The sequence below is a fragment of the Amphiura filiformis genome, chromosome 3 (assembly GCF_039555335.1).
Source record: "Amphiura filiformis chromosome 3, Afil_fr2py, whole genome shotgun sequence".
In the NCBI taxonomy this organism is placed as follows: domain Eukaryota; kingdom Metazoa; phylum Echinodermata; class Ophiuroidea; order Amphilepidida; family Amphiuridae; genus Amphiura; species Amphiura filiformis.
In genome coordinates, this window is record NC_092630.1 from 25,646,803 (window position 1) to 25,718,891 (window position 72,089).

The 72,089-nt window shown below is 37.3% G+C and overlaps 3 protein-coding genes across 3 annotated transcripts; 2 read left to right on the plus strand and 1 right to left on the minus strand.

Annotated features, from left to right (window-relative positions):
* Positions 1–669: 669 nt before the first annotated feature.
* On the plus strand, positions 670–6,583 carry LOC140147660 (uncharacterized). Its single transcript, XM_072169431.1, has 5 exons — positions 670–868; positions 3,009–3,187; positions 4,085–4,531; positions 5,415–5,559; positions 6,209–6,583. The coding sequence occupies exons 1-5, from the start codon at positions 848–850 to the stop codon at positions 6,215–6,217; spliced, it is 801 nt and encodes a 266-aa protein (XP_072025532.1). The 5' UTR covers positions 670–847; the 3' UTR covers positions 6,218–6,583.
* A 3,716-nt stretch (positions 6,584–10,299) lies between these two features.
* Positions 10,300–20,953, minus strand: LOC140147145 (uncharacterized). The gene is made up of 3 exons (XM_072168925.1): positions 20,871–20,953; positions 13,291–13,470; positions 10,300–12,136 (listed from the first exon to the last, which is right to left on the minus strand). The coding sequence occupies exons 2-3, from the start codon at positions 13,455–13,457 to the stop codon at positions 10,300–10,302; spliced, it is 2,004 nt and encodes a 667-aa protein (XP_072025026.1). The 5' UTR covers positions 13,458–13,470; positions 20,871–20,953.
* A 76-nt stretch (positions 20,954–21,029) lies between these two features.
* Positions 21,030–44,485, plus strand: LOC140148271 (rabenosyn-5-like). Its single transcript, XM_072170166.1, has 10 exons — positions 21,030–21,120; positions 31,351–31,518; positions 33,553–33,721; positions 36,445–36,582; positions 37,201–37,362; positions 38,252–38,430; positions 38,965–39,035; positions 39,417–39,503; positions 40,577–40,692; positions 43,459–44,485. The coding sequence occupies exons 2-10, from the start codon at positions 31,372–31,374 to the stop codon at positions 44,025–44,027; spliced, it is 1,638 nt and encodes a 545-aa protein (XP_072026267.1). The 5' UTR covers positions 21,030–21,120; positions 31,351–31,371; the 3' UTR covers positions 44,028–44,485.
* The last annotated feature ends 27,604 nt before the right edge of the window (positions 44,486–72,089 follow it).

Genomic DNA, 72,089 nt, shown 5'->3' on the forward strand with positions numbered 1-72,089 from the left:
AGGTAAAACATCTATAAAAGAACAAGGACCAATTTCAAGCCTTTTTGGTTCTTTGGGCTGTGCAATAATTATGAGCCCGGGGGTATCCTCATGGCCTGCCAAAAATCGTTTGACGCCCCTCCCACGCGCCAAAAATCGCTTCCCCCACTCTCGGCCTGCCAAAAAATCTTTGCCACCCGGCCTTTGCACATGCCAATTTTTTGGGATTCCAATTTACAAACTTTAAATGGTCCAGATATAGGCCTATATGCAAATATGCATACTATCATTTTTTCCGTAATGTTTCCCAAGACTTTTTCATTATTTAAAGGCCGCCCCATGAATGTGCCACCCCACCCCCCTCTCGGCTTGCTTTAAATAATATCAAAAGTATTAGGTATAAATGTAGACTTCTCCGTAGTCCACTTGCCCATTTTGCATATTCTCACGTATAATAATAATATATTTTTTTATCAAAATTCGACTATGGAATAGAATAGGTATAATGTAGAAACTTGCGTTATGCCCCGGGCGTTATGCACAATAATACTTTCCCAATGCCATTTTTCCAATCAATATTTCGGTTCATTCATTGAAAGTCACCTGTCAAAAGTTTTGCGTAAACAAACCAGTCTCGTGATTATTTTGGTAACGCTAAAGACACCTGCTCTACCGAGTACCGCACAGTGCAACACTTACACCACCCACCATATGCGGAGCAAACATCGTGTGTATATGAGATTACCAATCAATTAGTGTCCAGGGACGCTGACCCTGCTGTCAGGGGCCGATTAACCAATGAAAACGCTGCAAATACAATAACAGGTGACCTTTTAATAACAAACATGGCGTCGTCTGCATTGAATGAATGAATGGCGATAGAGAACAAGTAAGTTTCCATAGTTTTAGACTTATTTTCGATACTTTAAAGTTGTGGATTCAATTACCTGGGTCTCATTATATCAGTGTTACTGACTGTAGATAATCCATTTGTCTAATTTCATGATTATCCTTCAATTCAAACTCAGGTTCGTGACTCGGATGGATGCATGATTGCATTGTACGTATGTCATGTATGTACTATCATGTATGACAAGATAAAATGCAATGGCAATGCAACACTGCAAGTAACAATATTATACATGTATCAGTATCATTTCAGTCAGAGAGAGGGTTATGAATGGTCTTACTCTGAGTATATAGGCCGGCATACCGGTAGCAAAACTAATACCATGACCATGTCACCAAAAATAGTAAATACTACATGATGAGAGGCTTTGGGGGGGGGGGTCCTCGGAGTGAGATTGCAATATTTGGCATGGCTAACTTGAGGGTTGGGGGATGGCACGATTTTTGGCACACATTTTAATGGGGTACAATAAATAAAACGCATGAAAAAGGCTTAGCAGTACAGAATTGGAAACATATGTTATGTGATGCGATCAACCAAAATGAGTCTGATGTCGATCAAAATCAAAATTTAGTTTTCAATCTTATTACATGAGCTATTCTCAGAGCTTTATTTTGCCGAAAACTCCATCATAATTAGACTTAAAGTTTCAGAGTTATGGCCCAGAACCAGAGATGTCAACAAGTCATTTTTTGCAAGTCAAGTCCAAGTCACAAGTCCTTTTGTCCAAGTCCCAAGTAAGTCAAGTCATTTTGAAAAAGTTGCAAGTCAAGTCACAAGTCCCAAAAATAGTGACTTGAGTCAGACTCGAGTCCAAGTCACACGACTCAAGTCTACATCTCTGCCCAGAACAATAAAATACAAAGGAAGTTGAATATACTAATACTAAAATGCAGTAAACCTTTGACGAGCGCGTATTGTAAGGATACATCGCGTATTTACTGCGTTGCACGCACTTGTCTCTGATTGGCTGCTAAGGCGATATGGTGTTGCTGAGTGGAAATTTATGAATGAACTGTGCGCCGTACACGTTGTTAGCGCCGAATTTGCAACATCACGGTAGTCGCCGCCCGTCAAAGGTTTGCTGCATTTGACTATATTATTGGTTATATCTCAAAGTCAATATTCTCTACATCTGAATTATTTTGCTTGATCACATATGCAAAATTTCCTGCTTGCTACACATTCATTTAATACATCTATACATAAATACTTTGGTGGGGGTTAAAAAGTTGGAACCTTGGACATCAAAATTTCTAAAAAAGGGTGGATTTTGTTTATGGTCTTAAATTTTGTTGATCCCCCTTCATTTCTAAGAAACCAAAAATATGGTAAAAATTACCATTTGGAGGTATTACTCAATGTTGGAGTTATAGTGTTACACCAAAATTGTAAAGCGTGCAAATTTTGTTGATTTGAAGCTTGACATTATTGAAAACCCATTGCGATACATTCATGCGTGTGGAGCGCGCAAAAAAAGGAACGTGCATGCCTTGTCGTACCAGGGTACATTTTGGAATGTGCATGCCTTGCCGTACACATTTTACCCAGGACTTTTACCTTCATATTATTTTGACCCCCCCTATTAAAGGGGCATTTCGTGATCCACAGCCTCATCCCCCACTTTTCCCAAAAAAAGTTGAGATTTTTACACCACTGGATACCTCTGGCTACATAATGTTTATGTACCAAATATTTCTTGCAGATTAATTCGGAATCAACTGTAATTTTGGAAATAAGCTTTTTTCGTGGATATCTACTGAAAAATGTCATAAAAAGAGGATGCTAGGATCACGAAATCCTCCTTTAAGGACTGATTTTTTACCCCCCCCCCTTTTTTAGGACCCAAAATTATTTTGAGCCCCCACATTTTTCAACCCCACACCAAAGTATTTATGAACACTCCCTAACATATCTATACCTGCAAATTGGGTTCCCAAAAATTTGGATTGTGCAAAAGGGGTCGGGTGAGGATTTGGTGGCCTGCCATGAGTGGGGTCAAACAAAATGGTTCATATTGGTTAAAAGAGGAGTAAATGTACCTGAAATATTTATTTTGGCCTACCTGAAACAGGAATTTTAATTTTAAATTTATGATAATTATTATTAGTACCCACAGTCAGGAGACACAATGTTGGCAATGACATCAACATCAAATCATCAAACCCAAAGATGGGACAGGCCTACCATGGATGAGACTGATCTGGCTCTTGATAAGTTAACTGAATTAGCTATCATTGCTACAGGACCTCAAAGCCCTTTGTTACAGCCTTCACACCAGGCACCAACAGAAACTGGGTAAGTTGGTTTTGGGCCTGATATTTGCCATTTTTCTTGAAGAGTGATTTACATGAATATTATCCAGCAAAGTATTTCTCTCCTCCTCCCCCTCTCTCTTATTCACTCTACTACCCTCTCTGGCTCTCTCTTCCCCCACCCTACCTCTTCCGCTCTTTCAGTCCTTCCTTCCACTCTTCCTCATTGTCTCTTGCCTATTTCTAGCTTAAACTCTCTCCTTTCCTACTCCTCTTTTCCAATCCAGTCTTTAATTTCGCCCCTCTTCCCTCCATTCAGTGGGTTTCCACAGAAACATCCAGGGGTAAAATGGGATGGCAAAGAATGAAAAGTGTAAAAAATAACTAAAAATGGGAAGAAAATGTGGCAAATGATGAAAATTTGAATGATCAGGAGTCAGGTCAGGACAAAAAATTGACAAATGATGAGAAAAAAAATTGGCTTCCCCCCCCACTAAATGGCTGGCTATGCCGCTGCCTCCCTTTCCTTCTCACCTGTCCTCCACTTTCTTTCTCCCCTCATCGCTTTCCTTATCTCCACTTTTCCTTTCTCTCACAATCTTTCTCTGTCTACATCTTTTTCTCACTTGCCATCCACTCTTCCCCATCTTTTCCACCCCTCCCCACTATCACCTTTTATCTTTCATCTCAGTCTTATTTTTTCTTTGCCTCTACTACCAGGCTCTACCATTCTCTTCATCTGTATGGCTCTCCCCCTGTCTACCCCCTCTTTATCTCTTGCCCCTCTCTTTCCAGACATCATGATATTCCAATAGAGTATCATGGAGTGTTCTGCATTTTACTTCCACTCGTATGCATTAAGAATATCAGCTAACATTAATGGCGATTTACATTTATTCCAAACTTAAAAATCAATACTGTTTTTTCCATTCTTTTACAGATTTACAGATGCTTGCTCTTTCAACAATTCTATACATTCATATGCCAAGCCACCACCTGTGCTTGCACCTGTGACACCAGACTCATCTCTTGTGCTTTTAAAAACAGAAATTCCGAATGAAGATAACAATAATTTCTTTGGCTCAAAATACCAGGCATCTATAGAAAACAATGATGAAATCAATGACAAAAACAAAACTCCTGGTTTGTGGACTGCATTGGATTCCAGTGCTGCCTTAGCACTCAGTGATATGGCAAGAAGCCATAGTTTACTTAGTGCAGAAAAGCATGGGTCATCAAGTGCCCCAACTTCGCCAGTCAAGAAACGACATAAGTCAACATCTACAAAACTGACAGGAGTATGTAAACGTCCTATGAATGCTTTCATGTTGTTTGCAAAACGATTCCGATTGGAGTATACACAGTTGCATCCTGGGAAGGACAACAGGTAAGGAAGAAATCCTGTTATGGGGTAGCAATGAGTTGTGCAATGATTATGAGCCCTGGGAGAGGGTAAAATGGGGAGCCAAGAATTTTTGACAAGCTGAAAAAGGGGGGAAAGCATTTTCAAGGATACATTCATGGGGTATCTTTTGAATAAAACTGTTCAAAAACTAAGGCTTAGGAAAGGAAACTATGTTAATGCTTAAATATGCAAATTTTCCTGCTTGCTGTGCTCGCAGTGTATATCTAGACTAAATTCAGGTTATTTTTTTGGCAGGCCGAGAGAGAGGGAGAAGTAATTTTTGGCAGGCCAAGAGGAGGAAGAATGCAATTTTTAGCATGCCATTTGGAAATTTTACACCCGGCTCATAATATTGCACAACCCCTTAGGATCAATATCGGTGAAAGCCTCTGAAAAAGGGTACTAGAGACAAACCGTATATTTCTGAAAAAGTCCTGGGAAGGGTAGGTCATATGGTTCCTTGTGATTTTTAGGTCCAGCATAGGTATCACTTTCACCATTTTATGTTCTGCAATAAGTGGTCAACTTTTTCACACACCTGACACATATGATGGGCACCACAGCAAAGCCCAAGAACCTCCCCTGATAGGAATCTTTGAGAAAAGAATTACAGAAGATTGTTTTTCGGCAAAATGCTGGCATGCATCTTTATTTTCTGCAAAAGGGTTTCCCAAAATGGGTTGCCATTCTTGAAAGTTGAAACCTGTAAATACTCCCATAAATACTAGACATGATATTGTAGCGTTTGAGAATCATTTGGTTCATCAAGAAGATTTCATAGTGTAAAAGGTTTGAAATATTTTTAGTGTCACTTTCTTTATACCACATTCATATTATTAATTGATCACATTTTTCTCTTTCTCAGAGCCATAAGTATAATCTTAGGCGATAAGTGGAAACAATTATGTAAAGATGAGAGGGAAGCTTACACGCAACAGGCCAAGGTGATGGCAGACGAATACAAAAAGACTAATCCTGACTGCTGGAAGAGGAAACGATCTCATTCTACAGTAAGTACACAATATGCTAATGGCATGCTCACAGTGGTGGAGGAGATGATTCAGGACAAAATAATGATCATACAGGGGCACATTTTTGGGCCCCATTTTCAAGACTTCTGAAAATCTGGCCAAAAAATGTCATTTTGTTACTATATAATAACACAGATAGAACAATTTGACAGAATTTTTGGGCCGATGGGTCCACTTTCGTTTTCTTGGTGGAATCTCCCTACCCAAACCAAATAACAGGTGCATGATATGAATTACCTAGATGATGACAGCTTCCTTTCTTCCATCCATCCAACTACAGAGTTTCTAGATATCATAATATACCTGTATGATTAATATAAAACTAATTTAAACTTTTGAGGTAGGAAAATCAGTTTCCTACAGTACTCAAGGTGATAAGTTGAATACGGTACTTTACTTTATAGATGATTTTAAAGTAAAAATCTCCAGAGTCCATCTTTCAGATTATATGCCTATAAAGCTAAAAAGCCTTTAGAAATCTGTCAGTTTGTCTCTTTTTCATAAAATTTTAATGAGAACTCCAGTAATTTTTTGACCTTGATTGTTTGGAACATAACATTCTTAGAAGAATATAATTATACAAGGACAACATTATTTACCAGGTATCTTTATGTCACTTTATTTACAGAGCACATGACACAGTCTTCAGTATCATAGATGTTATCAAAATAGGAGATGGGCATCTACAGAACCTGCCGGTGAAGTAGTTGATATCTAAATAGAACGGATCTGCCCGGTGATGTTGCGACAATGCACAGCCAACTTGTGTTTCTGTTGAGAATCTACAGTGACTTGAAGTGTGATAGTTACAAGTAGATCTAGGCAAAATTTAGTTCCTTCAGATTTGTGAAGTAGATTTGAGATGGAATTCATTAAGAATTGTAGTTCAAAGGTTTTTCCGAACATTAACCCGGGACATTAACATTTCAACTATTGGTTTTTTGTCTTCAAAACATACACATCCAAAAACAGTGTGATAAATTTTCAAACAGAATCTTGATACTAATGTCTTCAAAACATACACATCCAAAAACAGTGTGATAAATTTTCAAACAGAATCTTGATACTAATGTAATAATATTCAATATTTTGTGACAATAATAAGTCTCTTGTTAGTTGTTACAAGAGTAGTTAATGCTACAATTTAGGCACTGGCCAACTGAACTTAATTCTCCTCAATTCCTAAATTTGTTACAAATTTATTATTAGACCAAGAAAATCAGAACCAGTTGGGATATTATTATTATCTCAGGGCTCCATACTATATATTACTAGATTTCGCGGTTCTCGGGTTGGGCGGTTCTCGTGATAGGCCTATCTCTAATTACCCAACGCCCGTTACCCATAATACTTCTCCTGACCTTTCAAACTACTATACGATATCGTCTCTCAATGATCAACTCTGTTTTGTAGCTGTGACGCTTACTTGCTTGAACCTATAATCTGAAAACCCATCGTTCGCCTCTTCCAAACCCTGTTCTGCAACCACATCGGAGGACCCAAAAATACCCGAAATTTTAGTAGTGTCTGGATGTAGGCCGTCAATTCAATCGGGAGAAATGTGAACGCATAAGCGGGTATGTTAATCATGTCTTTAAAATAGGCCTATTGGTCCGATGAGATGCACCTGCTAGTCACTGTAATGCTTTCCGATGCTCGCACTTTCGCCCGTCGGTACTCCGCAGCACTACGCGATAGCGCATCACAAGCGCACGCGATACGCACCGCGAGCTCGCGTTATACGCACCACGAGCACGCGTTAGCGAGCCACTCGCACGCGATAGCGCGCGGACAGAGGACGGACACGCCATAATTAGTATTAAGATTTGTGAAATAAGCCCACTTGTATTGAGAATATTTGATAAACAACAGCAAAAACATGGTAATGTAATAAAAACTCAATTTATTTGCATATATTGTATACCAAAATGTAAATTATAATACAATTGATCCCTATATAATTATAAATGACAATTTTTTATACAAGTACTACTAGGGATAAATAACCTAAAACAAATACATTGTATATTGAAATTAATACAATTATTATACATGACCTGAGATAGTTGATGTACAGGTTTCATCAAAATGATTGGTACCCATGAGCATCAGTTTTCATGTTATTGAAAATTCTATTTCTATTCCAACTGCAAAATTTGATTATATATTCAGGCCCGTATGCAGGGGTGCAGCAGCAAGTGAACCTTTTTCTTTTGAAAAAAGTCCACTTGGGAAAGGTGCACACCACCAAATAAATCCTGCGTACACACTACACCTGACTCTAATAATCTAAAAACTGGGTGGATCTTTGGTAGCATTTTCATGAGCCAGTCAGTCTGATCCATAATCAACGGGTAGTACCAATCATTTTAATGCAACCTGCATGGTGATGAGTAGTTTTTATGTACATTTGTAAGGAAGTTTGGTATGATAAAGGCACTTCAATTTTGTCTATGCATTTTGCATATTTTTTCAAATGTTGTGCCATTATATTGTTCAATGCTTTTCTATTAAACAAGTAGCACATCACATACTTAAAACATGAGGTGCTATGCTTTGTGTGCTGGTTTGCATTATACATGCGAAAAGAAATAAATGAGTGAAATATTAAGATGACTACATACTGTGTACCTTAGTAGTGTGTGCAAGTACCTTAGACAGTTTTATTTACTGAAAACTTGTTATTCAGTATAAAGCAAAAGTGATGGGGGCATCCCTCCCTCTTTTTCCATGGGAACATTCTCCCTAAAAATTCTAGAAGAAACAAAACAAAGCAATTTATATCACCCTGTGCATATATTCCTTTTCAGCCAGAAACACCGTTTTGGGCTAAAATTACAAATTTCATGTACCCAATTTCACTTTCATTTGGGGCCATGTTTTGCAGCGGTGTGCAAAATTGCAGTAAAATATTAGACTCGCTTGACAGTCCTATACACCATGCTTATGTATAGGACTGGCTTAGGCCATTTTGGATGTCAATGGGAAATACACACTTTTAAAACGATTTACGCAGGTCAAAAAATTAAAAAAAAATTCCTTCATATTGTGCTTGCTAATTAAAGACTCGGTTGAAACAAAATTAAGGATCAAATGCATTTCAGTGGTCAAAAAGGCAAAATTATTGTCAAAGTTCTGCTGAATTCTGCACCCTTGCGAAGGGTTCAGAATCCGAATCGGGAATAAAAATATCAGATCTTCGCGATCAAAAACACAAAATCACAACTTTAAACATACTATTGGCAAAAGACATTATTGCCAAACAATATAGAATAGAACATTCGACATCAACTTCTCAACATATTGGAGAAATATGCTCACCAAACATTGGGAAAGTACGCAATCCAATTCCCATTCAAACTTATGGGAAACTGAAAGTGCATAATCCCGGCCAGTAAAATATGCTCCTCCTCTAAATTTTAAAAGATATCGAAAGCAAAGCCCCAAACAATCAATAATCAAGAACCAAAAAATAATTGCAAAGCACTAGTGCAGGGCCAAGCTATGAATGAAAACCTGTCAGTCTATATACTGGCCCTAAGGGTTAGATGAAGAGACTTTGCTGTATCAGCCAATTATATTATTTTCTTGTGTCTCTGAATGTACATGTAATGATGAGAAATGTACAAAAGTATACATTTTCAGAAAGGAATTGATGCAAGAAATCCAACTAGCAACAGATTCCTGCAAAAATTGACAGTTTGGGAGAAAATCTCAAAATTTCATTTTACTTCACCAACTTGAGAATGTATACAGAATATTCCAGGGTTGTGGCTATGGTGGGATGGTGCACCTTTGTTTCCAATGGACATTTTATTGTGAAATTTCATTGTACATGGAATACATTAAAAAAATTCCACATATCCCCCGCATGAAAAGTATTTAATTATCTTTGTAATCACTCAAAAAGTATTTTGTGTGAATTTTACATCCGAACTAGGTGCTATTAAATTTTTATGAGCCTTTTTATTTTACATGTAAAATCTATGGGGGTGACGATTAGAAATGGACGACAATATTGAAAAACCCTCATTTTGGGCCATTTTAGACACTAAAATGCCCATAAAAAAGAATAGCACTTAGTTCGGATGTAAAATTCACAATTTCACACACAATGCTACCCGAGTGAGTACAAACATAATTAAATACATTTCATTCGGGGCTATAGCAAAAACAAAAATGTCCTATACCTTAATGGTTATGGAACAAAGGTGGGTGGAGCCACAACTCACTTCTACCCACCACTAATGGGCAATTTTAACACTGGTGCCATCACCACTCTAAGAACATTGTATTTTACTGAATTTATCCTTCAAGTGTCCAGTCTTGGTAAAATCTTGTTAAAAAATATGAGTACATTATCGCCCGGCATTTATCACCAGCTACAACCCTGCACACTACATTGGTAAATTTTGTGGAAGAACCATAGACCCTGGAGATTTGCCCCATTTCAAATCAAAGGGGAAACTTTGATACTGCACACAAGCACAACTTAGTGAAATGTTTGTTAGCAGGCCTGGAAAAATGGGGAATTATATATCTCATTCCTTGGAAATTTGGTAATCTGGAGGGAAATTAAGCTTTTATTTTGTGGATAAAGAATATTTATCCTGATATGTTGGATGGAAATTTGTCTACGTGTACATTCCTGGGAAATGAACAATTTCCAGGCCTGTTTATTTGACCTCCCATCAAAAAATATGTGAAAGATTGACTGAATCATTGCTTTTGTAGAAAATGCTTGAAAATTTCTACTGGGTCCATTTTTTTAGTGCGCTTACAGTTGGTTGGTCTGACACTATAAGGCAACTTCAAGAAACGCGAGTTAGAAATACTGTTTCTGGGCACACGGTTAAGGTTGCTTGATTTGGTTGTACTGTAAAACTCGGACACACCCATTTTGATACTATTCTGCATAGAGTTGTTGGTACCTGTTTCTTTACACTTTTCTGGAGTTGATTTATTGCTAGTGTTTTTAACTGATACTTGTGATCTTTCATCACACGTCTGTTTTGAAGGTATCAATGTCAAATCTTCTACCGACTGATCTTCTTTCAACATGGATGGGACATTCTCAGACGGCTGTTGTGACAATAGATTTGGATACTTGTCCTTCGTATCAGCACTCTTGGGGTCTGTCATTTTCAAACACACAACTTCATCTTGATCACAAATACTTTCTTTGAAACTTTTCCTCCTCAATGCACTTGCTAGCAGCATGGTATAAACATCTAATCTGGGCTTCTTATTAGGCGGTTCCTTACATATATCTGCCTTCACATTGCACTCGGAATTCTTACACTGTTGCAAGACCGTTGAACCTACTGACTCCTTGCTTACATTTACAACTTTAGGTTGCAACATTTTTGGACTTAGTTCACAAAGGTCACTTGTACTATCACCTGAGCAACCTTCCTTGTTCTGGGATGGATTCATTGATTGCGTTAATGTGTCTTTGCCACTTTGGCTATCTTGGGAGAGGTTAGCTGTTTTACGATGTTGTTCACATTCTCTTCTCCTTTCGAACTCTTCTGTCAAGTCCTCCTCTATACTGTCGTTGAACACCACACCTTTTGGAAGATCCTTGACTGAATTCTTTCTTACAGTCGGAGCTTTACGCTGTTTTACTTTCATACTATTCTCAGCAGCATTCTTAGCAAGGTGAAAAGATGATATTGATGCAGAGTTCATGTATTTCAACACCGATTCTGGAATGGTTACAGAACTCTCACCAGGGTCTTTGCTTTTGGTGAGGTAGGGATCAAAAACGGTCATGTCCCCATTACCCATGTCAAACCCACCACCACCTGCAACGACTGGTGTGATGGACTTAGGTTTTACATGCGACACAAACTCAATCAGCTCCGAATAGGATGAATGATCTGAATAGGGGACGACATGGATATCGGGATTATTAGCATAGGGATCCATGTCTAAGCTTGTGTACAAGGCCGTTGGTAAGATCACAATCGTAGGTGCACTCTCCTGCCACTTTGACAGATTCTTCTTCCTAACAAGATGTTGCAGTACGGTCCGTATGCGACTTTGCGAGCTGTCCGTCGTGAACACATCAGGCAGTTGAAGAATTTTCATAGTCTTCAGTCGATCTGGATTGACTACGATTCTCATCTTCAATGCAAGGGCAATGTCGACTAACAGTTCTTCTTTGCCCAGCTTATGAATGCCGATCACGACTTCGTACGCCGGGTACTGCAATATGATATCAATGATCTTGGCTGTGCATTCAGATCGATTGGGCCATATGCAGTTAGGATTGTTATATGTATTGTCTAAATAAAGCTTATCCACTTGACCGCAGTTAGACAGAATCGTATCTGTAATCATAGAGGGCTGATATCTGAAATCCCCAGTGTAGAGGATTCGTCCAAAGTAGCCTTCGAATAGAAACATGACAGCACCGGGACAGTGGTTGGCGTCGATAAGAGATACTGTCATCGTTTCTTGTCCGGTTTCATCAAGAGGGATGATGTGGCTTTCCCCAACTTCTAGAGGTTTGACGAGTGATGCCGGCACATTGAGCTTGGCAGGGAGTAATCTGAAAATGAATCAAAACAGAATTGGTAATTTTTTTATTTAGCATGAGCTACTAACCTTAACACTATATCGTCTGCCTACAACGCTAATTTGCCGAAGTCATTTTTTGAATTTTGAGAGCAAAGTACAAAATATGTTTAAAACATGCATTTACAGATATTTATTCAGCAATCTTTGCACAAGAACACATGATAATGAGTCAAAGGTAAGGGAAGAATCAGAAATAATTAGGGTGATTATGTAACTGATGCATGCTTAATCCATATTTTATACTTTGTTCTCAAAATTACATAAAATGACTTCCAGGTAATTATCGTAGAGTAGTAGGTTGACAATATTGGATGGAGATGTTCTATTACCATTGGGCCATTCCAGTTGAAATCCATACACCCCCTATGGACATCATGGCCTTAATCACATAGGGAGTGTGAATTTCTAATGGGTGACTCCATTTGAAATCTATGTACACTCCTTGTGTGGGAGCTTACATGTAGGTCATGAATGTCTGCCATAGCAAGTGTATGGATTTCAACTAGAATAGCCCATTTTATGGGCACACACAAAACAATTTATTCCCTCTTCTTTTTAATTACGGTAAATAGAACAGCAAAACCAGGAAGTAAACTTGATCTGATAAACTAGAAAATAGACCATCTAAGGTGACCCTCTTATTTGCCTAATTTATTTACTCTAAAGAGTGGCAACTCCTTCGTAAGCCTCCCAGGAAGTGGCACCCCAGGGGTATCGGAGTTCTGCACTTGTTTCTGCCTTTCAAAATAAGACAATGCTCAGCAACAAAAATACAAAATTGATGAAGATTATCTTGCTTTAAAAATATTTTACCAAACAAATTTTCCACCAGACAACTGTGGAAGTGGAAATGTCATGCTGTTTTTGCAGAAATTTGGACATTACGTGCTCCTCTGAGGTAGACAGAAATCAGAATTTAGTATTTTACGGACAAAAATGTGTAAATCCATGTAGAAAACCAGAAATTAGCAACAATTCATAAAAAACTAGAAATGGTACAATGTTACAGTTCCAAAAAAGTTAATAAGTTGATTCTTACAAATTATTTACACAGAAAATTTACAAGAATCAACTTTGATTCAAACAAATCTTGCAAATAGAATTTTACCCGTAGATGATGCCTACCTTGCAGTGACTGGTGAACAGTAAATCGGTCGCCGCCATGATGCTGACAGTCCTTTGGTGTGGTCACCATGCATATGAGACAGGAAAAATATCTTCAGGTGAGATTTCTGACGAATCTGCCAGAAATCCACTGCAATGGGAGTGCCTGCTATGACGCATCCATTCATCTTGCGATCATGTCTGAAAAAAAAAAAATGAATATCAATACGACTTATATGTAAATCCTCCAGTATTATTATAAAAGTTGACAAAAAGACAGGTATGGCTCTTCTGTACATGGGACCGATGGCTTAACGTCCCCTCGAAGGACCAAATTTTCTCATGGTTCATTATTATACATGTACATACCCAACTCTCAAAATGCACCACAGAGAGAGAGCATATGTTGCCAATTAAGTTCACACCTTATTGTTTCAGTCAATATCCCAGCAAGTTGTCACCACCAGGAACCAAACCCGGCTATGCTCTACCACTATTATATTTATAGTGATGGTGCCATCTGCCAAAAATCTGCATATCACATGGTCACTGATATATAGGCTAAGTCAGGGGGGCACTAAACTTTGGAAGTGATGGTATATGCCTGTCAATTTCAAAAATACCTGATGATCCACTTTTTTAGGTGCATCTACCCATTACCCAATGATTCCTTCTTTCCCTAGAATTGTTGTATCATCATTCACAGCTGATGCAGAAACTTTCAAATTTAGCAAATTTGTATTGTAAATTTGGGAAATTTGGAATAAGAAATTAGAATTTTGCTCATTTTTTTCAAAATTTTCTACCCAGTGTCTCAGTGACCACTTTTTTGAAATTTCATACCCAATGATATCCTTTTTTCAAAATCTTATACCTAATCGACTCCCTTTCATTTTGTTTGTACCCAATGACCCCCTTTTTAAAACAATGTTTTGTACTGATAGGCTCCTTCTTCGCGATGCCTGTAGGCACATACCCCGATGATACCCGTCACTTCTAAAGTCGAGTGCCCATTGCCCACCAGGGTATTTAGTGCAGCAGAGTCAGGGTCTTAGCCAGAAATCAGAAACCACCCGTCCAAACAGATACCAAAATTTGACCCTCAAATATAAAACAACTTGTCTTTACCCATGGAAGGGTCACTGGGGTCAAATATGTCCTGATTTGGCCTTTACATGTCACTTTGAATTAGTCCCAAGTTCATATGCCCTTAAAATCATCTGTTTTAGAGCTATCACATCTGTTAAATCCATTAAATCCACCCGTCTAAAGTTAGATTAGCACGTCTTAAAGACGGGTGGACGCATGGCTGGCTAAGACCTTGAGCAGAGTTTTGAGTGCAATAATAGATACGGTATTGAAAACATTGATATGGTTGATATCTCAAAAAATAAGGCCAGTATCAAAAAAAATAATTTTTAAGTGTTTTTGAATTGGAGCCTCAAGATTAAGAAATTATAAATGGGAAAAAAATATGTATCGTTTCTCCGCAGGGGGTAATTGAAAAAGCGTTTTATCACATAGTAATTTCAGTTGGTACTTTCATGGTGCTTTGGCGTTAATCCCCGATCGGGGGTGAATGACCCCTCAATTTAAAAAATATTAATTTTTCACCCTCTATATTGGGAATATGTGCAAGCTCGGGGGTGAGCTCTGACCCTCTGCTTTTGGACCTTACTCCTACCCCAGACTACACTGCAAAATATTTTTCACCCCTGAGATTTAATTTTCACCCCATGGATGTATTTGGATTTTCTGCAAGCTCGGGAGTGAAAAACACGGGAAAACAACCCCCGACTTCCGGGCCTTAATGCTACCCCTGAAAGTGCTTGTTAAAGTTATTGTTTGTGGCAGGCTAGAGCCCAGTGGCCCAGTGGGAGTACTTGAGTGTTACGAAGAAAAAAAAATCCTGAAGTGCTTCATTTAGATGAACGCCGCGAAATTGTCCTTTCTCCGCGCAATTTCATTTTCTCCGCGAAATTCATGTTTTTCCCTCCAATTCACTATGAAACATAAAAAAAATTGGTCTTTTGTTTGTCTGTATTGAAATATCAGCCTTGTTTGTAGCATCACAGAAATATAACGATAGATTTATTAATAAACAAATCAATGTAACCATTTGCTAATTTGTCTAGTACCAGTGTTGCTTACTTTCGCGTATTGGGCGTACTTCTCCAATTCTCTGGGATGTACGTATAGCAGGGGTGAAAATAGTGATTCCGTGACCATATCACGGGAAATATAGTTTGAAAGTGTGTTTTTTTGTTCTTTGAAGCATGTAAAAAGTATGAAATGGTCCAATGGTGGGAAACTCCAGGCACAGATAGATTTTCAAAATACCTAAAATGGTCAAAAATTGCCACAAATTATTTAGATTATATTATAATCATAATTACCGGTAATGCTAAATATTTAAAATATTAACTATTCACTCGGTCGGACATCCGGGAACATTGTCCCCTTCGCACAAGCGCGCCCATAGCAACCAGCTCGATAAAGGGGAACTGCACATGCGCACACTGGTTTTACAAGGGTATTTCCCCTTTGTGACGTCAGTCCGACCAAGAGAAATATATACTCTACTGCATGATCACATGGTATATAATTTCATAATTTATAATTATTTTAACATATTTTTTTTCTTCCTGTATTTTATATGTATGTTTTATGTATAAAAGTTCCGCACAATCTCTGCGCAATTGGCTGGTTTTTTCCGCGCAATTAATTTGCAATTTTTTTTTGAGCAATTGCCAATTGGCTATATTAAAAAAAAAGGCTAATAATTTTCTCGTAAATTAAAAAAAATCGCTTGTCCCGCTGACCATCGCGTATACGTGCGCAACGTTAAGAGTGTGCATTGGACCATGTCCTAAATAATACGCGCTGGACGGCTAGCAGTACGTTTAATTTGTAAAAGGAAATCTGAATAACAGTATCTATATTATAATACGCTATTCTCTGTCTGTGGATCTGTCTGTGACTGCTAATGTGAGGCCGCCGTGGGTCATACGGGGCTCAAACTCGGTGGGTGGGTGCAGCTTGATATCAGAAAGAACAAGTTTATATTTTTTAAGGTCAAAGGTCAAGACCGGGGCCAAGTTCAATTGAAGTCTAATTTCAAACACTTTAAATGGCAAATCTAGCCATGCCATTGTGTTGACCTTGGACTATCAAACAAAAGTTTCCACAGTGACCTTTTCGTCAGACCTACGGTTAAGAGGTCATAGGTCAAGAAAGGTACAAATTTCAAATTGGCCCTACGGAGCTGAAACTTGGTGGGTGGGTGGACCTTGGACCAACAAATAAAAGTTTCCATGGTGACCTTTTCGTCAGACTTACGGTTAAGAGGTCATAGGTCAAAAAAGGTAAAAATTTCAAATTGCCCCTATGAAGCTCAAACTTGGTGGGTGGGTGGACCTTGGACGGACGAACAAAAGTTTCCACGGTGACCTTTTAAGTCATACATGCGGTTAAGAGGTCATAGGTCAAGAAAGGTAACAATTTCAAATTGCTCCCATTGAGCTCAAACTTGGTGGGTGGGTGGACCTTGGACTAACAAACAAAAGTTTCCACGGTGATCTTTTAAGTCAGACCCTACGGTTAAGAGGTCATAGGTCAAGAAATGTCAAAATTTCCAATTGTCCCTATGGAGCTCAAGCTTGGAAGGTGGGTGGACCTTGGACTAACAAACAAAAGTTTCCACGGTGACCTTTTCGTCAGACCTACGGTTAAGAGGTCATAGGTCAAGAAAGGTCAAAATTTCAAATTGCCCCTCTGGAACTCAAACTTGATGGTTGGGTGGACCTTGGACTAACAAACAAAAGTTTCCACGGTGATCTTTTCTTCAGACCTACGGTTAAGAGGTAAAAGGTCAAATTAAATTTCAAATTGCCTATGGAACTCATACTTGGTGGGTAGGTGGAAATTGGACTAACAAACAAAAGTTCCATTGTGACCTTTTTGTCAGACCTACGGTTGAGAGGTCATAGGTCAAAAAACAAAGATTTCAAATTGCTCATGGAGCTCAAACTTGGTCGGTGGGTGTAACTTTGGCCAAGGAAGCCCAGGTTTGCGTTTGTTAGGTCATCCATTGTTCGAGCATAGCCTCTATCGCAAATCTTTGATTTGCGTTAGAGACCCGACCATAGAGGTTATTGTGCGGACCCGGTACACAAAGATGCGCCGGCATATAAACATTGATAAAATGCTTCATTTTTCACAAACACACTTTCATAAGCGTGTCATATAAGCTTAATTAAGTTCAACCCTACCTTTTGACATCTTTGATACATACGATCCTAAAAAATAAGATGATATATGAAGCCTAATTCAGCGCTGCTTACAGTGCTGCTTATCGTAACTGTCACATCGTGGAAAATAATCTCAACCTATGAGATAATTGTACACACGTAAATTCTGGTGATTTATGACTGGACAGTCACTTAGTAGGTACGAGATTACCTCATTCAGATAACACCTGTTATTTTTGTCGATCGATTAACCAGTCCAGGGCATTTCGACCAAGGCAAACTCGACCACATGCAAATTCGGACCCTGTATAAAACCATGTTTTTTATGTGTAAGGGCGCACCATTAGATATCAAGGGGAGGCTTGGTAGATTGCTGAAAAAAATGTTCCACTGGCAAAAACAAATTTTGATGTCAAGGGTGAAAATGTCACAGTTAGTGCAGAAAAATTAACCTCATAGTCATTATATAGCTTTCAAGTAGCAATTTTTTTCGCGAATTTGCTCATTTTTCATCATTATGTAAGGCTAAATAAAAATTTCTGGTAACCCGACCGACCGTGTAAAACCCTTGCGACTCAAGTAATTTTATCCAATTTGTTCAAAATAAAAAATAATTGCTCACGACTGACCGGGTGTCTACAATGCTCCTCATCAGAAACTACATTATTGGCAAAAATATGGACGTACCATTAGAATTCTCGGGGGAGGGGGTAGTAAGTTTTTTAGAAAAAAAAACGAGCAAGAAAAAAAAAATCCCCACCAACACTAAAAAAACCAAAAAAAAAACTTCCCCCAACTAACTGTGTATAAATGCATGAAATAAAAAAAAAAAAAAAAAAAAAAAAATTCCCCACCAACACTAAAAAAAAACCAAAACTTCCCCACCTGTGTAATGCATGAAATTAAAAAAAAAACTTCCCGATACCAACTTCCTACCCCCGAGCATCTAATGGTGCGTCCCTTACCTCACCGTAGACAAAACAATGCGTCAACATGATCATGATGTAAATTGTACCATGACTGTAGTACCAAACCATCGCTTTATGTTAACCGCTCAACTCGCAAAAGCTCACCGCAAATATTGTAAATAAGCGGACTTTCCCAGGAAATATACCATGGCAAGGTGCCGAGATGTCTAGCCACATTCTCAATAGCGTGGGAAACTGGGAATTGATTTTGATCACTTACCAAAAATTTTCTAAAGCAAATGGGAAAAGGTAATTGGCTGGCTATTACTTTTAGCCCCGCCCACAACAGTGACCCACTGATTCAAAGTTTTTTTGTTTTAAAAAGTGACACTTATAAAGCCATTATAACGATCAGATCATGTACTTTGTGCAAACTTGTATAGTGTTGTAATCTCTAATGATTGAAGATCTGAAGAAAAGTGGTCAACACACAGTATACATTTTTAGCATGAGGTTTAAATAAAATTTAACTTTAAAATCCGGGTGACTTTCATGACTGCGCCTCTCTCAGTTCTTTCTCAATCCCTCTCTCACTCTATTTCTGTCTCTCTCTCTCCCTTCAAACCCGACCTTCAAAATCCCTCCCTCGAAGGCCTCGATCCAGTTCTCAGACTTTTTTCGAACCCGAACTCGAGTCCCAATTTCCGCCATCGTATACGCCTGTACCGATGGCTGGCTCTGGACCTGTACGGTACCCAGGCGCGCAGCCAGCATCCGAGGGGGGGGGGCACGGTCAGTATCGTCCCTATTTGCCTCCATCATGTCTGGCTCTCCTCTCTCTCCATCTCCCGTCAAATTTGGCTATGTCCCGTAAGTGACTTTACACCACGCGCTATTCAGGGTGCTGTAGGTGACTTAAGACGGTGTATCATAGCAGTAAAGACAAACAAGTTAATTGGCTGTGCTCCGTAAGTGATTTTAATACACCACGCCCTATGTAAGTGACTTTAGGCTGCACCCTGGTATACGGCACAACATAGCAATAAAGACAAACAAGTTAATTGGCTTTGCCTTTTGGCTGTGCTCTGTAAGTGACTTTACACCACGCCCTATGTGAGTGACTTTTTTAATAGATCGCACCCTGGTAGATGGTACATAGCAATAAAGACAAACAATGTAATTGGCTGTGCTCCGAAAGTGACTTTACACCACGCCCTATGTGAGTGACTTTTTTAATAGATCGCACCCTGGTAGATGGTACATAGCCATAAAGACAAACAATGTAATTGGCTGTGCTCCGTAAGTGACTTTACACCACGCCCTATGTGAGTGACTTTTTAATAGATCGCACCCTGGTAGATGGTACATAGCAATAAAGACAAACAATGTAATTGGCTGTGCTCCGTAAGTGACTGTACACCACGCCCTATGTGAGTGACTTTCACAGAACTAATTCTGTGGTGACTCCCGTGGTGACTAGACCGCACTCTAGTAACATCATAAATTGACAATTTAACAAAAAGGAATTTTTATTGATCTGTTTTAAAAGAGTTCAAAGTAGCGGGGAATTTTTGGCGACGGAGGGGGGGCGATTTTTGGTGTGCCGAGTGGGGGACAAGTGACTTTTCAGGCCGAGGGGGGGGGCTCAAGCGATTTTTGGCGGTCGTTCGGAAATTTTCCCCAGGGAGGGGGGGGCTCATAATCATTGCACAGCCACAGCACATTGCGTCTTCTAATTAACATGGCATCTACACATAAAAACCTAAGTGGGTTTATACAGGGACCGAATTAGTTTGTGGTCGAGTTGGCATGGGCCAGAGCTGACGAGTCCTACTATTCAGTATTCACGTGTTGTATCCATTGAACATGCGATCACCGGAAAAGAAGGGAGCGATTTTTATCACAAATTGTGCAGAAATATTCATGTGAGTACACTTAAAATGGGACATACTATCTGGGAATTATGCCACCAACACGTATAGTAACAGAATGGTAAGTGAAGTTAAGATAAAAGGGGGTTATTTCAGGGTATGTTTATCATGCTGTATTGTCATTATAATTTATGTGGTCTTCGTAATATGTTTACCCTCGAAATTAGATACGAAAGGACACTAGCCACGAATGCGAGGGCATCCGTGAGCAAATTCGTGGCTAGTGTTTCTCGAGCAAGTCATCCATGGTCAACGATTTTGAGATTTGCAAAAGCTAATAACTATGACAGCCGAGAACCGCGAAATACGGGTAACCGCCTAGTACTGTATAATAGTACTTTAGTAGTACAATATAGACATGCAAAGTTGTCGAATTTTGCACCCGAAGAAGTTGATCGAAGTATGAAATGCAAAATAAAAATTAATTTACAGCAGTGGGGAACCAAAAATTAATCTAGATGTTAACTACATTGCCAAATATAATCACTTTGGCTTTCAAAGTGTACATTTACCGTTTTTAAATTGCTGTTTTCAAGTAAATCTACTTTCAAATCGGGCGCTTCGGACTCGATTCGTATTTACGCTTGCAGGAACCTTGCCGTGTAGAAAACCGATCTGTCACGTTGCTGGTTACCAGTAAGACGTCCCTTCAGTGTGTCTGCTATGGTAAAGTTAATAAATCGGGAACCAATTTCGCGAAAGTCATATGGATGGGTGTGTTTGTTGATTGGAATGATTGAATAAGCTTAAAACTTTCAACAGGTAATTTGCGTTTAGCAGTTTTAGGTTTTGTTGTTAAGTTTATAAGTAAGGATATAATCGCTTGGTAGTCCAAAACGTCCTATCCATTGTCTATATAAGTTTGCACAAATGATTTGGCAAATGTCACACCGTCACCGACTAGATACAGACTTTAAGGTACATATTCTCGAGGGTGTCAGGACGTTTCGCCCCACACCAGTACATACCACTACCAGTTCGCCCCAATACACGTACATACCGCGACCAGTTCGCCCCAATACACGTACATACCACGACAAGTTCGCCCCAATTGACTCACTGTGTAAACTGTAAAGTGCCGTGAATGCAGTGCATGCGGTCATATGGCCAATCAATACAACTTCCAATTGTTTGCATTTATATTCATGTATTATGGAATAATCAATGCGACCTATTCATATAATAATAATTAATACGGTATTATAGTAAAAATGATAGTATTATTATTATTTTCTTATGATAACAATAAAAAATAACTATCATTTTAATATTATTAATAGTACTAGTATATATTAATCATATCTTAATTATTATTATATTATTGAATCACTTTACATTGTGTTGTTTAATTTGTTTATTTACTGTAGGCCTATGTCTTTGTAAACAAATTTGACGGTGTTCTATGAATTTTATGCCATTAAAATGTATTTTTGTATTTTATGAATTTGTCATGTTTTTACAATCCAATGTTCGTAACTAATACAATTTGTATTTTCAGTAGACAGTATGCAGTGCTGTTTTTAAATAAATGTTGAGTATTTGTAACAATTTGGCTGGTGATATATATAAGCGTGTAATGCTATGAATTTGTTTAGAAACCCTTGTGATTCAGCCCCGAGATTCAGTTGAGCTGACTATGTTTATGTTATGAAAACATTTTATTTTTGATCATGTACTTTTCCATCCATATGGGTTTTTGTTACTTATCTATTTTATCGAGTATGTTTTTACGACCCGAGAATTACGGGCGTGTTTTGAAATTGTGACGTAGGCCTATATTGGGAGGCACGCGAAGAAGAAAAAGTTGGGATTTTGTTTGCAAAACTGATTAAAGCCCAGTAGGCCTTCACGATATCTTTGCAAAACGAATTAATCTGCAAGAAATATTTTGTACATAAACATTATGTAGCCAGAGGTTTCCAGTGATATAAAAATCTCAACTTTTTTGAGAAAAGTGGGGATGAGGCTGTGGATCACGAAATGCCCCTTTAATACGATTTCGGTCAAATTTTAATTTGGTTATCCTTTGGTAAAATATTATTAGTAACGAGCTCCTTTACCCACATCCAAAGACCCGTCCTTCTTTTTTTCACGCAAAAGGCAAATTTTTGCTCCCAAGACCATTTTGTGGGAAAAGTCCTATAATGTTCAGATCTGCAGGCAGCCAAAAGATTTAATGGTGTCTTGCAGTGCATGCAGCATGCGTTTGAACGTACATACATTATTATATATCATCATGCATGGTACTGTATACTTTTAATGTAGGAGTGGGATTTTTGACGCTCTAGGCATATAACGCTTAACAATAACACCCTCCACACCCTGCCCGCCCCCCACACGCCCCCCCACATACTGAAGCTCACCTTCATTCAGCAGTATAAACACACTGAAATTCTAGAAGAATTGAGCGGAAATGAAAAATGTCACTTTTAGCACATAAATCTGAATTCTTTCTCCAATAATTCAAAATGGAAAATCTTTCCCAAATAATTTTGTTTCTTTGCTTGGTTAGCTATTCTCTATACAACCACACCCGTATACCCCCCCACACACACCCCCACACCCCACACACACACAACACACATCGTCATGATCGGTCACCCATATACTCAAACTTGAAATTTAGGCAGAAATGGAAAATCACTTTGACACTTTGACAAATGTTATTGAAATCTAAAACCAAAGAAAACAACAAGATATTTATTTTAATTTAAGACCAGAGGAAAAAGCTGAACTTCTGGTATGGAAGAATGGAGTTTCCAACATTAGGCCTACTCATGATATTAAATGGTGTCTTCCATGCATGCAGCATGTATTATAGACATTATTATATCTTCATGCATGGTAATGTATCCGGTAATGTATAGGCTACTTTTCATGCAAGAATATTATATTTCAGGTATATTTTATTAAATGTCATAGCAGTATTAAAACACTGAATTGCGACACAATTTACAATTTATAAACATCAAAACTTACACATTGATTAATACAACATAAAAATATATATCTATGTACAATTTCAAAGTAATATACCGTATTACTACATCAAAAAAAAACATATTTAAAAGAAAAAGGAATTATAAAAACACAATTAAAATCAAATTCATAAAAAGTCAAAGAGGTAAGAGTAGTGCACTGGTAGGGAGCTCAATTATTGCACAAAAAAAACTTTCATATTGATTGAATTTTATAATGATACATGAATATTGCACACTGTTTTAGTGAAAGGTTTTCACTGAGAATATACAAGCTATTAAACTGCACTTTAATAAAAGTTAAAGGACACGGATGAAAATAATGCAAACAGCTAGCACAACAAAAATAAGTAATTTAGGAAGTATAGGAGGGGAGTTCATTTAAAAGACTGGTAAGATAGGGCAGTGGGCTGTTCTTGAATCGGTCAGTTTTGAATCGGTATGGTTTGAATTTTGCTTGTTTACGGAGTTGCATACTTGATCTGAACTTAGAGCAGGGGAACCACCTTGAAAATCTTTCAGAGCTGCTAGCTTTGATAGCAAATTCCTTGCAGATATGAATTCTACGGTCCACCACAGATCGAAGGTAGAGGACTTCCAATGCATCAGAGTAGGTTGTATAATCTGATGAAAGGATGCAACGCATACACGCTTCTGAATCTTCTCAAGGTGGTTCACCTGCTGCTGAGTGAGGCCAGCACTCCAGAGTGGTGCAGCATACTCTAGACATGGGCGGACATAACCTTTGTAAACGGTAAGGAGATCTTCTTTGTCAAGCCCGGCTCCTTTCAGTTTTCTGAGCATGAACAGCTTTCTGTTGGCCTTAGTGTACATTGTATTTACCTGACCCTCCCACTTCAAATCCTTATCAATGATAACTCCAAGTAGTTTGACCTTATCAACAACCACAAGATTCTGACTAGAAATACGGACTTCCACGTTGGGAGCAGGTTTTCTACCAAAATGGACTTGCATGACCTGACATTTTGTAGGATTGAGCATCATCTGATTATCAACAGTCCATTGGTGCAACGAGTCCAGGCTTTTCTGGATCTTACTAGGTTTCCCATGGCCCCTGCTTTCACCTATGGTCAGGTCGTCGACATATTTCCATACGTGTGTGTCCGATTTCTTGTCATTTTCTTGGGCACTGTTGATAATACTTAAAAATATTATTGGGGCCAAGATTGTACCTTGTGGAACCCCTCCCAATAAAGTTTCCCATTCAGACAGACTATTTTTATACTTAACTCTTTGTTGCCTACCAGAAATGAAGTCGACCACCCACTGCACAATAGATGGTGACACACCCATGCTCAGGAGATTTGAAACAGCAATGCTGTGGTGATGACATCGAAGGCTTTTGAGAAATCTGTTAGTACCAGCGTACTGATTGTACCAGATTTCTCAGCCTCCGAGACCAACTGGTGGTAAACATCTATCAAGCAGTGGGTAGTCGACATACCTTTCTGGTTGCCATATTGCCTCTCATCGACCTGGGATTGAATAGAATCAACAACAAATTTGGAAACCTTGCCTTCAGCTATTTTGGCCAAGTTTGATGTAAGTGACACTGGTCTTAATTTGTCAATTGAAGGGGGTTTCTGACGTTGCAGGCATACTAAACCTTTTAAAAACAACTATTTTTATACACCCCTCCACCCCAAGTTACACAACGCACACCTTCATGAACAGTATTGAACAAAATAAAAGAATTGAGCGCGGAATTGGAAAATGTTACTTTTGCGCGCATAAGGGACTGATCGTTATTTACGGCAGGGGGGGGGGATGGGTGTTTTGGCAAAAATATCGACAAAAAATTTCGCGTTCCCCCTCGCGTCCGCTCAAAATTTTCGCGTTCCCCCTTGTTTTCCCAATTTTCTCTATTTAAAATTTAACATTCTCCCCTCCTGGTTCAACTAAAAATTTTAGGTTCCCCCCTCAAGACCACAAAAAATTTCGTGTTCCCCCTAAATTTACCCATTCCCCCCCTGCCATAAATAACGATCGCTCCCTAAATCCGAATGTGTTTTCTTTCCGCTATAATTCGAAATGGAAAATATTTCCCATTTAATTCTTTTACAACATAATATAGGCTAAAGCCACGATTTCTCCATGTTACTGAAATTAAAATTCCGTGTTACAAATTGGACGATTTCCGTGATTTTCCGTTTTCCAATAATTATAAAGCACTGAAAATTGAAAACAAACATGTTTTATAAGTGTATTTTGTATTACCCTTTACTGTAGTAGGCCTAGAATTAATGCTAAAATGGGTTGTTTAATGGTTGATTACTGCCAAATAATCACTTTTCTTTGTTTTATTTTGCAAATCAACACAACAGTTAGACATTTTACACAGTTTTTACAATTTTGTGGCATTTTCAAATTTCCGTGGCAAACCCGATTTCCGTGAATTTTTCCGTATCACGGAGAAATCGTGGCTTTAATATAGGCCTAATACAATATTTCACACAAGAGATATTCAATATATTTATTCTCTGAGAACAAACTTTTTCTTCTTCAATTTTGTTTTTATTTTAATAATGTAAAAAAAGGGCGATAGCCTATTTAATGTTTAAAAATGTCAAAGCTTACATTGAACTCTGCCAAATTAATTATGTTTTTAAGATATTGGAGCTACCATGGGTAAAAAATCCAATTAATGGAACAATTTTGTGTAACGTGTTTAGGTGCTGTGCAATAATTATGAGCCCCCGGGTAAAATTTCCAAACGGCTCACCAAAAATCGCTTGCCCCCCCCTCTCGGCCCGCCAAAAATCGCTTGCCCCCCCCTCTCGGCTCGCCAAAATTCTTTACCCCCCTTGAACATGTCAAATTTTTGGGATCCCAAATTGCAAACCTCAAATGGTCTAGATGTATGTTGCGAGCCCAGCGAGCAGGACAATTTGCATATTTAAGTGTTTCCGTGCTGTTTTCCTAAGCCTTTTAGAGCGTTTTATTAAAAAGCGCCCATGAATTGCGTGCCAAAATTGCTTGCCCCCCTCTCAGCTTGCCAAAAATGCGGTCATTGGTATTTCGGGGCAAAATTGTGATATAAAATTGGATCGATTGAGCCCATTGGTCGAGAGCATGGTACCAAGATTTTCAAACGCCATGGCGTTTACTCAGAACAACAATTTTGCGTATCCGCCACTCTGTCGTGTTCATAACGATATAATCATGATATTCCGGGAATAATTATGCCAGCTTATGTATTAGCGTATGATATAAATCAATAAAATAAAACATCATCGAGTTAAAACATCCCGCCTTAAAATTGTTGGCATATTGAGAGGATTAGGACACATCGTACAATGTAAGATGTCCCGTGGTGTTTAGACTATGCCATAGTAGAATTTTATTAAAAATATGTTATTATTAGGGGCTGTGCAATAATTATCAGCCCCGGGAGTAAAATTTCGAACGGCTCGCCAAAAATCGCTTGCCCCCCTCTCGGCCCGCCAAAACGCTTGCCCCCCCCCTCACGGCCCGCCAAAAATTCTTTGCCCCCCCCCCCCTTGAACATGCCAAATTTTTGGGATCCCAAATTCCAAACTTTAAATGGTCTAGATGTATGTTATGAAAGAGCGTGAGCAGGAAAATTTGCATATTTAAGCGTTTCCGTGCACGCTTTTCCTAAGCCTTTTTAAAGCATTTTATTAAAAAGGCGCCCCGTGAATGCGTGCCAAAAATCGCTTGCCCCCCCTCTCGGCTTGCCAAAAATCGCTTGCCCTCCCCTTTCGTCTCGCCAAAAAATTCTTGTCCCCCCCCAATTTTACCCTCCCCCCAGGGCTCATAATTACTGCACAGCCCCTTAGTCATGATGAACCCATTTCATTGAACTCAAAATTATACTGATGTTTATTAAAATTAAAGTATTCAATAGTAAAATGGTCATAAAGAGTTAAAAATATCAGACGATTAGTGGCAATAAAAGTAATTGAATGCAACATTATCTTGCATAATTATAACGGCTCACTTTAATACTGAACAATTCTGATTTTGGAATCTACCAGTTTATTGATAGCGAACCCCGAAATTTCGACTATGAACTTTGAATTGTAAGCAGAACTTTACCCCCCTGGACTTTGCTCTCTAAAAACACACTGTCAAGCATACTTGTTTATCAGTCCATTAACCACAAGTACGCGCTAGATGTTTGATGAGAGATTAACTTTGCGTCAGCACAAAAGCGCCAAAAATACCACAGACAGTTGTTTACGGTGTAGTTAATGGTAATGGCGCGGGCCCAGACGATTTAAACCATAGCGAGGTATGGGCGACCAATCACAAGGCAGATCCATTTAAAGATGCATTACATCATGGCCAATTTTAGTTAGGCCAGAAATTGGCCTAACTCTCCATAGAGTCCCGTGTTAAAAATCTTAACCACAAGGCAATGTCAGTAGTCCACTTGGGAAGCTAACAAACAGAGGGAGTAGGGTGACTGATCAGATGTGAAAATCTATCAATTGTGTACACATTAATTAAATCAGAGTTTTAAGCTTAAATACAATATCCAGAGTATGCACAATGGGCAAGTGGACTACGGGGTAGTCTACGTGGTGTTTAAATCAATCATAATTAGTCTGTGATTGACAGGCAAGTTGCAGAAATTAAGAACAAAATGAATCATGATAACTGTCAATTACAATGTACAATATATCTGAAACATTATAAAATTATGATTATATAATTAAAATAATAGCATTTCAATTAAAGATATATATAATAATAAGTTATTGTAAAAAGAGTTGTAACGCAGCATATCAAGCTATATGAGGATGAATATATAATTATCTGAGACTAATATTTAAAATTGTTATATCTTTGATTATTTTAGAACATCACAGTTTAGAATGACCAGAAAACTTTCCTGACAGTTGTTACTATAATAATATTTGGCAAAGAATAACCAAATTAAAATTTGACAGAAATCGTATTAATACTGGACTTTAACCAGTTTTGCAAACAAAATCATTGCATTTTTCTTCTTTGTGGCACTACCTCCGGGTCTTAATCAAATTGGGAGCATACTAGAGCCTACTTGTCAAGCAATCGATCGTACATCAGTGTGTAAGGCACACGGCACGCGGCCCGGGACTTGTCAAGCAAGGTACGCCCGTCGGTGTGTTCTGGCACTTTTATGCTTTGGTCACGGTACCATTGATTGAACCAGGATTGAACACATATCACACCCGGCGTTTTCGCGGAAGTGGCAGCAAATATCCGCCGCTTACACGCGGTGCAAAAAGCGGGCAAAATTCAGTGCACAGCTCGGGTGCACAGCACGGAACCCACAAAACATCTCAAAGCTGCTGCTGGCGTTTGTTTTGCTAGTTGTTCGCATTTATCTATGAAAATATATTTTTTTCAGTCCTTTTAATTGTTTCATTAGGCTGTCAAAGAAGATCTTCTCTGATTTAATATGTTTATAGGACTGCAAGTTTTGAAAGTTTTGAACATCTCAAACTTATTTTAACTGAGTTTGAGTCGGTAAAATAAAAATACACAAAACTCGCAAGAGTAAGAGTTTTTGTTGTTTTTATTTTCTTTTATATAATGTTTTGTTTTGCCATATATTATATAAATTATTACACTGGCGATGTATAAGTAATTTACATCATGTTTAACACTACTAGTACTATGCACGCTTCTGACACGTTATACACGGTGAGTCAATTGGGGCGAACTGGTCGTGGTATGTAATGTGTATTGGGTGAACTGGTCGTGGTATGTAATGTGTATTGGGTGAACTTTTTTGGGGCGAATAGGTTTCGGGGTGAGACGTCTCGCATTCATTTCGAGGTGCATAACAGACACCAAATTTGTGTCATAACAAACACCAAATTGGTGTCGATGACCTGACATGCATGCATTCTTTTGTGATGGTCTTTCAATTTGTGCCGAGTGTCCTTGGCAGACTTGACTATGCTTCAGTGGTCATGAAAGGATTCAATAGATAACCTCTGCCCCACTAATCCCCAGCTATTGTCTGAAATTGCACCTCGGAAGATATATTATAACAACTCAGTCCCTCAAATGATAGTCATATAACGACCAAAAGATAAATGACTGACTATCATTGAGGACTGAGTTCCGCAGTCTAGTCACCGACAATGCATTTCATTGATTTGTCATTGTTGACATGTCATTGTCATTGACTTGTCATTTTGACAGTCATTCATTCACTCATTCATTCATTCATTCATAATTCGGTTCAGACTTGTTGAACTGTTTTAGTTCCCCACTCCCCAGCATGGCAGTGGTACTGTAAATGTATAGCCTACTATTACATGTACAATGTAGTTAACTAGACGTTCGCCTTTCGTACGGTATCTCTTTCCTTGTTGGAAAGGTATAACGTTGAGGAGATAGGAACATGTACAGAAGATCCGGGACCTACTCTGCCATGTTTGGCTGAGTAACGGTACATGAACACGGTCTTTTGTGCCTATGTAAATTAGTCATTGTGTAAAGCTGTGTTTATACCCAGACTGAATCATTGTCGCTAACCACACAAGTTATGTGTGCAATTTTAGAGAACGTTGACCGACAGAGGGTGTCAATATAGGCCTACGTGTCGCTTTTGAAAAACAGCGAATCATGCGCATGCTCAGCAGGCAAATACGACGGCGATTTAGTACACTGACCATGCGTGCGATTCAGGTTTCTCCGAAAGCGATTGAGTATAAATGCATCTTTAGAAATGACCGGCGATTGCATGTGTGTTCTCAAGCGGGTTTTATCATGTTAATTAGTGACCTCGATCAAGCATTGAAATGCTGTCATTTTTTGTACTGGATCGTTCAAGCATCTCCAACAATTTTTTCAATGTAAGTGCCTCTGGCCCTAGTAGAAGTAAAAACGGATACTATGGCCAGAGTTCTAGGGCTAGTAGTTAACATGAATTCATGATTTGGATTTGGTGTTAGATTAATATCGTACGAATTTACGGTACCGAATCAATCACGGTCTTTAGGCAGGATTTGAAGGTTTGGGTGTGTAAATTTTAAAAAACTGGGTGTGTAAAATTAAGATATGTGTTTAAAGTATAAGCCATGTGGGCAAATTCTGGGTGTGTATCAGACATAGACTGTAAGGTACTAATTTCGAGGAGCATAACAAACACCAAATTGGTGTCATAACAAACACCAAATTGGTGTCGTATGACCTGACATGCATGCATTCTTTTGTCGAGAGTTGACATGGTCTTTCAATTTGTGCCGAGTGTCCTTGGCAGACTTGACTATGCTTCAGTGGTCATGAAAGGATTCAATAGATAACCTCTGCCCCACTCCCCAGCTATTGTCTGAAATTGCTCCTCGGAAAATATATTATAACAACTCAGTCCTCAAATGATAGTCATATAACGACCAAAAGATAAATGACTGACTATCATTGAGGACTGAGTTCCGCAGTCTAGGTGTGTATACAAATTTGGGTGTGTAAAACACTCCCTACACGGCTGGCTGCCTAAGGGCCATTGTACGGAATATTAAAATGCGCTGTTGCCGAATTAACTTCAAGTGTCATGACTCATTACACAAGTCTTAAGAATGATATATATTTAAGGAATTGGTACTTGATGATGTATTGATCGATGGAAGTATCTAGTACTATCCCCAGTACTATCTGCATGTATGTACATTGCAATAGACTAGTTACACAATGTATCTAGCTGATTGTGTGATCAGGAAAGCAATACGCCAATCTGATTGGCAATCATTTGAAAACTAATTCTGAAGGGACACAGGTCTCATATTTTGTTGAATAAAATGTTGTATCATTTAGAATTAGCATTGTATTAAAAAGTTCAGATGTGCCGGAAGTTCTTTTATTTTTATTTTTTTAAATCAAATACAAAATCAACATGCCGAAAGTATTGGGGTTATTTTTACGTACAGATTTTTTTCTTGCCTTTCAAATTTTCTATATTTGAAGGTTTGTTGTAGTATGGTAACTGAATTTGCTCATTTTGCTGTGTATTATTTTCTCATGATATTTGAAGGGATCATTGCTTGTCAACAAGATGGCTACACTCGGTGATTCAGGACAGATCAAGGAGGGTTTTCTTTGCCCCATCTGTATGCAAGACCTGAATTCCGTATATCAACTGCAGTCACATTTTGAAGATGTTCACGGAAATGAAGATAGTGCTATGTTACAGCAGCTCAAGGTAAGGCCAATGAAAGTCACATTTTTTTGCTGAAAGATGAATCAACTCTTTAATTATTCATTATTTAAAAGGGCATTTCGTGATCCACAGCCTCATCCCCCACTTTTCTCAAAAAAGTTGAGATTTTTATATCACTGGAAACCTCTGGCTACATAATGTTTATGTACAAAATATTTCTTGCAGATTAATTCGCTTAGCAAAGATATCGTGAAATTTGAATTTCGTTCTGGTGCACCAGAACGAAATTACAACGCATTGTCTATGGAGCTGTGTATACACATAATCATGCATAACTCGCGAACGCAAAATCGGAATCAACTGAAATTTTGGGAATAGGTTTATTTCGTGGATATCTAATGAAAAATGACATAAATAGAGGATGCTAGGATCACGAAATACTCCTTTAACACATCAAGTCTTCCTATCACGCTTTAATAAGCCATGTCCAAAGGAAGAAAATGGCAGGGCAATAAACTCAATACATGTATTTACTATACAGTAAGCCAAAAAAATTAAGGTACCAGTTACGTTCACCCCCTGTATATCCTAAACAAAGGCAGATATATCATAATTGGAACTAACAGCCAATTAGCTGCATCCTTTAGCTCGAATTTAAGACCTCATTCGTTGACATTGTTCAAGAAATAAAGACACGACGAACCAAAAACCCAAGGAAGATGCAGATTTAAAAGTTGCAGTTTGCCACATTGCATGCCCTATTGATTTGTACACAAAGCGTTCGCGAACAAGATAACTAGTGCTGTGCTTTTGTCGTGCTTTAATTGATTAGAACACAAAAGTGCAACTTTTTATTTTGTATCTTCATCAGGTTTTGGACTACCGTTTCTTTAATTCTCAACCAATATCAACAAATAAGGTCTTAGAGTACAGGCATCAGCTGCTTGTTTTAATTTTGACACATTTGTCTGTATTTAGGATATACAGGAGTGAACACAACTGCTACCTTAATTCTTTTGCTTATTGTATAGCTGGATGCAAGCTGCAAGGTCTTAGCCAGCCATACGTCTGCCATGCTAATCTAATTTTAGATGGGTAGATTTAATGGATTATACAGATGTGATAGCTATAAAACAGATGATTTTAAGGGCATTATGAACTTGGGGTTTTTTTTGGGACTAATTCAAAGTGACATGTAAAGGCTAAATCAGGACATATTTGAACCCAGTGACCCTTCCATGGGTATAGACAAGTTGTTTTATATTTGAGGGTCAAATTATGGTATAGATTGGATGGGTGGTTTCTGATTTCTGGCTGGCTAAGACCCTGGCTGGATGGCACTACCCAAGTGACTATACATGTAGCTCTTCAACCCTATAGAAATAGGAAGGGTCATCATTTCCCATGAAATGTCTGGAAGTAAAGTAAATGCTGACTACATGGATCAAATCCATGGGTTCCTTCCTACAGTCACCCATGGAAAACAGGGTACTGAAAACCAGTACACCATACCATGTTCATATACACACTGTAGGCCATGAGTTAGTTTGTTTACATTGCAGTAATTCCCTCAGAATAGTCAATACAGATTCCAAATAGATAAAACTTACCTCAAATCAGTTTAGTTGCCCTTAATAACTCCAAATTGACATAACATTGAATTTTATTTGCTCAATTTCATACCAATATCAAGGAAAACATGGTTTTGTTATTGCAAAATAACATGGAAATCACACAGGGTCATATCTGGTCATTCCAGTAGGCCACTTGAGGTAATCAATATTGGTACTTGAATGGCATGACTCAGTGACTTTCTGCTCATTGTAAGACTGATAGTGTTGTAAACTTGATTGCATAGTAACATTAAAATTGCCAATTGATATCCTTTGTATTTGAGTTGTCAGTTGATGGTATTAGAACTGTCATGGATGTAAACATTTAAAAAAATGTCAACAAAACATGCCACTGCAGAACTCTATGCCTGTATGTGTGTGTCCGATGACACAAATGCTGACCTACTCTGTGCTGCACATATAATACCATTATCAAAATGTTGCACTTTATTCACATACACAGGGTTTCTTTGGTAAAGCTAAAGCCAAACTCCTCAAGAAAGATGAGTCTGCAGAGGATCTTCTGAGGTTACAGCAAAGAGAATTGGAGGATGAAATCAACACTGGTGCTACATTCTCTGAGGATCGCAAGGGAGGTTTGGCATCGCCATTATGGGAAACTCAAGAACTTGGTGAGTTACACTAGGAGATGTAAACGTACATGTGCGAATGAAAATTACTTCTCATTAAACTCATCTGGCTAGAATCAAATATACTGATTGCTTTAACTTTTAAAAATGGGCATGATTTTGCCTGACCATGTTCAGGAAAAATCTATTTTATGAGAATTTTTTGTCTGATTCTCAATGAAATTTACTCTCTGATCTGTGGTTACCCATCTCAGCACTGGATTAGTTTGAATACATCTATGGCATCAAACTTGAAGGACTAGTAAACACAAAGTGCCAGCAGCGTTCTGAACAAATGTTGAAAAGCAAAATATTGTTAATTAGGCTTTATTAATATTATTTTACACAGGAAACCCTTTGTGAATGTACATCTGATAATTTGTTGCTTGTGCATATAGTAAAAACAAACTAACAAAACATTTAATGAACAAATAAAAGTTCCAAGTATAGAACACGACATTGATAAGAATCAAACACTGGTTTCTGAATTAATCATTACATTTTCATAATTTTAAAGAAATTTTAGCATTTGCAGCAAAATGAGCAGATATTATCTCATGAAAATATGAGTCTTTGTGAATTGAATAGGATGAAATTTATATCCTGAAGTGTTTCAGAGAAAATTTTATATTGCAAGTCACAGAGAAATTGCAGAACTTTTGAGTCCAATCTTTGCTTTGAAATTTAGATACACAGATCTGTTCTCAATTTCTGCTATAATTATATGTTCATAAACTAACAATTCTGTAATCAGATCCTTGACCTCAATTGTAATGATAACAAATTCATTCAGATCATACTGATAAAAAAAGTGGAATATGGACAAGTAAATAATAAAGTAAAATTATCTACATCTAATCATGCATATTTGATTTATAGTTGCTGAATGGAAAACTGTTTGTTTTGCATAGCTTTTGTTCTTTGATCTTCTTTTTAAATTTGATTTAAGGGGGTACTACACCCCTGCCCAATATTGTGCCTATTTTTGCATTTTTCTCAAAAAATATAGCGCATTGGTGACAAGTAAGATATGTATATTAATTATTATAGGGGCAAGGACTACAACTACTGCACTGGAAATTTTATTTCAGCACAGGTAACAGTTGTGGAGTTACAGTCAAAAATGAGGGACAACCAATATTTGATCAATAAATCAATAACTACTCGTCTTGAGTTGCTGAATTTTCAGTGCAGTAGTTGTAGTCCTTGCCCCTATAATTTACATATCTTACTTGTCACCAATGCACTATAATTTTTGAGAAAAATGCAAAAAAGCACAAAATTGGCCAGGGGTGTAGTACCCCCTTAAAAATATCATAATTGTTAAGATTAAAAACAAGTCTGATACCTACATGTCCCAATTAGATAAATTGAAAAAAAAAATTTTTCACTTTGATGAACACTCAAATATTTTTTAAAAAAATTCTCAAGTGCAAGTTTGCCAAACGCAGGTGAAATTTCATAACGAGGGAATCAAGTTTCAAGGCCAATTAACTGACAAGATTAGACTGCTTAAAAACCAGACTGTCAGGAAGCTGAAAGTTCATCATACAATTTTCAGCTTCCTGCCAGTCTTTCCTGTAATTTGACACATTGCTGACATTAGAGCCATGTTCTAACATTAACATTTCCCTAAAAGATAGATTTGTATCCCAGATTTGTATTTCTTTTCCACAAAATGTTAGTTTTTGCTCTCAGATATTGACCCGAACAGATCACATGTTGGCTAGACAAAGAAAATTGCTATTTACATGTAATATCGCCAATGTGCGTCACTATGTCTATCGTGACTGAGTTTGGTCCTTTTGATATGACCTTCCCGCATTCAGTATACGTACAGTGTTATATATGGGTAATAAACATCTCAAAAAAAGTAACTAACCCCCCTTAAATAATAAACATTATTCAAAAACAGGTGATTGTACATGTATTACAAATTGCATTGGAAGCAGAATTTATTTCTGCACATTTTCACACCTCATTTGCAGCAATTGACTAAATATTGACGTCACAGGGTACATTTAAATCAATGTAACCCAAGATTTGAAAGTTGCAGTAAATTGTATTGATTTTGTATTCAGTGTAACGGAAGGAAATCTGTGTAATGATATCTGAGTCTTTTTGTATTGTAAAAATTTGTATGTAAGTGGAACTTTCAAATCTGGACCTCACTACATTAAACTGACCTGTGTTTTATTGTTTTCTAGGCTATCGCATCAAATGAGGTGTCAAAATGTGCAGAAATAAATTCTGCTTCCAATGCATTTTACAGATTTGTAATACAATAGCCCCTTTTTGAATAATGGCCATTATTTAAGGGGGTTAGTTACTTTTTTTTCAGATGTTTACTATACGTGTTAGACTAATATTTCAATCGTAACAATTAGACAATGGATTCAGTCATATTATTCAAAATCTAAAATTTTGAAGGGTATATTAGTTAATTAAAGTACATTACAATCATGTAAAAATTAGAATTTTGACAAGGCAAGGGTCCAGGATTCAGACCCTTGAAAATTGGCTAGGACCCTTGAAATTTCAAGGCAAGAGTCCGGAGGACCCTTGGATTTTTTTCTTATTTCGAGGCCTGGATCACATGTCCGGATAATAGAGATAAAAGAGGCCCGGATAAGGGAGGTTGGATTGTATTTGGATAATCTATGTGATTTCACCTTTTATTTTCACTATTTAATCTATTCTAGTACAATATTATTTCCATTTCAAAGGTGCCTCTACCAATCACTTTGACTACTTCAAGAGGAATCGTAGCTCCAAGGTGGACAATTTTGTGGTGGAAACCAACAAACTGATGATCCGACTGGAAAAGTTAGTCAACTACAGCCAAGAAGCAAACAAAAGAAAAGGTTTGGAAATCTCTTTGTGTGCTCTGATTCTCTGTTCATTTGTGTGTGCATTAGGCTATTCCATTTAGAGTGCACACTCTCCCTGTGGAAGATTTTGGAAATATCTTGTACAGGGGGAGTATGAATTTCAAATGAAATGAACCCATTAGGCAGCTCCATTTGGATTTCATGCACCCTCTGAGAAAGGTTTAACTTGAATCTTCTACTGAAGGATGGTGTGTTTCAAATAGAGCTACTAATGTTTTCATTTTATTTGAAAATCATACTCCACCTGTAAAAGATATTTTCAAAATCGTCCATAGGGGAGTGTGGATATTGATTGGAATAGCCTTTTTTTGTGTGTAGTAAAAACTTCTTAAAACATGAGGAGAAAAAGTTAAAACTGGGGGCAGTCCTTGCATACAGCACTTGATGTTCCCCTTTTTTTCCAGTCTGTACTCCCCATGGAATGATGTACAGAAGTGGAACTGCAAAGATTGGGAACCACACAACCAGTTAGCCATATGGCATTAGCTATATTTCAGTACATTTTGATACTTTTAGGAATACGTTTAGGGGATTTGCTGATGTACATCAAAAATTAATTACTTTCAAATGTTGGTACTTTTTGTTTTTCAGATTTTGAGAAGAATGTGGTTCCATGGGTCAAGGACTCCGATTATAAGTTCTGTCCAACATGCCACGATGGCTTCAACCTGGCAATGAGACGTCATCACTGCCGACTCTGTGGCAACGTCATGTGCAACAAGTGTTCACGATTCTTTACCAAACAGTTCTCAGGTATGTATGGAGGATGAAATCCAATGTTGCCCTTTTTTCTTTTTTGGTGATAACTTTTTTGAGCTACTTGTGAATAATATGGAAATATGACAAAAATGTTACAGCATAATCATTCAAATCCAAGGGTGCGATTGAAATGTTGGTGCTCTGTGGGCAGTTGCGGGCCTGTTCACTTACACATACGTCAGTCCTAATGGGTACTTGGGTAGACATCATAACATTACTGAATGTATCTCAATTTCCATAGTATAGGGTTTTGTGTAGTGCTTTTGCAACTATAAAATGACCTCTATCAGTTTCTGCTGCGTCAATTTCTTTATTCTTAACAACAACAACATAATCTGAGCAAATTTGACAGATAAATGTATTGCAATAAGAAATACAAAGTCTATTATTAAGGCTTTGTAATGAAAACCTGACAATTCCTGCCTGATTGATGCCTACATAGTTAGGCATAGTTGTAATTAGAGGTAAGAGACTTCCGAAGTTGGGACAGCCCTTAATATTATATGTACGCTTGTGAATTTTCTATATATTGCAGTTCAATTTGCAACGAAAATGGGCTATTCCACTTGAAATTCACACTACCCCTGTGGAAGATTTTGGAAATATCTTCCACAGGGGGAGTATGTATCTCAAATGTAACGGGTTAGTGTTAATCATTTTGAAACCCATACTCCCCCTGTATTGTGGCTTTACCAATATCTTCTACAACTGGAGCGAGTATTTCATATGGAAGTTACTCAATTGTATATTCTATTAAAAACTCATACACCCCTGCAGAAAACTTTAGCTAAATCTTCCACAGGGGTAGTGTGGATTTTAGATGGAATAGCCCAATGTAATATAATCTGTTATTTTTGATTTCTTCTGAAATTGTTACATGCAGGTGCTATCTTGAAGCCTACAAGAAAAAGACAAAGTACTGAGTTGGACCTATCTGGTATACCGCCTCCTGGTACAGAGGGCACGCTAAGGACCTGCCTAGTATGTCATGAGTTGATGATCAAGAAACTAAACGAGATTGAAGAGAAAACATCTAAATCTTTGTTCATCATGCTCTATGAGGTATGAATATCTGTAATGGCAATCCCCAGCATCTACTGATTAAGTTCTTAAACCCCATTGACCTACTGGCTGGATTATCAACCTATAGGAACAATTTCGATTGGTTAGAAAGAGGGCTATATCATCTATTGAGCCAATCAGAGATATGGTAAGAATAGTCAGTAGGGCTGAAGGAGATAACACTTAGAATTGCTTAGAGATCTAAACACATTGAAACCTTAGAATTACAGCTTAACAGGCATTAGAAAATTATTTATATTTGGGGTATTTAAAGTTGAACTGTATTATCAATGGTACACAATGTCTAAAATGGGACCTCTGCCCATGAGTCTTGTCACCTTTGTTTTACAAATATTCATGGTTATGTTGCACTGTTGTGAGTGAGTTGCAATAAATACACCCCAGAATATACACCCCTAAATCGTGCTTGGGGCATTTTTCTGGATCAATAAATGACAGCAATGTTTGTACCCTTATGCATGCACTTAAATCTCCTATGTTAGTTTTTATTTGTACATTTTTCTTTTATTGCAGAGGTTATGTGAAGTAAAAGCCCAAGTACTCACAGATTTACCAAGGTATAAGAAGATGTCCGCAGCTTTATGGTAAGTATACACCCAACCTTGTAACTATTAAAAATAGTAAATCTATCAAATGGTAAAAATTAATTCTTGCCTCAACATTTTTGTTGTGAGAACAGCATTTCAAAATGTAAAATTTTAAATCTGAGGGACAGCATTTTCGGAACAGGACGTAGTCACTGTGCTGTTAGAAAGGGAGGGGTTAATGCATTGACAATGGTCCCATGAATTAACATCATTTTTGGTATCACACAACATCTTAATATGCAACCTGCCATAGGGTGATTTATAACCATAGTGTATCACTTTTTTTCCTTTGTTGCACAGATGATGTAAGATAAAACAGATAATTGACCATGTTGCCTCAACAGAATGAATTTTTTAATATCCTGGCTTACCTTACAGGACTGGTGACCTCGGTTATGACTTCAGAGATGCAGAGCAACTCCGTCAGAAACTCTTGAAACTCTTTGAATTGGTGGATACACTGAGGTAAATTGTTCTGCATAGACTAACATTATGAAAGCAGACTATCTCGCAAGCTGTCTGAAACACACACATATCATTAAATACTTTCAAGTATCACTAGGAAACTGGATATAATGTTCTAAATGATACAAATCTGGAAATATTGATCTAGGAATGTGAACAACAATGCTGAAAGATTGTTTATTTTTTATTTTGATGTACTCTATATTGAAGTATATATCAATTCATAGACAATTTCAAACACTTCAGGTGTTCAACTGTTTTCTCCATCTAGCCAGTCGCAATCGTAATTCAAAAGAGTTACCTACCACAGGCGGATATTAAGTTGTAGCCCAGCAAAGTTGCAAACTTATAATGTCTCTAATCATGCAAAAGGTTATGGTAGATTCATTTCCTTCTGAGGTTTGGTCTTTGGAGATTGTGTCACAGCAGTCTGAGAAGAACATATTAAAAGAAAACTTTAAAAAGGATTTAATTTGGCGTGCTTTAAATTTAAAGTTCATGCATGCCATGACTAGCCTATATAAAATCTGTGAAATTGACCATGACTTATGATGTTGCATTAAGAGACATGGTGGGCTTGAGCACTTTTGAATATGATGCATTAATAAGCAGGGATGTCAACTCTCACGCATTGGCCGTGAGTCTCACGCATTGGGTCACTTTCTCACGGTCTCACGCCAAGGTAGTATAATCTCACGCCTAGGTAGTAAATCTCACGCAAAAAGCTGCAAAATGAGTAAAATCTCACGCATTGTCCAAAAATTTGTTGTACCTACCCCCCCCCCCGCTTTTCAGATTCTCGAGGCCGTGGCTCAAATAATCACATGTCAAATTGAACATTGTAGTCGGATAATCCCGGTACGCCTCTGTCTCACGCCATGCAATTCCAAAAAGTTGACAGCCCTGTTAATAAGTTTGTCTGAAATTGGACCACTGTTCATGAACTGAAACAAGCTCAATAGATTTGGTCAAACAAAATTTATGGTAGTGTTTTGTTTGTTTGTCACTTCTTATTTTCGTATTAGTATTAATTTATCTATCATAAATTTCACCTTTTTTTTTTAATCCGTCAGTAAGAAGATCATGATGAGTGAAGTGTGTCCCAGCAAGAATCCTACTCGTACATTCCAAAGACTCCAGCAGATGATACGCCTTCATTGTACACATTTCTTGCAGAAACATACTGCAGGTATGTAATATATTGGGCTATTCCAGTTGAAATCCATACACCTACTATGGAAGACATTACCTTAATCTCCCTTACAGGGTGTGTAGATTTCAAATGGAATCACCCATTAATGTATAAACCCCATTTGAAAGTCAATCTCCATATGAGAGATTAAGGCCATATCTTCCACAGGGGGTGTATGGATTGCAATTGGAATAGCCCATTTTCAGTGTTGCACTGTTAAAGGCAGGGTTGCCAAAAGATATCAGCCCGAATTGCGGGTCAAATAATCGTAAAGTCACCCAATTTTCCTCTTTACCTTTGGTTTCTATGGGGCAGGAAACTATCGGAAGTCGCGGGAGCCAATGTTGAAAAGTCGGTCAAATTTTTTCTTAACCATTAGTTTCTATGGGACAGGAAATTGTCAAAAGTCGCGGGAAAAATCTTCAAAGTCTTCAAAAGTCGTACATTTGGGCTACCAAATCGCGGGTTTGGCAACCCTGGTTAAAGGGGCATGTAAATGTATTCTGTGCAAAAGAGTTTGTCTTTACTGCGTCCAGAATTGTTTAATAAACATAAATCGGTTAATTTTATCCTAATAAGTTTTTCTTTTTGATCAAAGAACTCAAGTTATCCCTTGTGTAAGTCCACTTGTGTATCAGTGTGCCGTCAGCCAATCGTGGTTGCCAAATTTGACTCCTTTTGTCTTGTACCTGGGGGCAAGAAATCCAAAGACTTGTTATTTCTACACAAAAACACAATTTTCAGCTTATTCACTAGAAGGGTGAGAAACTACATGAGACCAGTTGTCACGAAATGAGCAGAACGTTGCCAGGGAAGAAAAGGAGATATGGTTCATTGTACATGTCAAAAACAATAGAAAACATAAGAATTCTTCATTAAAATATTGGCATTTGAAGACTTAATGATGGCACAAACCTGACAAGTTATATACTAAACTCCTCAAAAAAAGTTTGGAAACTTTCAAAAACGGCTGTATATCAGTGAAAACATTGTTGTTTCCTGTCACCTCATTTGTGACGATATCATATTCCACGGCTGAGTAACTTTCTTTGAAAAACAGAGAGGTCTCAAAGAAAATGTGCCAAACTGACCATTATCTGCGCTCATCTCATTGATTTAAATGAATGAATGAGTGGGTTAATGCATGAATAAAAGAATGAATGAAACATTATTTACAGCATATCATTTTGAATGAAAGATGCTAGGATGGGGTTAACAGTGGATTGAAATGGATTAACACAAGTCAATCTCTCTTACTCTTACTGGTCACTTCTTCATAGCGGTCATTTGCAAGAAAGTTCTAATCAACCATGGTCCGATTAACAGATCTGGATAAGGCTCGAGCTATTGGTCAGCTTGAGGCTAGCATACGCATACCTCCAGTAAATCAAGTTGCGGCAACTTTTGGAGTTTCCCGCAGTATGATCTCCAAGCTAAAAGCCAAGTTTCATCAGACCGAAGATGCCAATGTGAAATATCGATGACAGAAAATACCAGGCTGGTAGTAGTCAATGGAAATCTCAATGCAATCAAATATGAAGAAGACGTCCTTTAGCCAGTCGCAGTCCCATTTCTGCAAAACCTTGGACCGAACCCTGCTCTACAGGATAACGCTCGACCGCACAGGGCAAGAGTTGTAAATGACTTCCTGCAAGAAGAAGGAATTCAACGAATGGAGTGGCCAGTCCATAGCCCGGATTGAAATTCTTTAGAACATCTCTGGGACCAACTTGGTCCGGCTGTGCACACTAGAGTTACAGATCAAACCACCTTGGCTGGTTTAAGACAGATCTTGCTTGAAGAGTGGAATGCCATCCCTCAGGAGCGTGGCCAGGTTGATAAGATATATGAGAAGGAGAAGGAGATGCAATGCTGCTGTGAACGTGTATGGGCTCTCTACTTGTTACTGATTTTAGGTATGTGACGATTGGTTTAATGAAACAGTGTGATATTCCTTACTCATGTATACTGGTGCAAATGGCGCGGTGCAGGCAATGGCAGATTTGGCACATTTTGTTTGAGACCTCCTTGTCCTTCAAAGACAGTTACTCAACCATGGAATAAGTTATGGTGACAATTTGGTGTCATTTTTGACAAGAAAGAACAATGTTTGTATTGATATGAAACAATATGGAAATAGACTTCAAATGTTTCTGATATGTAGCCGTTTTACAAAGTTTCCAAACTTTTTTTGAGGAGTTTATTTTAAAGCTTAGAGCCAGAGAATATGAATCTGGACATAACTCCTTGCAGCTTTCCTCTCATTTTGTGGGAACTGGGAACAAATCTCTGGGAACATAATGAACATGCGATTATCAGAAAAGTAGAAGAAGTGTGGCTATGTGGCTAACAGTCTCCACATTTATCTTTAAAGGTGTGGGCATGTATTTCGACACCAGCATATGTTTTTAATACCCTATGCATAAATGAACTGGCAACTCTGGCGCCTACTGGCAGCACTTTTGCAGAGCTCTGTCAACTTGTGCCCATTTTACCATCTTAAGGGCACTTGTTATTGCAGTTGTTGCATCATACAATTTTGGAACATACACTGACTATTTTGTGCTATTTTTTCAGTTTGTGACATTCGTAATTTTGTGTACTTTCTTGAAATATTATTTAATTTCAACTTGGTTGATCTATGCACTACACTGCTACTGGTCACTATATATTGAACCAGTAATACTTTATTGAATTACTTGACTGGATTATTGATCTCTTTGATCACTTCATCATACTGTCAATGTATTCTTGTTGTTTCAGACTTTGAGCCTTTGCCTTCACCTGAAGAACTACATAAACTTCAGAATGAAAGAAGAATGGCAGCAACTAGACAAATAGCAGAGGAAAAAGAGGCAGCACTGGAAGCCCAGCAAAGGGAGAAAGAGAGGGAAAGAGAACGGGAAAGGGAGAGGGAAAAGGAAAGAGAGCGGGAGATGAGGGACAGGGACAAAGACGGATTTACATTCGGAGATAGGGACGGTACAAGAGAAAGTCGTTCGGGAAAGGAAATTCTCGAGACGGTAGGTGACCGGGTGAAAGAAGCATTCAAACAGCATTCTCGCACCCCTAGTTGGACATTGCCAGGCCGCAGTCGGACTGATACTAACGATTCGGTTGACTCCCAATCCAGTGGGTGGAAACCGAGTACGGTAGATCAAGACGAGGTGTTATCGCAATCTCAGGATCCTATGATCCAGCAGATGAAGATCATACAGAATTATATAGATCAAGCCACGCATGCTAAGAGATGGGATGAGGTCAACATGCTGGAAGCGAATTTGAAGGATTTACAGCTGGAGTATAATCAACAGAAACCTGGTGCTAGGTAACACACAGTAAACGTTTCAATGTGGATTATAATCTAATAGAAATGTACTTAATGCAGGCATGAGAATGACTTTTTGAAAAACTGCCTGAAAAAAGCATGTGAATTCAGCCTTAAAAACAGGCTGAAAAAATAAAAATGCATAAATTTGGACAACATAACTGCCTGAATTCAGGCAAAAGCCTGGAAATTCTCATGCCTGTTAATGGCTATGATCTGTGGATTGATATTACTCCTCTCAACACTGATCAGCAAAGATATCACACCCTTGTGAAGTTGTGCATGTGTTCATTTATAGCTATATATATCCATTGTACGATGACTGCTTCTTTTGTATCAATGATGCGCTCACGTCATGCCATTGCTACCATATACCGTAAAAACTGGATAGTTGGCATATGTGCTTACTATCGAGCGCTTTTGAAAACACGAAATTGTACCTAAGTCCGACGCTTTACCAACTGAGCTAATGTGGTTGAGACATAAATTTTCAGGTTTACTTGGTCGTACCGGGTGTCCCAAAAAAAGGTTACATGTAGGTTTTTGAAAATAATCTAAGTTAACGCCAACCAATTTAAATGTCCTTTTCATGACATAATCTATATAGCCTTTGCTAGTACCCCTGTGAATTTCAAGTTCACAACATGCGTATTTATCCCGCATTCCACACATTCCTGAGCGCGCTGTTTACCATGTGTATACGTGACGTGACATAAAGCAACACGAGGTTCACTGCCCGCGCAATGCATTTGGCGGGTCATTTGAATAGGGCAGCAGTAACATGGAAGAAGATGCAGTATTTTATTCTGTTGAACAGAGAATTAAACTTGTTCCATTTTATTTCGAGAGTTTAAATTCGGTCAGAAATGGACAATATTCCTACAATATAACAAAGCAGCGATTTGAAGAGACATTTAATATCGACGCTCCTTCTTGGCCAGCTTTACGAAAACTTGTTTTCAAGTTCAAAACGAAAGGACAGGTTACGAACCAGAATAAATACGGTTCTTGTAGACCAAGAACAGCGAGGACAGTGGACAATATCCAAAGAGTTCTGTCCACAGAATTTTGAGAAAGGATCTGAACTTTTTTCTTATCATATCCAGGTGAAGCAGGAATTAACTGCCGGAGACAAGCAAGAGCGTGTACTTTTTTTTTCTTTTCAGAATTTGCCTTCACACAAAAATATGCTCCTCTTGAACATGTTTAATGACCATTTTCCTTTGTTCATTTATTTGTTACCACTAAAAGTCAAGAAGCTCTTGAACTGATTTAATTTCAGATGTGCAATATTTAATTTGTCAATGTGTTTCTTTGCGGTGCAATAAGTTTATAATCGATTAAAAAAACAAGATAAAAATAAAATTTAATAAAGAAAACATGTGAAAACAAAAGTATGCTTGTGTTCAACTTTCGTTGTGTGATATTTTGACACCTCTGTCATCTTGCGCTCATAAGTTAAGTTTCTTTTAGGATACGGAGTTGAAACTTCGCAAACATTTACAAGAAGGATTAATTAATAATACCTGAGAAAATTACATCTTTTTGTTGTGTCATCGCAAAATACGGTCCATTTTCTACATGTAACCTTTTTATGGGACACCTTGTATATAACTATGTGTATCGATGATTTGCTCATCACCCTTTTTGTGGATGGGGCACTTCATGTTTGCATGTTTTAAAAGCGCTCGATAGTAAGCACATATGCTCACTATCAAGTTTTTACGGAATTAATCCTGTGCTGTTATATGATGTCATCCTGTTACGGTCCAAAGAAATACATTAGAATTATCTTTTCATTGAGTGAGTTTATTGCCATGATAAGGAAGGCTGTATATTGCATAGTTTGAATGCAAATATCCTGTACTACATAATTAATGACATGTACACTTATAACAAGTCTTTTCTGGTGGGTACTTATTAAAATTATGAAATGAAATTTACAAATGAGAATTTACACACATAAATATTGTGTATCAGAAGTCTAACTCATCATAATCCTAAACTGGAAAGTTTAGCAGATAATTTTATTCAGACATTTGATGGAATTCAGTCGTGGGGTAATTGCAGAATAAGAGGCACCCCCTCTGATTTACATTCTACTAATCCTAATACAATAACTCTTAAACTCTTGTACTACCCTAACCCAAAACTCTTACCCTAATCCTTACCCTATTCATAATTGAGAGTGGTGTCCATGTCCACAGGTGCAATGAAAAGGGTACAGTTAGAGAGTTATCACTCAAAAAACTCCGTATGGGCACTCTTATTTGCTTGAATACGGTACATCGTATTTGCACAGAAGAACTTAAGCAGCCAATTGCAACGTTACAAGTAGTCATTTAAGTACCAAAAAAGTACAAGAAATGTCAAAGTAAGTACTTAGAGTGGGTTATTTCTTACCAGGCGTGGAATAGAAGGTTGTTTGTTGTCACAAAGTATGTATTTTGCATGAAGCGGCCATTTAATTCTATACTACATGCACAATGATTTGTACATCTTTAGACTGGATTTTAATAGGTTACAGAGATGTGATGTACAAATATATGTACATCTTTTATTCGGATTGGTGCTTATTAGTAACTGTAATGAACAATCAATGTTTACTGAAAATATATATTTAAAAAGATATTTCAGTACCCTATGTATATATACCTAAGTATGATACAAGTACATGTATTCACAAAGTACTGAAAATTATATGCCTGTTTGATGGTTTATTTGTATGGTTAGGAATGCAGTGTTCTCTCTGAAGCCCAAAATGGTGCTCACTTAGCACAGTGAGTTGACAGCCCAGAAGATTTTGAGAAGAAATTAAAAAAATAATAAGAATTTGGATTTTGTGGCTCATTGGACCAGTTTGGGACCAAAATTGCCAAATTGGCCCAAGCTGTAAATGGGCTGTTCCATTTGAAATCTATACACCCCCTGAGGGAAGACATGACTTTAATCTCCTACACAGGGCTGTATATTTCAAATGGATTCACCCATTCAGGTAAACCTATTTGAAATTCACACTCCCTTCCATAGAGGGTGTATGGATTCCATATGGAATAGCCCGTATCCTTAGTGGGAACACTTGTTAGGAGTAGTGAGGGGGCAGGGGGGCACGTGCCCTGGGCGCCACATTTAGGGGGGGGGGGACGCCGAAATGATGGTGGAAAAAACCCAATCAATTCGACGCCCCTTCCAAGCAGTGAAAGTCAAAATGTCAGCACATGTAGTCATTTGAAAGATCAATTTAAGACTGAAATTCAACTTCATTGTAACCAAATTCCATTACAGTGGTGTTTGTGCAAATGTTTCAAAAATGGGGTGTGGGGGAGGGGGCACCATTATGCATCCTTGCCCCAGTCTCTACAACCCCTAGCTACGCCACTGGTTAGGAGCATTCTCACTGCCTGACCTGAGGCTGCTGCATCATGATTTCTGTCACATGACACACACAATCGCAATCACCTGCCTCAAATGTGTTCAGTACAGTGTGTCCCAATTATTTGGACCTTTACAAAATGTGTATGTAGATGCCAATTATATTTACTTGAATGACAGTAAAATGCTATTTCCAAAAGGAACTGAAGAACCATTGTTTTAACAACAAGAATTTTCACCATTAAGCAAAAAGGTCATGATGATGTTTTATGTTTCATAGGGCTGAAGATGTACCAGCCGTGTCAATTTGTACAGACCTGAGCTCAAATTGTGGACACAATGGACACAGTAATTCATGTATTGCTCGGACTGTTTGATGATTTTAATGTTACAGTGGTTCAGATTTGTGGCACTTTCTAAAACTGCAGGCTCAACAAATCAATAAGATGTAATTCCAAATAACAGCGATTGATATCGGAGTCAGCAGTGAATCTTTGGCTGACTTTGGTAACAAAACTTATGTGCCCTGTGGTTCTGCTGGATAGCCCATCACTTAGCCCATAGTGATTTTCAAAGAATTTTGAGCTGAAGGGCTGGCCTTATTGTTAATGTGTCAAGTTGGAAGCAAACAAGACTTACAAATATTTCAAAGGTCTTCAACTACTTACAAAGTGCAATAATTTTAGAAATTTTAGAAATGATTTTAAATGTGTATTTAAAACGCATATGGATCATCTAAATGACAGAAGGTGTGATTGGATCAAACTCACCAGTGTCAGAGAAAGATACTGCCATAATGTATGGCTTTGTTTATCTTCTGTAAAACTATATTTTAAGAATTTTGCAAGGAGCTCCAATTTGCGAATTAAAAACAGTCAAATAAATTTTTAAAAGTAGGGCCTATTCAAAAACAACAACATTGAATTGGAGTGTTTGTCAGGCAGCACTTAAACAGCAGCTTAAGTTTGTTTGGCTTATAATTATTCAGTTTTTGTTACTGCGCACGTCAATAAAGTCCCAACTCACTCACACATAAATTCACATAAGCAAGCACCAAGGCACGCAACTAGCGTAAGTGCTGCGCTCAACTTCATGCATGCCATTTTATATGAATACACAATGTCTTTTTCGTCACTTATATAAGCCAACCAAACATTTTGTTTGATCACATCACAACTTTTTCATTTTAAGCATGTCAGTCTCACCATTTTTTGAAAATGCCTTAAATTTTAATACAAAGGACATAAGAAATGTATTCAAGTTTATAATTGAATATTATACCATGCCTGACCTGTTTTCTTTGACCTGTTTACATCATAATATTGAGTATATCTCTTGTATGTCTGTTCCACTTCTCTCTGTATTAGTACACTTTATATATTTTCCTACTCTGTTATACTGTGATCAGCTTGTAATAGGCGAGAATTATTCGGTTTTTGTTACTGCGCATCATTTAATAAGGTCCCAACTTTCGTCTGCATAAATTCACAAAAGCGTGCATCAGTCAAGCAATACGCAAAGCAGCGCTGGTGCGGCAAGCTGTTTATACGCTATTCTATATCAATCCACGATGTTATGAGTCCCACCAATTACAAGCTGATACTTTTCTACTATGGTCCATTTGGCTTCTGCGAGATAATGATGTCAGTACTCTGTTGGAGATGTATCACCTTTGATTGCATGTTCTTTGAGTTTAATACTGTGTGTATTAGCACGCACAGATGTCACTTTCTCTTGAGGAAGCCAATTTTTTTTTTGGACTAAAGTAACATTAGTCTAAATCAGTAATATGTTATCATGAAAATGTTATTTTTTACCAAATCATGTGTAAATAATATTATATTGTCAAATTATTTTGCATATATGCTGCCAAAATGTAAAAGCTTTTTGCTTTGAGCAATTACAACCTGTGTATGATCGATAAAAATGTTCATGCACAGATAAGGCCCAGCTCACTGCCTCTTTTAAATAATTCAGTACCTGTACTTAAATTTAGAGGACAGTGTCAGAGCTGGACAGTGTAAGAGCCTGTCATGTGCACACAAAAAAGATGCTTGTGAATACTAATGAGCTATGATGTGGCATAAAAAATTAAGCTCATATTAGGCTGTACGTGGGCAGATCTCTGTTCAGTGTTCAGAGGGTGCTCTCTTTTAGAATACACAGTTCATTGTTTGGCCTGTACACAGATCTCTCCGGTGGTACATAAAACACAATTGTAATAAACCATGATACTATGGTGAGTGAATCCAAATAGGCACTTTGTACAGTGTGCCGTGGGCCTCTAAATATATTATTCATATTTTGGTGCACCATACACAATTCTTCTTCGCATTTTCAAATGGATATCTGTCAATTCGCTGGCGTAGTGCATGACTAGAATATGACTAGGTCAACTGGCTAATGCTTTATTTGTTACGAACCATTGATCAAAATGATCACAACACAAAGCCTATGGCATATCATCATTCGGAATAGGTGTATGAGCCTAGGCTTGAACCCGTAACCAATGGATACTATAATGTGCACTGTGTCAGCGAATAGGGCTGGGATTTTCATAATTGCACTTTAATGTGTCATTTCCAAGTTTTGTGGTCCATTACTTGGGCAAGGGTTACCGCAAGCAACCCCCCTACTATGTACAATTCATCATGCAAGCTCTTTTTATACAAAACAATAGTACTGTGGATAATAATCAAAGTTTACATCACTGTCATATAGCTCGTCAAACTGTCTAAAGTTGCAAATACTACCTCTGTTACTCATTCTAACAAGCATGCACTGCATTGTGCGCTACTTGACATGAGAAGGCTAGCTGCGGGCAATAAAACAAAGCTTTTTGATTGACTTTCCAAAAAGTTTGTTTATTGGTTGCTATGTATCATCTTGGTACTTCAGAAGTCTACATTGATCTGGATTTTGGAAATGGTGGAACTAAAAGAACAGCCATCACTGTTGATAAATTAAGGTAGAAACAAATATTTGTGTGGCTTGCAAAGAATATAATACTAATAAGAATTTGATGTTTGAAGTGCAAAAAGTAACAAATGAACAAGTGTTTCGTATATGTTTTGCAGCATATTAAATTCTCACAGTAAATGAGGATCATAAAAAAGTGCTTTATATTACCTGTGTAACATCTTTGCCCTATATATTCCACCTTTTCCACCTATTTTAACATGAAAATACTTTTTTCTTTAATTAATGTAAACCGTATTAAATTTCAAATAACAGCAATATAGTTTAATATTGCTTTTCCCTTGTGTTGGAACAAATGTAAATGTACCTCTGACATGTATTATTGGGAGAAACATCTACTAACAATAAGCCATCATTGCTGAGGTAGCGCTTGGAAATAAGCCACAGTTGTACTTAGGCTGTGGAACAGGCTTCCTGTTAAGGCTTAACAAATGTGCGTCGTGTGTTACGCAAGTTTGCTGACAAGGTTGCAAAAGCTTGCGTCCAGGCGGATTTTTGTGCGTCCATCTGAAATTCACGATCAATCATACCGGGAAATGTCTTTCTTTGGCTTTACCTGAAAATCAATATATCCAACTTCCGACTGATTTTACATGTATTCCTGTGTTGTATTCGTACTGCATAGGCTTTTTCCCATAATGTACTTTGTATTTTTGCCTCTCCCTAGCAACTGCTGGATGCGCATCATATTGTGAATCAACCGAATTGAACAGAATGTATTGCATCTTTTTTCCCCATAGGTTCAGTTTTCACACACATCTATGAGAATGTAGTTGAATTCATGAAAACAATTCACTGGCATAGTTCAACTGGCTCATGCTTTCTTTGTTACGAACCATTGATCAAAATGATCACAACACAAAGCCTATGACATATCATAATTCGGAATAGGTGTATAAGCCTAGGCTTGAACCAGTAACCAATGGATGCTAACATCCACTACGTCAGCGAATAGTCAGTTCAAATTAGCACTTACAGCCACCTTAGCAATTATTTCTCAATTTCACTACCTCTACAAAATATGGAATTTGTTCAAAGGAAAACAATGCTGATACTTAAAAGGGCATTTCGTGATCCACAGCCTCATCCCCCACTTTTCTCAAAAAAAGTTGAGATTTTTATATCACTGGAATACTCTGGCTACATAATGTTTATGTACAAAATATTTCTTGCAGATTAATTCGTTTAGCAAAGATATCGTGAAATTTTAATTTCGTTCTGGTGCACCAGAACGAAATTACAACGCATTGTCTATGGAGCAGTGTACACATAATCATGCATAACTCGCAAACGCAAAATCGGAATCAACTGAAATTTTGGGAATATGCTTTTTTCGTGGATATGTACTGAAAAATGTCATAAAAAGAGGATGCTAGGATCACAAAATACTCCTTTAAGTATTTGTCATATATTCTTGATTTTTCCACAGAAAAATATTTAGTGCCAATACCTACATGGGTTGTATAGCTTTTTCCCTTATTAATGTTGAAATTATGCTTTCTGTAGTGATTTCTTTCCACGATACAATTGCTTGTTCTTATTTTGCTACTTGCCATGTGAACTTGAAACAAATAAAGTACAATATTTATGCATACAGATCTGTTTTGTCAAATTTTATATACTTGTATATCAATGTATGTTGATACTTATTGTTCCCTGTAATTGATATTTGCATGCAGGGACTGTCTTTTGGAATTTGCAGGAGAGCATTAAATAGCTCTTCTGACACCTTTAAGGAGAGCTGTTTAGAGCATTTATAATAGAATGTAAGGAGAGAATGGTGAACTAAGGAGAGCTAAAATCACTCTTCTATAATTATCAGATTTAAGGAGAGCAGTCGAGAGTGAAATAATTGCTCTCGCTCTCCTCAAAAGGCAGTCCCTGTGCATGTACTTCCTAAAGCAATTCATACACATGCATTGATACCAATGTGCAACCAGAGCCATTTGAGTTTTTTTTTTAAATCTTCAGGGGTTTATGTTACTTGGTCAACTCTTGGGGAATTACTGCATTTTATTCTTTATTAGCAATTGAAATTTTGGAAATGAGATTTTTTTGTGGATATCTACAGAAACATACCATAAAATGAGGATGCTAGAATCCACTTTTCTGACGGTTTGCATTTTAGTCTTTGGGGGTTTTATATCACTTCGGTCCACTCTTGGGACATACTCCCTTCTGATGTTACTTTGGTCCAGTCTTGGGGGACAGATTGCAATTTATTTTTTTTAGTCTGAGGAGTTATGTTCGTTTTAGACCACTTTTGGGACAGAGTTAGTCAGGCTCATATCACACACTATAGGTGGCGCTATTCGTCCATAGGGAAGTGGAATGTGCCTGTACAGTCCAAAAATGGCTTTACTGTGGGGCTCAATGGAAAAAATTACTAAAAATTAATTTTGACAACCAAAACCTAAGTGATGTTGACTTATGTTGGTACTGGCATGATACTGGATTCATAAACTATCACATAGTGCAATCCATGTTCCACCAAGTTGACACTCGATTTAGCTCAAAAGCAATTTGTGTGTAAATCAAGACCATCCAAAACAGCTTTCTTACAGTAAAGAATAGGAGGTCATCTGGGGTCACATACAGTAGTGTACATTGTACATGTGCCTGCTTTCACAATTTCACACACAAAATTTTGGTCAATTTGGTGACACTATTTTTGTCTGTAACTTCAAAAGTATATGCACTAGAAACATGATTGACCCCTTATTGTTTAGGTAATTTGATTCAGGGCCGTAGCAAGCGGGGCGGCCGGGGATGCCATGGCCGCCCCACTTTTTGAGAAATTTGTTATTTCAATTTGGGCATATATTTGCATTTTGGCTGCCCCACATTTGTTATGGCTGCCCCACATTTTTCAACCTTGCTACGGCCCTGATTTGATTCTCTTTCAAATGAAAGAACTTTCAGCAAAAAATATTGAACTTCAAAATTTTATGAACATACCTAACAGAGTGCACTTTATATGTGACCATCCACCACGAAGTGGTAGTAAAGTTGGCCCAAGGTCATTTTCTTTTCGCCAGCGCATAGGGCGCTGGTACCTAATTCTGAGATGGGGTTTGTGTACACTAAAGATTAGCTAAGATTATAGCCTTCTTCTATTGGTATGAATTATTTTTTTTAATTCTCGTGGTGGAAATGTTTTTGATGTCTGCTAATTCGATTTGCAAGGAAAAGAAAGTATGTTTTGCCGTTTCAACGAACTAAAACGATTGAGTATTGCCAAAGTTATGTTTGAATTAATTATGACTTAAAAAGTTATCATAGGTTAGGCCTACACATATAAACATAAACTTGTTCAGCAATCAGCATATCAAAAAAATGACATGGTCAAAGCGGGGAATGATCACGAGGTCATATCAGTGGAGCATAGCATGATGTTTGGTTGCCTGTGAGTGCATAATTGATATGTTGATAACAGATCTAATAATGTTGTGGAATCAAAATCTTCATTATATGGACCACATTGAAGTCAAAGTAATTATCTATCCTATCCTGTATCGTTTTATGGATAAAATTGACTCAAAATGTTATTGATGATATTATTGCTATCTTTAACATCAGTTTTGTCTTTTCAACCGGAAAAATCCGATTGAAAATAAAGTTTTTAGGGGCTAGCTATAATATTGAACAATATATCCCATATTTTGACATGCACTTATAGAAAATAAATAAATTATTGTCTTACTTTATAAATGATAAATACTGTAAAATGACACATAACTAAAGTGAGGCCAATTTCTATCTTTTTTATTTGATTCATAAAATTACATTCAACAAAATGATTGAAGACTGAGAAAACACACAATGCAGACTACAGAATGGAGTAGGTAAGATGCCATGTCCATAGCTTTGCAGGAGTTTCGGACTAACAATCAACACATTCAAAAATACAGTTTAAAAGTGAAGATTGTAGTGAATGATCAGTCCTTTATCATGTGCTTGCCACTATCTACTTTATAGTAAACTATACATTGCGAAATAATATAAAATTATTTTAAAATAAAATGTGCATGTAAGTTGAGTTAACATAGCTAATTAACTAACAACTGCAGTGTATTTCTTGATTTTTATAATAAGCATGGGTAAAAAGCAGTAAAGACAAAAATACAGAACAATTTGGAGTAATGAATTAAAGAGTTGACAGGAGTTATAGGAGTTAATGTGTTTTGCTGTTTCAGTGTGCATGTTCTCACCATTGATGGTTTGGTGAACTGTCATGTAACATGGATGTAAGCGTGATCCTAAAAATGCCTTTCACGGTGACCCAAACTATTTACAAGACCTCTTCTGCATTGACGCTGGCCTTCCCTTTTAAAGGGAATTTTTATTATTACAGATTTTGAAAGAGTGCACTTTCAGCTTTAAAATGACACCTCAACCATCGGACATCTGGAAGTGGAAGTTATGGTTCATCAAAGGTCAAATTCCTAATATATTTTACATAGAAATCCATCTACTGTTTTTGATTGTATCTCAAAATGAAAAATGCAGACTTTACGACCAGTTTGTGGTGGATGGGATTGAGTCAGGGGTCCACTCTTGGGACATACTCCCTTCTGACGTTACTTTGGTCCAGTCTTGGGGGACAGATTGCAATTTATTTTTTTAGTCTGAGGAGTTTTATGTTCAGTTTAGACCACTTTTGGGACAGAGTGCATTTTATATTGAGTCAGGGTCCACTCTTGGGACATACTCCCTTCTGACATTACTTTGGTCCAGTCTTGGGGGACAGATTGGAATTTATTTTTTTTAGTCTGAGGAGTTTTTGTTCAGTTTAGACCACTTTTGGGACAGAGTCAGGGTTCGATTTAACTTGTGTCGTGGAGCAAAATGCTCCCTATTTTGGACAACCTGCTACACAAATTTCAGCTTGTATAGCAATTTTTTAAACATCACCTAAATGAGGTTTTCGCTAAAAAATTGCTATGCACATTTTTCAAAGTAAATCGAACCCTGGACAGAGTGCGTTTTATATTGAGTCAGGGGTCCACTCTTGGGACATACTCCCTTCTGACGTTATTTTGGTCCAGTCTTGGGGACAGATTGCAATTTATTTTTTTAGTCTGAGGCGTTTTATGTTCAGTTTAGACCACTTTTGGGACAGAGTGCATTTTATATTGAGTCAGGGGTCCACTCTTGGGACATACTCCCTTCTGACGTTACTTTGGTCCAGTCTTGGGGACAGATTGCAATTTATTTTTTTAGTCTGAGGCATTTTATGTTCAGTTTAGACCACTTTTGGGACAGAGTGCATTTTATATTGAGTCAGGGGTTTTACCTCCAAGGTTACATGTTACTTTGGTCCACTCTGGGTGACAGTTATAATTTATTTTGATTGTTTGAGTCTTTACGGGTTTTGTTTCTTGGGCACACTGTGAGTGACACCCATCGTACTTTTGTGATTCAGGGGAATGCAAGGGGATGTGTCCCCCTCAGAATGTGAAAAAATGTTCAAAATGAAATCCCAAATAATGAAGCCATTTGATATTACTTACTGTTTTATTTTCCAACCACATATTTTTATGGATTTCATTCACTGGCCTTGTTTCCATGTTTTCCCTGTCCAATTTACCATTTCTCGAAAGAAAACTTCTTCCTTTTTACCATGTTTACCATGTTTATCCCTATTCCTTCCATATTCTTATACCCTGACATAATTTCTTTTTCTTACAAATGATCCAGCATTACATTTTAAAACTTTGAAACTGCATCCGTCAGCATTCCACAGGTGTAAGTTGTCCGAAGGGGTGAGGGGAGCTTCCCCCTTCGCCTAGCCATGGCCAGGGAGATGGCTCCTTTTCTCCATTCTCCCTCCTCTTTCTCTCCCCTAGGCTTCCCCATTTCTCTCTCCTCCCTTTCTCTTTGTCCTACTTTTCACCTCTTTTTGTAAATCATAGGTGGGGGCGGCCATTCCTGCCCCTACGCCGCCCTAGACTGCTGCCCTCAGTCGTCAACCGTCTGGATTGACGACTGAGAAAACTACGTGGAAAAAAAGTGACGGATTTTGCAACAGGATTCCTGTGGCATAGAGCATGCGCAGTGGTGTCCAAATTGACCTTTTGACCGAGTTTGTTGTTTTTAGAAGTTCAGAGCGCGATCTTGTCACAGCGGCGCGGTACAGTCAGCCGCGCTACGGTGCACAACTGAAGTCGCATTGAATAGTTTTCAGAAGTCCGTCATGATATTGGCTGTAAGATAATCATCACTACGAAGCATACACAGTACATGCGAAGTGTAGACGGCTGATTGGAATTAGTCTAACGCCGCCCCTGGGTACGAGTATAGAACAGAAATTCATGTTCTAAATATGTTGATCCTGGGTTTCTCTACCAAAAGTCGGTTTTAACCAAAATTCCTTCCCACAATAGGCCTATGCGTATTGCATAATAGATAATTAATCCATCTCCTTTGTTAATGTTATGCAGTAGTTTTTACTCAGGATCAAGATATTGCTTAGAATGATTCATTTTGGCATGAACTTGCATTTGAGCATCATGACAAGCAAAGGGTAGGTCATGAAGGACAACAAAGAAATTGTTTTGTCTTTCAATCCCCATTATACAGGCTATATCAAAATGATTAGTACCCATCAATTTTAATGTTTATTTAAAAGCCTGCATCTTCTAAATGCAACACTGGATACTCTTGAAATGTCCAGAATGGATAGTTTATGACTTGTTGTACAAATGAATTGATTCACAAATTGTTTGGATTTTATGTTGAATTTGATGTGTCCATTAGCAATGAAAACTGATGGGTACCGATTATTTTGATACAGTTTTTATTGTGCGAAGGATATTAAAGGCAAATTTTAATTACTCATAACTCTTAAAAGGGCATTTAAGTGATCCACAGCCTCATCCCCACTTTTCTCAAAAAAGTTGAGATTTTTATACCACTGGAACCTCTGGCTACATAATGTTTATGTCCAAAATATTTCTTGCAGATTAATTAGTTTAGCAAAGATATCGTGAAATTTGAATTTCGTTCTGGTGCACCAGAACGAAATTACAACGCATTGTCTATGGAGCAGTGTAATACACATAATCATGCATAACTTTCGGAAACGCAATATCGGAATCAACTGAAATTTTGGAAATAAGCTTTTTTCGTGGATATGTACTGAAAAATGTCATAAAAAGAGGATGCTACGATCACAAAATACTCCTTTAATGGACAGCTAATTTTGTATGTTGTTGCTATTAACATCTTATTTACATAGATTCTTAAAACATGGAATAATAAGACTAGACACATATATTATTTTTATATATTTTATTTGAACAATCAAAACCAAATAAAACATACATTACATACATGCACATGATAGTTTTAAGTTTCTACCCATTTATACAATGGAAATACAGTACTGTATCAGGGATATAAAGGGATAGGCATCGTAGCTATTACGTAACACACCAAATGATGTAGTTTAACTCTAGACAATAGGCGCCATATTGCAGGAGGGTTAGAGTTCATAGAGGAAACATTAAAGGTTAGTAGATTAGGTCACCCAGGCACATCACTAATGTGTTTCACGAGTTGTAATACCGACAGGTAAAAACATTGATTTTGTAAAATTCTCCGATTTTTAAAATTACTAAATAAGGTTAGTACTTCAAACCATTCTTTGATGAATCTATGCAATATGACGGTAATTTTTGAAACATCTAAGAATCAATCTTAAACATCTTCATGATATTCATTTTTTTGCGCATGGTCAAAGCATGCTCTTGCGCTATCCACAGACTATCCGGTGGAAACTTCAAAGCAACGATCATGCGTTAATATTTACAAAATGGCGAATGATGTAGTTTAACTCGAACAATAGCGTGACCGGCGTGACATAGTTTTTGGCATTGTTCCTATATGCACTTTCACCCTCCTGACTGTATACAGACTTAAGTGTCTGCTTAAGGTTAGTCAAGAGTTTTTCATGCGCTTGATTTCAGAGGGGCGTAAGTTCATAACAGAAACAGCCATGCAGAAAATGAACAAGCGTACTGGGACGTAGGCCTACTATCGATCCACGGTCAAGACATGAAACTTGGCTTAGCTCGTGCCTGGAGCTTGTGAGTCGCCCTGGAAAATGTGTTGATTTTGAATTTATAGCCTTGTGTTTGATGAAATAAATCAATGCTGCTATTCCCCTGATTACAATGTAATAGGGCACAACAATACTAACATCAACAACAATATCAAAAAGCAGTTATTTGCAAATCGAATTTGGGAAGAATTTTCAACAAGACAGACTTAGCAGGCCTACAAATTTCTGAATTATATAAAGTGAAAAACAATCAATCACGATTCACTGCAGTCAGCGAATCAATCAAATAAAACTAAAAAGAAAGGAGCAAGAAAGAATAAAGAAATAGTGAAAAGAGAGAGAGAGAGAGAGAAAAGAATAAAGAACGAAAAAGAAAGGAAGAAAGAAAGAAATGAAAAAAAGGAGAAAAAAAAGGAGAAAGAAAAGAGGAAAGAAAGGAAGTAAAAATGAGAAAAGAAAAAAAAAAGAAAATTCAGCCACACGGGGACTCGAACCCACAAAAATTGTTCATAACAGATTCCCAGTCCAACGCTCTATCCACTCGGCCATACATCAGCTTACGCAATTGCTTGTTCTCGAAGCGGATATATAACTATAATTTGATGCAATTACTTGATTACAATCGCGTCCGCACATTGGCTCTTAGAATAAACACGCATGTTGGCGCTGAAATTTTGAACGAACTGATGGAGGAAAACCTCGTTTTTTGCAATACTAGCTTCAATTTGGAGTGAAAATCAAATGGGATAGCAATTGGCAGAATGTTGAGAAATAATGTAGGTATTCAGATGTCTAAATTAACGTCCCGTAATCAAGATATCGATAATTTCACAAGACAGTGTTTTCTCAGACAAGATTCTCGAAAATGTTCCCCAAAAACGGGCTTTTAAAATTTAATCGGTACTGTATTTGGTTCTTCCCCATGGCAACATTATTTCTTCAATCGATTTGTAGTACAATACAAAAATGTAGAAAACAATCACTCGGCATGGTTTTATACGGGGCGCACATTTGAAAAAAACGTCATGGAACGCATTTTTGATCTTGTGAACATGGTGCGCAAAATGGCTTTAAACGAATGATTTTCAAATTTATTCTAAAAATTTGTATAAACACACAAGAAAAATGTTAAGCTACATCCAATGCACCAACATTTCACTTGCTGCGATATTTGATTACTGAGAAAACTCTGTTTTAGAGAACAACTTTATACGTCTTTTATACGTTATTTATACGTTTCTTTGTATAACCTTAAAGGGATACACAGTCATGTTACCAGGAAGAATAGATTTCAATTTTGACATTGAATGAAAACCAAACCTTCAGAGCTTCAGTTATAACTGCGCATCATTTATTTGGAGGGCATTATGAAAAATCTATTTAACGTTTTGGAACCAAGGGATATCCCGAGGTCCAAAGCAAGCTGTTCCGATTATTCACAATGCCTATCTGACATATAACGGATGCAAAGTCAGAATTCTTAACTGTCATTTTTAACTCATCACACAACCAAATCTTAAGATTTTATTCTCTGAAATTTGTTGAAATAAACAATTGTAATCACAACCCATATTTTGCCCTTCAAATAATTTAAAGGGGGTACTACTACACCCCTGCCCAATTTTGCGTTGAGTTGCAGTAAAAAGTAATCAATATATAAGCAACGCACCACACCGCAAAGCAGTTGCAGCATAGTATGAACAGACCTTTAGTCTGTTAAGGGGTACTATACCCCTGGCCAATTTTGTGCCTATTTTTGCATTTTTCTCAAAAAATATAGCGCATTGGTGACAAGTAAGATATGTATATTGTAGGGGCAATAAAATCTAAAATGTTACAAAATTATATTTTCTAGAATTTCAGAGAGTACAAAAAATATTAGCCGGTTATTTTTCAGTGACGTTAACTAGGCAATGCCCTATACCTCTAACATACACTGTTTATAGAGGTCACACGTCAATGGTGATAGCAATGTGTATTGTGTATAGAAAAAAAGGAACAGTAACTGCAGTATGATAGTATAATTATTTACAACATATATATCATGTTTTATCATTATCATACTATCATATCAATCCACATAACATATCATAAAATATTAACAAAATGGAGGCAAAACCCCTATAGCCAAACCCTTTGGCCGCATTCAATCTGTCTACGTACTATGCAAATGTCATAACCACTATACCATGAAGGATGAATATCATATCATATATCATGACATCCCAGCAAGAAAAAATGTTTTCATAAGATTTTCAAACAGATAATGCCAAGAAATGTTTAAATGTTGGGTTGTTTAAAAATGCAAACATTTTAAAAACATTTGTTTTTGTTAGCCTGCCAATGCAGGTTTTCAGCGTGTCCTGGGGTGTTCTTACATTCTTTTGTTAATTATGATGCGATTAATAAATGATGTTATAAAATGCAAATATTTAAAAAACATTGTTGTTTTGATATAAAATGTTTTATTTAACATGTTTTCTAACCTTTTGATAACCCAACATTTAAAGTTATTTATTCATTTAATAACTTTTTGGGAAAAAAACGTTTTAAAAATACATTTTTGTTTGCTGGGATACCGTATAATATGTCATATGAGAGTTATTATATTATATTTTCCATTATACCATTTCATAAAATAACAGATTAACCCCAGACAAAATAATGAAATTGGAAGCAATGATTTGCGTCTTTGTCAGACGTTCAACAGACATATATGATTTATTTGCAATAAGTATGTAACACAAATATAGCATGCATATAAGGAATCAGCACCCAAAACCTGGACTTATTAGCAAAAGCGATATTTAGATTTACAAAGGACCCTGATGACCTATCAAAAGTCACCACCCCAGTGACCTACACAGTAAGGGCTTATAAATATCTTAAAATAAACAAGAATATTTTAGAGGACCTAGATGAAACCTATCTTAAGTCACCACCCTCGTGACCCCTACAGAGGGAGCTGTATAATATGTTGTGAAAAGAAAATATAAATATAAAATAAGGAATATTTAATATAGCACCACAGATGACCTATCTGAAATCACATCCCCAGTGAACTACAAAGGGGGAGATTATAAATATCCAAACAAAGAGCACAGCCAGTAATATAAAATGATATGGGCTGAAACCTTTAACAATATTTGTGCATGCAAAATATATAATATATATTCCTGTAAGATGGTTTCCAGGAATCGTACATTCATATATATAGGGAAATCCCTGACAGGTTAAATTGGATACTTGATCCATACTAAAATGTCTACATACTTTAATTTGTGTGCATTTCTTATCCATACTTAAATAGATATATGTTTCAAATTAGAAAATCTCTGCCAGCGGATTTTAAATTTGTTTAAATTGATGCTAATGCTTTAGCATTGATCACTTCAAATGACATGGTTAGACCTGTGTGTATTTTTAATCAACTACAGCTATCTCGTCCTTTTCTTTTAAATTTTTTGTTTGAAAAGCTATAACATATGAGATAACATTTAACTATATGCTTATTAGCCCAAGGAGAGAGATTCCGCCGAGATGTACATTTTACGATGAAGTTCAACTATCCATAGGATGTTCTTGATTGATATAGCAAAGGAAGGCACCTATCAAGAGTTTCATGATTTGAGCAATTTACCGCTCTCAAAAGGAAATAGACGACTGCACCAAACCAATCATCAAATCACGAATATCGTGACCCAATCTTTGCTCTATCAATTACGTTAGAATTGCTTCTTTAACTTTAATATAGAAACTTAAAATTTTCTTTATAAATTTTTCCGCACCACCACTACCATACTCTCAATATGAAAAATTGCAAAGGGAGTGGTGGGTGGGAAAGAAAGTTTTTTAAACACAACCTAGTCTTGTTGAATCTGACAAAATAAAGACGAAACAAGAAATGATCGGAATGCAAAACATCGCCTGTGTACCACGTGACTTGGCAACAGTACACAAATTCACACAATAGGCCTTACCAGCGGGCCGACCACAGCATTTATTCTGCAGGGGTTAAATTGGTTTTCAATTGATGGGATTGAAAACGTTATTAACCCCAGACAAAATAATGAAATTGGAAGCAATGATTTGCGTCTTTGTCAGACGTTCAACAGACATATATGATTTATTTGCAATAAGTATGTAACACAAATATAGCATGCATATAAGGAATCAGCACCCAAAACCTGGACTTATTAGCAAAACGAAATTTAGATTTACAAAGGACCCTGATGACCTATCAAAAGTCACCACCCCAGTGACCTACACAGTAAGGGCTTATAAATATCTTAAAATAAACAAGAATATTTTAGAGGACCTAGATGAAACCTATCTTAAGTCACCACCCTCGTGACCCCTACAGAGGGAGCTGAATAATATCTTGTTAATAGAAAATATAAATATAAAATAAGGAATATTTAATATAGCACCACAGATGACCTATCTGAAATCACATCCCCAGTGAACTACAAAAAGGGGAGATTATAAATATCCAAACAAAGAGCACAGCCAGTAATATAAAATGATATGGGCTGAAACCTTTAACAATATTTGTGCATGCAAAATATATAATATATATTCCTGTAAGATGGTTTCCAGGAATCGTACATTCATATATATAGGGAAATCCCTGACAGGTTAAATTGGATACTTGATCCATACTAAAATGTCTACATACTTTAATTTGTGTGCATTTCTTATCCATACTTAAATAGATATATGTTTCAAATTAGAAAATCTCTGCCAGCGGATTTTAAATTTGTTTAAATTGATGCTAATGCTTTAGCATTGATCACTTCAAATGACATGGTTAGACCTGTGTGTATTTTTAATCAACTACAGCTATCTCGTCCTTTTCTTTTAAATTTTTTTGTTTGAAAAGCTATAACATATGAGATAACATTTAACTATATGCTTATTAGCCCAAGGAGAGAGATTCACTTGAGATGTACATTTTACGATGAAGTTCAACTATCCATGAGGATGTTCTTGATTGATATAGCAAAGGAAGGCACCTATCAAGAGTTTCATGATTTGAGCAATTTACCGCTCTCAAAAGGAAATAGACGACTGCACCAAACCAATCATCAAATCACGAATATCGTGACCCAATCTTTGCTCTATCAATTACGTTAGAATTGCTTCTTTAACTTTAATATAGAAACTTAAAATTTTCTTTATAAATTTTCCGCACCACCACTACCATACTCTCAATATGAAAAATTGCAAAGGGAGTGGTGGGTGGGAAAAAAATTTTTAAACACAACCTAGTCTTGTTGAATCTGACAAAATAATGGCCAGAAACAAGAAATGATCGGAATGCAAAACATCGCCTGTGTACCACGTGACTTGGCAACAGTACACAAATTCACACAATAGGCCTTACCAACGGGCCGACCACAGCATTTATTCTGCAGGGGTTAAATTGGTTTTCAATTGATGGGATTGAAAACGTTATTAACCCCAGACAAAATAATGAAATTGGAAGCAATGATTTGCGTCTTTGTCAGGCGTTCAACAGACATATATGATTTATTTGCAATAAGTATGTAACACAAATATAGCATGCATATAAGGAATCAGCACCCAAAACCTGGACTTATTAGCAAAACGATATTTAGATTTACAAAGGACCCTGATGACCTATCAAAAGTCACCACCCCAGTGACCTACAGTAAGGGCTTATAAATATCTTAAAATAAACAAGAATATTTTAGAGGACCTAGATGAAACCTATCTTAAGTCACCACCCTCGTGACCCCTACAGAGGGAGCTGAATAATATCTTGTTAATAGAAAATATAAATATAAAATAAGGAATATTTAATATAGCACCACAGATGACCTATCTGAAATCACATCCCCAGTGAACTACAAAAAGGGGAGATTATAAATATCCAAACAAAGAGCACAGCCAGTAATATAAAATGATATGGGCTGAAACCTGTAACAATATTTGTGCATGCAAAATATATAATATATATTCCTGTAAGATGGTTTCCAGGAATCGTACATTCATATATATAGGGGAAATCCCTGACAGGTTAAATTGGATACTTGATCCATACTAAAATGTCTACATACTTTAATTTGTGTGCATTTCTTATCCATACTTAAATAGATATATGTTTCAAATTAGAAAATCTCTGCCAAAGAAGTTAATGGATCATGCAAGAACTGAATGAGAAATAAACTTCCCAATCCCCCAGATTTTTAAACATATTCTATTTATTCTTTAATTTTCATCAGTTAAGCCTGGGGGTTATGGGAAGCTCTCTGGATGTTCTTTTGCCTGATATATAGGGGACCAAGCGGTGACTGTGAGTGTAATCCCCTACCCATAGTGGTTTTGTCAATATTACGCATATCTGGATGAACTATATCTGTGGGTAATGACACGTTAACTCTGCTCTACAAATTTTGTGTGCCACTTGTTTATATTTCTGGTACATCTAAGCCCCGCACCAAACGAGAAGTGTGCCATGCTATAAAAGTGTACAGAGAACTAGGATAACATGCCTATTCTATAATACAATAGGTCAACATACTTCTTGAATCAACGTGATAACTACACGGCTGAAAAAAAAAAAAAAAAAACTTGAACATAATTTTTTGATTTTGAATTTTGTTGAACAAGAAAAATTTGAGGGCATAGTACTTGGCCCCTGCCTAGGCTATCCCATGCCAACCTGGAGTTGATTCCTTCCTTAGTATTAACAAACTTAATCGATCAAATCCCACATGCTAGACCGGCTTTCAATAAATTTTTATTAAATAAAATACAATAGGGCAATTCATGGTTCTGAACAAGATGATCGTTTAAAACAATACAAAACAAAACAAAAACAAACATTCATGCTTCTGAAGCAGCAACTTGACACGTTCCTTGCCTATTAACTTATACCAATCTGACAATTGAATTCTTAAGTGTTCTTGTACTTAGCATCCACTATATTATATGCACCTATTCAGTGTTCATTCCAAATGTTATGCATACTTTCATTAAACAATTTTGAGTACCTAACAACTGAAAGTATAATTGATGACGCTGTACAAGTGTACATACCTGTCAAATGTTCAGAATGTCAGAAGATTGATTGCAACAACTGCAGGACTTTGGGAACAGAGGTCTATTGGTCAGATGACATTCAAAAACCAAATAGACTGTCCCTTGTGAATGCTCAACATGCAACATCTTGGATTGGACAGGCAGAGTTGAAACAACACTCTTAAAATCACAATACCAGGTCAGTCATATTACTTATGACCCACAAGACAACGACGACGTACAATTGTACGTGATTTGTGATTCTTACCAGATTGTACACCATTTTATGGGTTTTTTTTTTTTTTTTTTAAAGCACTTGACATGATTCTTCCATTTTACGTAGTTTGTAGATAAAGCAATGTGCAACATTCAGTGTTAATTCAAAATGTGCAAATATAAGTCATTGATTGCTGCAATGTAGCTGCTACGTGGCTCCATGTCTAACTGAAGTAAACCCATTATCATGATTATAGGTAAATGCTTGATGAAGAGATCACCGTCAAATATTATTGTGGTCATAAACAAATCTCCAGTCTCACGACAAGCAAGTTGAAGCAACACGTCTTCCCTCCTGTTACCTGATATAATCTGCAATGAAGAAAACAGAAAAAGGGAAGCAAATTGTGCAAGCAAGGGCTTTTGCATCTCATATATACAAGCCTGATTATTAATAAAAACTACCTTACTATATACTAAGGAGTTGAAAATTGAATTGATCTTGAACATGATTATTTTTCCATTTATTTTGTTTATTTATTTACCTCTTTATTTACTTTTCATCTTTTTAAATATGCCAGAAGGTCCAAGTGGAAAGGCAGTGTGCTCTGTTCCCACTATCTGGCGAACTTCACAAAGATGCTCCCAAGTAGAGTAAAACCAAATCTAGTAAAAACTATGCCGAGTTAATTTGGGCAAGTAAAAGGAATCGTACCAAGATCTATATTGTACCAAACTTGTTTTACATCAGATGACTCTACAATTTTGCTTTCCTGATGATACATCTTCTATGAATTCCTTACATGCCAACACCTATGCATATGTCAGAAAACCCATAAAACGATCTTCCAATTGTTAAATTATAGGGCTGCTACTCACTGTTAATATTTTCTGTAATTTACATATGTAGGACTCTTAACTTTGACCTTCACCGATTGCCTTGAATGACCAAAATCCAACAACCTTTGCATATGTCAGAAAAACGACCTCCAAAATTGTTAAATTATAATGCTGCCCTTCGATGTTAGTATTTTATGCCAGAAAGGAAATCTGTTCACATATCCTAACCCTTTACCGATTGCTTTAAACAATTTTCCAGGAATTTTCATGAAAATCCAACCAAAATTTGACTTCCAGTAATTCAAGCTTTTCCAAGAGCCACTAACATTCTTTAATCGGAAAATGATTCACGAATATCCCACTTGTAATATCAGGATATCATATACCGCGCATCACTAATGCACCGCATAGCGATGTTACTATATTGCATATCGCCCAACACTTGTTTACGATCTCTTGGCCATATCTTGGCTAGATTTTATCTTATTTTATTATTATTTTCAACTTCGATGGGAATACAAACTGCTTGTAAATTTTCCGTGCTCCTTATTGGCACTCAAATTTCGTTTCGGACACAACTTGATATCGCAATTTCAACAATGTAAATATCTTTGTTTATGTGATACATGTTCGAATGAGCGTCATTCCATTAATAAATAACTTATGTAATTTCTCGTAAATGGGTTGATCAATAATCTGTTGATAGCACGCCACAGCAATTGGCTATTTGCAAAATCCCCAGGACTGATTGACGGTAAACAATTTACGCAATCATCGAGACCGCCATTTAGTATTGCCAAACCCAGCGATTTGGTAGCCCAATTGGGCGAATTTCGATTTTATTTATTTTTTATTTTTTTGCGACTTTTGACAATTTCCAAGCCTCAAAAAACCAATGATTAAGGACATTTTTTGCGACTTTTTAACATTTGGCTCCCATTTTTGGAGACTTTTTGATTATTTGGCCAGCAATTCAAGCAGAAATTATTTGGCAACCTGGTTTTGCGTTCTGCTTGTGTGAATATCACAGTTTGAAAAACTTAAAACCGTGTCAAGTGAAATTATAAAATAAATCGCACTCGACCCAATATTATTTATACTTCCAATGCCCATTTTTTACAAACGTGTTCTACCTTTAGGCTTTAGGCCTAGGCCTGCTACTAAAACCAGGATTGATTATAAAAGCAAATTTCTCACCGAATCAACTCATCATCTTGACTGCTCTAAACACCGCTGCCGGATAACGCCCGACGCTGGGTGACCCGTTCACGTAAAATTGTCACATTCTGCATTTAAAATACCAGCAACTTCGCCTCTCTATCACTCGGGTTAGTTTTGTCCAACTATTTGTAATATTTTATAAAATATTTAAGAGAATCCCAGACAATGTCACAATTTCCACTTGCCGCAGTACCATCACTATGATAATATTGACGACTTTACTTGATTGCTGCAGCTAGTTGTTTCGTGCGTAAATTCAACAACGATTTTCCGTTCATGTAAAAAAGACTTTGGAATCGTAAGGGAACCAAACTGGAATTATATCATTAGCCTATGATCACACTTGTACTTTCATAACTGATGAATTATCAGCTATGCACCTGGCGAGATGCTCTCGGTGATAAGCGCAAATAGACATAAAATTCGATCCAGCTGGTGGTATAGGGTCCTTTTCTCCCAATGTTCCACTCAAAGTTCTTGAAATTCCAAACCGCCGCACATATTTTGTTGTATTTTTCCGGCGAAAACCATCAATGAAAACATGGTCCACGCCACGAAATATTGTTGTAAATACACTTCCAAATTAATATATAAAGCTACCGGGATTACTACTTATGAGCGATGGTTAAATTGTAAAATATGCAAACTAAAAAACTTCCGAAAGAAATTTTTTTAAACACAACCTAGTCTTGTTGAATCTGACAAAATAATGACGAAACAAGAAATGATCGGAATGCAAAACATCGCCTGTGTACCACGTGACTTGGCAACAGTACACAAATTCACACAATAGGCCTTACCAACGGGCCGACCACAGCATTTATTCTGCAGGGGTTAAATTGGTTTTCAATTGATGGGATTGAAAACGTTATTACATTATAACATTTGTTATTTCATGTTAGTTGTTCATCATAAGAGTAAGTGAGCAACGTAGATGGGTTGGACGCCACGTAGATGGGTTGGACGCAAGTTGTTACACATGGTGTACTGTTCAATGGCAAAACATATGATTGAATCCCTTTTAACACCTAAAACTTATTGCTAATAAAAAATAACAGCATTTGTATTATGACAAAATATACTGTCAATAATCAAATGACCACAGACAGACATATCAAAATTGACAAAATAGTGGTATTTTTAAACACACTATAAAGAGCGTCTTACTCGCCTATAGATAAGCCAAGGTGAATAGGAAACTCATTAGCGGTGTTTATTGTCGGCAGATCACACATATATTGACAAATGATGTCCCAATTGCAATGACTTGAATATATTATTGAGGTTTCAATGAGGTTGCGTCACATATACCGACAAAAGATTTCTCAATTGTAGTGACTTGAATACATTATCGACGTTTCAAGGGGTCCGATATATTCAATAGAAGGTCTGTTACCCCACAAAAAAAAAATCTCATCCGATTTTGGAGTATTTGCGTATACTAAAAAAAATGGAGGTTTTCCGATTTTGGAGTTTTTGCGTATATACTATTACTAAAAGTAATGAAGTTAAGCATGTTAAACAATTTTTATAACATGAGGTTTTGCGACGGGCGAAAAACTCCCGAGTTTGGAGTTTTTGCGTATACTAAAAGTAATTAAGATTAAGCATGTTTAAACAATTATTATAACATTAGTTTTGATGCGCAAAAACTCCAATATCGGAGGTTTTGCGACCGGCGATAAAAACTCCGATTTTGAAGTTTTTGCGTATAATAAAAGTAATTAAGATTAAGCATGTTTAAACAATTATAACATTAGTTTTGATGCTAAAAACTCCAATATCGGAGGTTTTAGCGACGCGCTAAAAAACTCCGATTTTGGAGTTTTTATATACTAAAAGTAATTAAGATTAAGCATGTTTAAACAATTATTATAACATTAGTTTTGATGCATAAAAACTCCAATATCGGAGGTTTTATGACCGGCGCAAAACTCAGATTTTGGAGTTTTTTGCCACGCTGTGGTGGTTTATTAACTATAATAATAGTCACTGTCGTCCATGCGCAAAACCTCCAAAAACTGAGTTTTTGCGCACGTTATACGCAGAACCTCCGGAGTAACTACATACATGCATGAAGCCACAAAATAATGGATTTATGGGAATTTGGCCATTTTCTGGTCACAAAATTTTTAACCACCTTTGCTTTGTAACACAAACCCAACCATGAGTCTTTGCATTATAAATACATCATGTAATGATGATAATTTTTTATTACAATATTTATTCTAAAACAGGTTGCATACAGTTTTTGCACCAGACTTGTTGAAACACCTAACAATTGTGTGCACATGTACACTGTGCATGTAAAATTTATAGTGTGCATTTAATTCATTATAATTTTCTTACTTATTTACTGTGGCTTCTCAAAAAAACATCTTATTACTTTAGCATGCATCAATTGATTATTTTCCTTTTGATATTTCAGCTACATAATATACAGGACTTGACAAACATGGCAACCCATATTAAATAAGATCTACAATGCTGGCCATAAGTGTTGGGACGGTTTGATAGGGTAATGTAAATAAGCCCCCCACTCCCCCGATCAATGTTGAATTCGACTTTTTTGGTCACACGAGCCTTGTGGCACCCAACATTGATTGGTGGGGAAGGGGAGGGTTGAGGTGTTAGGAAAGTGTTTAGGCTTGACACCAAAGAAACCTCCACTTTATCACGTTAATAATAACGGAAATAAGGTCATACTATAGTGTACGTTTTCCATAAGTGTCCCAACACATTTTGGCCATGGTTGTAGATAAAACATTAAGTGGAAGGCGTGAATATCCCTGGGCCACTCTCACCTGGTTGGAAGTTTAATGGATATTACTCAGATTCAGATTCATTTATATGGTCCACCAGGGTGATGGAGTGGTCCAACTTATAGGACCAACAAGAAAAAAGGTAACTAGAGCTACTGTGGCTCATGAGCCACGAATATCAGGTGGTGATCGAGTACTGACCTCATTTGACCTCTAGTTTAAGATCTTATTACGGTACTTACATGTAGCATGCATCAATTGATTATTTTCCTTTTGATATTTCAGCTACATAATATACCTGAATTGGGATGTATTCCTGAAGGAATTAGCTGTCATTACAGGGTTTGAAACACTATCTTCAGTTATATTGTCGTGCAGCCACTGACCACCACAAGACATGGCAATTGATACTTATTGCCCTGGAAGGCACTGCAGATGAGCTCTTAGTACCGTGTGTATGTCACTGCGCCTCACAGGGCTTGGCGGTCTCTGCTGTTGATTTATTTGCTTGGGTGAAAGACAACGTGAGGGATGCAAGATACACCTATATGTACGACACAACATTTTGATACTTGTTGGCGATTTTATGTTTTCGCATCGGCATCGAGGCGAAATAGCAGCAGTGTCATGTTGTCAACCCGACGTGCATTCGCACCAATTTGGTGCGGACGAAATCACCCAAAATATAGGAAGCTAGACTATACGATTGCCTTGATCGTATATGCTGTCCCACTGTACAACGACATTTGACGGATAACGAATCTTTCACTGTATCTGGAGATCCCAATTCAGGCGAAGCAGCGGACTTCATCTTAGGAAGGCAAAAATAAAGGATCAAAAGATGGGTTCCCGGGGTACCGTACGCACAACAATGGAAAAGGTCCAGTAACAACCAAGACAAGTTGGAGCAGATAAGGAATGCTATCTCCTATGAGCATCAACGAGAGAACAGAGGAAGAAGGTAAATGATCTGTAACAGCTAGACCTCAAACCTGAAAAGAACGCATGGAGGACAGAGCTATGACGGAGATAGTAGTATTGCTGCACCCAGAGAAATCTTTAGAACCACATGTTAACGGGGCAGACGCTGGATCCAAAACTAGTGCATTTTACAGACGTATCTTCCGCCCTTCAAGCTAGATTTGTACAAGCTGAGATATCTGCCAAGCAATGTCGTCTAGCAAAAGTATGTGTTACAAACTTATAAAAGAAAGACAACATCAAGATAACTACAGAATATGGAGCAAAGCTACCTTGACTGAGGCTATCCAGCAAAGTATTAATCAAATGATGCTCGTAGACCCACTGCGAGCAAATAGTCTGTTCTGTTCATTTAGGAAACCTGCATGATTTAAGCCAATCAGTTTCGGCTGAAGACTCCGACATTTCAGAGACCCATGGACCACATGACAACATGTGACGATGATATATTATGCAACCATTAACAATGGATAAAATAGACATAGTCCTCCTAGGCAATTAATTATTAATGCCCTAAGCCCCTAAACATTTTCTGTCACTATTCCTCTCATCCATCTGTCGTTACTTGCACATAAATTAAATG

Excerpts from the sequence above, each read along its gene's own strand:
- LOC140147660 (XM_072169431.1), top strand. The coding sequence starts at position 848 with ATGAATGGCGATAGAGAACAA. Across the intron at positions 869-3,008 it reads TGAATGGCGATAGAGAACAA|TCAGGAGACACAATGTTGGC; the intron begins GTAAGTTTCCAT and ends TAGTACCCACAG. Across the intron at positions 4,532-5,414 it reads CATCCTGGGAAGGACAACAG|AGCCATAAGTATAATCTTAG; the intron begins GTAAGGAAGAAA and ends TCTCTTTCTCAG.
- LOC140147145 (XM_072168925.1), bottom strand. The coding sequence starts at position 13,457 with ATGAATGGATGCGTCATAGCAGGCACTCCCATTGCAGTGGATTTCTGG. Across the intron at positions 12,137-13,290 it reads TGTTCACCAGTCACTGCAAG|ATTACTCCCTGCCAAGCTCA; the intron begins GTAGGCATCATC and ends ATTCATTTTCAG.
- LOC140148271 (XM_072170166.1), top strand. The coding sequence starts at position 31,372 with ATGGCTACACTCGGTGATTCAGGACAGATCAAGGAGGGTTTTCTTTGC. Across the intron at positions 37,363-38,251 it reads CTTTACCAAACAGTTCTCAG|GTGCTATCTTGAAGCCTACA; the intron begins GTATGTATGGAG and ends TGTTACATGCAG. Across the intron at positions 38,431-38,964 it reads TGTTCATCATGCTCTATGAG|AGGTTATGTGAAGTAAAAGC; the intron begins GTATGAATATCT and ends CTTTTATTGCAG.